We start from the raw sequence: 72,089 nt of genomic DNA, 5'->3' as shown, positions 1-72,089 counted from the left end.
TTTTATTTCACTTCTTCTATTCTTATCTTGCTTATGATTTGAGATCCTTGGATCTGTAAATTTATGGTTTTCAATAAAATGGGGAGTATTCCATCAAATATTTTTCTTCCCTATCCTTTCTTCAAATATTTTTTTGTCTGCATTTTTCCTTTTTTCCTTCTGCAGCTCTAATTACACATATAATAGACAGTTCAACTCTATTTTGCAGGTCTCTGAAGCTCCATTCACTTTTCTTCAGTCTTTCTTCTCTTTGTTCTTTAAATTGTTTTATACATACAAATGTGTGTGTGTGTATACTTATCCTTTTTTTTAAAGGTTACATCATCTCTTTTCTGCCATTCCCAATGTTTTTAATGCCATAACTTGAGTTTTTCATTTCAGTTTTTAATTATTTTCAGATGTAACATCTTCATTTTGTACATTTTTGTCAAATGCTGAGATTCTCCATTTGTTCATTCCTTATGACTCACATTGTCTTTGAGTTCTGGAATATATTTGTAACAGCTGTTTGAAAGTCCTTGTCTGATAATTATATTTAGTTCATCTAAACAGTTGGTTCTATTTTTTTCCTTTTCTCTTAAATATGAGACATGTTTTTCTGATTCTCATAAGTTTAATGATTTTTGAGTATATACTGGACTTTATAAATAATATTATACTCTGTAGGCTCTGGATTCTGTTATATTACTTGGAAGAGGTTTGTTCTAGTACAAAATCAACTTGACACAGATTCCAAACTGTATCCTCAGCTGTGGCAGCGGATGAAATCTCTACTTCATTATTTAAACTTCCAGATGCTGCTTTTCAGGCAAGCACACCAGGGTCTCTGCCAAGCGTGTGATTTAATCAAAGATTTGGAAACTTTTGTGCAGGTTTGGAGTTCATTGCCTCTACAGCTTCCTGTGTTGTACAATCCTCACCTTACATCTCTGGCTGCCCTCCAAGGGCCCAAAGCTCAACTCAAGCCATTAATAATAAAGCTTTCTTCTACACTGAACTGTATTAAAAATGTCAGGTATTCCTTAGGCAAAAGCAACAAAGTCTAACTTTTCAAGGACAGACAGTTTCTGTTTGTGATCACACTCCATGCATGGCTTGTATAACTATCTAGAAGTTTTTCTCCACTCCCACACCCCTCCAAACTAATCTGCCATTACAGGAAGTCAGAACCTGAGAAATAATATTGTTTTAAGACAAAGGAAACTGATTTCCTAATGAAAGGCTTTAAAAAATTATTTGTATATATACACAGAAATCATAACAAAGTATTCCCAGAACTATAAGCAAATGTCAGTCACACCGTTAAATATAAATGGGCATATTTCCTCTATTAAATGAGAAATACTTTAAGACAGTCTCATAAACCAAAACTTAATAAGATGGTATATTTCTGAAACATAGGAAAATAAAGATTCCAAGTAGTTAAAAAGAAAATGAGCAAAGGAAAATTTTTATTAGGCAAATACAAACAAAAGATATCAGAAATGTATGATTTTAATATTATATAAGGTAAAATTCAGAACAAAACAGCAAATGAGGTAAAGAGACCCATACTTTAGTACCAAAGAGTCAATTTACAAAGAATTTTTTTTTTTGGATACACAGAAATTTTTAATGGTTCTTAGTATCCATAAGTCATATAACATACTAGCAACCTTTATAAAAGAAATTTACAGGAGATACATGTAACTTAAATTCAGCTTTCTCAGTCCGAGAAAAATCAACTGAAGACAAAGAAATGATATAAAAGGCCCAAATACCACAAGCCAAAAAAAGAAAATCTCATTCATGTTTACTAATATCAGGACATCATATAGGGAATACAACTTCTTTCCAAATGTTCATTAAACATTCATAATATTTGATTATTTACTTGACATAGAGAAGTTCTTGATAAATCTCTAAAAGTAGAAATAGAATAAAAAATATTCTCTGGTCACAACTTAATAAGAATGGAAATTAATATTTTTAAAACTTGGAAAACAAAGACATCACTCTCCATTGTGAGTTGAAAAAGTAAATCAACTGGGTTTAAGTGGAAATAAAAACTATATTGGGCTTCCCTGGTGGTGCAGTGGTTGAGAGTCCGCCTGCCGATGCAGGGGACACAGGTTCGTGCCCCGGTCTGGGAAGATCCCACATGCCGCGGAGCGGCTGGGCCTGTGAGCCATGGCCACTGAGCCTGCGCATCCGGAGCCTGTGCTTCGCAACGGGAGAGGCCACAGCAGTGAGAGGCCTGCGTACCGCAAAACAAACAAACAAACAAAAAAACTATATTTGCAGGATTTCACAAGAACAACACTAAAAATTTTATATTTGAAAATTTGTGGAATAGAGCACAGAGTGCTCAGAAGAAAGTTTATTGCCTTAAATAATTATATGAATGGAAAACAAAATAAGTATCAGAAGGAAAGAATTAAGAAAATAACGATACAATAAATAGAAGGAAAGGAATAAAATTGAAGCCAAGCAGGACCCTGTGGGGCCTTCCCAGAGACAGACCACCCCCGACCCTGCAGAAAAACTTTATCCTTCTAGGCCTTCCCTAAGTTCCAAAGAGCAAATTTAGAGAAGTGAGAAAGTGCAGAAACAAAGGAAAACAGTCATGCAAGACAAAATAATAATAGTTTACCCATTAAACAAAGTCAAGGACATTTAGTTCCTCCTCAAGGGCTATAGATAAAATCCTGAGCCATATCCTTTTATTGTTCTGCAGATACTTAAAACCTCCACCAGGTGGAAGAAGTTAACCACATGCTGACCACAAAGCACATAGACCCCAGACAGCTTGGACCCAGGTTGATGATGCTGACTCCCAAAATACCACCTGGTTACCTCACCATCAACCAATCAGAAGACTATCCGTGAGTGGATCAGGCATCCTGCAACCCTCTCCCTTACCTTGCCTTTACAAACCCTTCCCCAAAAGCCATCGGGGAGTTCAGGTGTCTTGAGCATGAGCTGCCATTCACTTTGTTTGGCCCCACACTGAGTGCCTTGCAATTAACACTATACCTTCCTTCACCACAGCCCGGTGTCGATAGATTGGCTTTGCTGCCCACTGGGTCAGCTAACCCAAGTTTGGTTTGGTAACAAAATAATTAATATAGAAAAGCATACCTCCCTCACCCTGTATTTCCTTGTCCCCTTTTTATTTATTGGCTATGGGGAGGAGTGAGGGCATAGTCAGAAGAGACTCCTTATGTCCTGGAGCAAGGGTGTAGGGGTGTCACAGTAACCATGGTCTGTCTCTCTTCCACTGTCTGGGGTCAACTTAATAAAGAGAGAAACTTGGAGAGAAAAAGAAAGAAAAAAATCATGTATTTGTAAGAAAAACATTTAGAAATAATGAATAAATTAACAAACTGGTTCTTTAGAGGAAAAATTAAATATAAAAGACCAACTAGAAATTTTAAAAGGACAAAAACAAATACTAAAAATAATAAATGTATCAGAGAATCACAAGGAAACAGAAGATATTAATCAACTGATAAATTGTAAGCCTAGAAAGTGGAATAAAAACCACACAAAAAATAGAGTAATAACCATGGAACAAGTACAGAGGAAATTAGGCAGACTTATGAAGAAAAAAGATAAAAGACATTAACTTAAAAAATATATATTAGGAATTAAGACAGGGTATCACTATCTACCTGTAGATATCAAAAAGATAACATGGAAATATTGTAATGAAGGTGATGCCATATACTCAACAACGTCAGGACAAATTTTTTCAAAGACAAAAATCATCAAAGCTCAAGAAAGAATAAATAGAAATGGAAGCAGTTCTATATGTATTAAAGAAATTGAACACTTTCATTAAAACCTCCCACCAAAGAAAACTCCAGGAACGAATAGCTTCACTAGTGAATTTTACCACACACTGAAGGAAGAAACAATACCAATTCTACAAACTCCTTCAGAAAAGAGAAGAGGAAGGAACACTTCCCAATTAATTTTATGGGGTCGGCATGGCCCTGGGCCCCTCCTTAATCTCAGTACCTTAATTTTCTGGTGGTGAGTTGAGCTATCAACTTTGTTTTTCTTTTACTTTTTTTTTTTTAACAGTCACCCAGACAATGCTAATGAGCTGCCAGGCTGTGAACCACTGGCATGGTGACCAGGTAGGCTCATACAACCATTCTACTATTCTATAGGTAGTGATGCAACCTGATAAGACTTTCATGGCAAGAATTGTAATATGTATTAAAAGCCCTCAAACAGTTCTTGTTTTTTAAACCCAATTTTAGGAATTTAACACTAAAAATTTGGAAATAACACATTGAAATGTAAGTACAAGAGGGTTTCCTCTATTATTTTATAATCATAACAAGTGTTTTCTTCAATATGTTGTTTAAATAATGTATGGTATGTTCAAACACAAGAATTATTCTTTAAAATGATTATTTACTTTTGTATTTAGTGATAAAAAATATTTGTGATATATTTCTTAATAAAAAAAGGAGGTGGCTGACCAAAATAGTAGAGTCTTACATTTTAGAAGGTGGTAAGGGTATATTTATAATTTCATGAAAATGGGAGAAAATCTGGATGGATACATGTCAAGTATTCAGTTATATCTTGGGGTGAATCTGAGTTGATTTAAAGTTATTAAATTAACTTTTTCTTCTCTGTTTTTACTGACTTTTTCATGAAATGATAATGTATTTCTTGTGTAACTAAGCTAATTCTATAGAAACAAAGAAAGATCACCATGGCTACAGTGTTTAGAAATCAGCTATCATGAAATTTAAGTAATCCAGGTGATGGTAGCAGTGAAGTGGAGAGCAATGACAATATTCAAACGATATTACAAAGGTATAATTAATTGGATTTGACTATGCCAAAATGTAATATATTGGATCTTACTAACTCTTAGACTTTATTTATTTACTAGAAGAGGAAGTAAAAATATCTTTGTTTCATTTAATGTCAGAAATTTAGGAAGGAGACAAATAGTTATTGTTCTCAATTAAAACCTAAGAAACAAACCCTAAAAAATGTGCAAATGTGATATGCCTGAATTTTTTGTCTTAGGCCTTTTATTTTAAAAGAAATTATCTTCCTTTTCTATAATTCATTTCACTTGTTCAATCTGCCACTCAACCAGCAACTTTTTAAAGATTTCATACATCACACAACTTGAGGGAGACAAAAGAAAACAAGATGTAATCTTGATGTTAGTATCAAATTATTTTTAAAAGCAATAAATTCCTAGACTATTTTGGGTAAAGTGAAGGTTAATTTTGATACAACCATTGAGATAATTTATCAGCTCTCTGGTCTCCCTCTCCAAATTTTAAAATACCATCTTGTGGCATAAAGGAACAGTGTTGTGGGCTCTAAAATATTCATATTGGCAGCTGTATCACTATGGAAAGCAAAACATTATAGAATTAATTACTCATTTCTCTATGTCATTTTAAGTTATGTACATAGGTGGGTTCACAGAAAGCTCAGGGTTCTAGGGCCTCATTATTGTGACTTTGGCAAATGAGCCAAAAGCTCAACTGAGAGCTGTCTCTTCATCCACTGGCATCACTGTGTGTGCATACCTTTCCCCTGCTTCAGTTATTCAATCTTATCACAGCATTTCTGTCCTTCAAATCTAAACTATTCCAGCTTTCAACGTTTGAGGGAATATTATATATCTCTACTGCTTTCATCATTTTGTTTATGCCTACAATTACTTTGAAGTTCAAAGCTAGAATTTGAAAGGGCTATGATCAAAATGTAATTAATTAAAAAGAATTCAGTATATGTAGGAATATCTTGAAACATGAAGTTAGGAACTGGTTTAAGTCTCTTTTGAGCATGTGTATGTTTTAAGTCCATAAATATTGGGTTTCAAATTGCAGAGAAACTCTTTTTTTTTTTTTTTTGGCGGTACGCGGGCCTCTCACTGTTGTGGCCTCTCCCATTGCGGAGCACAGGCTCCGGACGCGCAGGCTCAGCGGCCATGGCTCAGGGGCCCAGCCGCTCCGCGGCATGTGGGATCCTCCCGGACCGGGGCACAAACCTGTGTCCCCTGCATCGGCAGGCGGACTCTCAACCACTGCGCCACCAGGGAAGCCCGAAACTCTTTTTTAAACCCAAGAAAAGAGGAGGATCGAGTCAATAAAGTTGTGGTACTCCACCTAATCATTTTGGATAACTCCAGAAAATAATTTCTAGAAGAACTTAAGTTTCTCTATTGTCATCTTAAACCTTAAATAACACATTTTATTTCCATTTCAACACTAAAAAGGTCCTTTTTCTCTTGTTTTCACTGTAATTTTTCAGATGAATTCCAATAGACAGTGATAAGCATTATTGCAAAAGAAATCAAATCTGGGAAGAAATTATTGCCATTGTTATTCATTTTCAAATATAAATATTTCAGTTGTTTCCAAAGATTTTGCTTTAAATTGTACAAAATTTGTTAGGTGAAATACTGAAAAGGAACTTACAAACATAATTCATATTTGAAAAGATATAATTGTGGTGAGTAGCTTATACATAATAAAATTAGGGGATGATAATATAGTAGCAACAGTGTAAGCAATCACACTTTTTTCATGAGTGATTCATTTTTAAATAAATGTAATAGATGGAGACATTGACAAATATGTGGATTATATTACATTATGTCACACAAATTACAAAATCTGCATCAACAAAATGAAAAGACCTACACCTACAGAATGAGAGAAAATATTTGCAAATGATGCAACCAACAAGGAGTTAATTTCCAAAATCTGCAAACAATGCATACAACTCAGTATGGCAAAAACAAACAACCCAATCAAAAAATGGGAGAAGACCTAAATTATACATTTCTCCAAAGAAGACATACAGATGGCCAAAAAGGACATGAAAAGATGCTCAACATCGCTAGTTATTAAAGGAATCCAAATCAAAACTACAATGAGGTATCACCTCACACTAGTCAGAATGGCCATCATCAAAAAGTCTACAGATAATAAATGCTGGAGAGGGTGTGGAGAAAAGGGATCCCTCCTACACTGTTGGTGGAAATGTAAGTTGGTGCAGCAAGTATGGGAAACAGTATGGAATTTCCTTAAAAAATTAAAAATAGAATTACCATATGATCCACGAATCCCACTCCTTGGTATATATCCAGAAACGATGAAAACTCTAATTCAAAAAGATACATACCAGCAAAGGAAACCATAAACAAGGTGAAAAGACAGTCCTCAAAATGGGAGAAAATATTTGCAAATGAAGCAACTAACAAAGGATTAATCTCAAAAATATACAAGCAGCTCATGCAGCTCAATATCAAAAAAACAAACAACCCAATCAAAAAATGGGCAGAAAACCTAAACAGACATTTCTCCAAAGAAGATATACATACAGGTTGCCAACAAACACATGAAAGGATGCTCAACATCACTAATCATTAGAGAAATGCAAATCAAAACTACAATGAGGTATCACCTCACACCGGTCTGTCAGAATGTTCATCATCAAAATGTCTACAAACAGTAAATGCTGGAGAGGGTGTGGAGAAAAGGGAACCCTCTTGCACTGTTGGTGGGAATGTAAATTGATACAGCCACTATGGTGAACAGTATGGAGGTTCCTTAAAAAACTAAAAATAGGGCTTCCCTGGTGGCGCTGTGGTTTAGAGTCTGCCTGCCGATGCAGGGGACACGGGTTCGTGCCCCGGTCCGGGAAGATCCCACATGCCACGCAGCAGCTGGACCCGTGAGCCATGGCCACTGGGCCTGCACGTCCAGAGCCTGTGCTCCGCAACGGGAGAGGCCACAACAGTGAGAGGCCCGCGTACTGAAAAAAAGAAAAAAGAAAAAAAAAAAAAACTAAAAATAGAACTACCATATGACCCAGCTATCCCACTACTGGGCATATACCCTGAGAAAACCATAGTTCAAAGAGACATGTACCACAATATTCATTGCAACACTATTTACAATAACCAGGACATGGAAGCAACCTAAGTGTCTATCGACAGATGAATGGATAAAGAAGATGTGGCACATATATACAATGGAATATTACTCAGCCATAAAAAGAAACGAAACTGAGTTATTTGTAGAGAGGTGGATGGACCTAGAGTCAGTCATACAGAGTGAAGTAAGTCAGAAAGAGAAAAACAGATACTATATGCTAACACATATATATGGAATCTAAAAAAAAAAGGTTCTGAAGAACCTAGGGGCAGGTCAGGAATAAAGACACAGACGTAGAGAATGGACTTGAGGACACGGGGAGGGGGAAGGGTAAGCTGGGACGAAGTGAGAGAGTAGCATGGACAGATATACACTACCAAATGTAAAACAGATAGCTAGTGGGAAGCAGCCGCATAGCACAGGGAGATCAGCTCTGTGCTTTGTGTCCACCTAAAGGGGTGGGATAGGGATGGTGGGAGGGAGACGCAAGAAAGAGGGGATATGGGGATATATGTACATATATATAGCTGATTCACTTTGTTATACAGCAGAAACTAACACACCATTGTAAAGCAATTATACTCCAATAAAGATGTTAAAAAATAAACATGCACTCCAACAATCACAGCAGTGCTATTTACAATAGTCAAGACATGTAAACAACCCAAGTGCCTTCAACATACAATTGACTTAAGGTGTGGTATATGTACATAATGAAATATTACTCAGCCATAAAAAATGAAATATTGCCGTCTACAGCAATATAGATATAGAGAATATTATACTTAATGAAGTCAGACAAAGACAAATATGATCACATACATGGAATCTAAAAACTAATACAAATGAATCTATATACAAAACAGAAAGACTCATAAACACAGAAAACAAACTTTTGGTTACCAAGGAGTAAAGAGAAAGGAGGGATAAACTAGGAGTATGGGATTAACAAATACAAACTACTATACATAAAATAGATAAGCAATAAGGATTTACTGTATAGCACAGGGAACTATTCAATATCTTGTAATAACCTATGAAAGAAAATAGTCTGAAATATATATATATATACTTCTGAATCATTTTGTTGTACACCTGCAACTAACACAGAACTGTAATTCAACTATACTTCAATAAAAAAAAAAGTGGGTCTAGGCATATGGTAAGGGGAGGGTCCAGCAGGCACTCAGTGAATAGTCTGCAAGCTCACATTGCAAGCTGCATGCGTGCCTGAGTGTCAGTGGACAAATCCTGAATGGTTTTCTTTATCCTCCCTTTGATCCAAAGTCTTTTAGTTCTGAGTGGCTATCCTAGCAATCTGAGCAGCCTAGAACATAAGGTTGGTCTCTCACTCTACGTTATCTGAACTCCCTTACTGCTACATCCCTACAAAAGCCTAGTTTCAATCAGAAAACAAAACAAAACAACAGATAGCTATTTCCTCATCTACCCTGTTCCTTCTATCCTTACAGTTTGCCATAGGTAAATTTTTTAATCTCCATCAAGCTTTTTCCAACTTAATTTCTCCCTAAAATTGATATTTTATTTTGCCTTAAATATTTCTAAGTATTATGAATTGTCTACCATTCTATCACGTATTTGCTTTTTGTTTGAAATCTTTGTTTTACAATTTCTTGAATAAAGATATTTCAACCCACCCTTATGAAGATGGTAATCTCGCTGAAGTTTAAAACTATACATTCTATGGCTTTGGGTACCTAAAAGCAACAAATCTAGGTACATGATTGTAAACAAAGTTTTATTAGAAAAAATTTTACAATACTTTCTTTTTTGTATCTTCCTAAATGATAATCCATCTCTTAAAAGTTTAAGCTTGGCACCTCAATTGGCAAAGACTAATGCTAAAAAATTCTGACCAGAAGTCAAACTTTTTTATCTATATAATTCATTAACATTTTCTTTTAAATCTCACTTAAGGAAATGTATATCAGCTCTTTGCCAATTTCTAGTCTTTGGAATTTACCTGCTGCAGTAAAAATGTTTGTTGCAGTCTTTTAATCATAAAAAGTATTCCATCTAAAAATGCATCAACATACATGTTATGGACTGCCTATAAGCCATAGAGTCACAAACACAAGATACTTCAACTTTGGTGGATATCCTCTTAAAAAGGATCCCCAGTCCCACATCCCAGACAATATCACCCTGGCTCAGGAGCTCACCACCAGAGATGACATTGCCCTCTGAAATGACTTCACCCCAGACACTAAAACCTCTGCCCCACTGACACCCAGAGGATGCCTCTCCATAAGAGGTTGACAAATCAGACATAAAACATTTATTGCTTTTCTTCCTTTGCTATTAGAGCTTCTATTATGTTCTTGGAGTTCGCTGTCCATTTAACCCATGTTCCTGGTGTACTCCTTGCTCTTGCCAGCTCATATACCCCTACTCTCCCATGCCTAAGGGAGTACACTTGACTGACCTATCAGGTCATACCCTCCAACAAACACAACTGCTGTACCTACCACCTTACCCTGAGAAGTACACCAAAATATTATTTTAAAAATATATAACTCATACTGTTATTGAACCAGCTTCATCTGTCTGACGTGCAGCAAGCCAAAACACTGAGACACAAAGGTCTGCAGCAAAGAAGGGGTTTATTCACGAGGCAACCAAGCAAGAAGATGGTAGAACCAGTCTCGGATCTGCCTTCCCTAAGGTGAGGGGCTTGAGATAGTTAGAGGATACAGAAGCAGGGAGGTCTGAGGCATGAGGAAAAGTCATTAGAGGTAGGGAAAAAGTGATGCACACTGTGTTCTGTGAAGGTGTATCTAAGTTACGTGCTCCTTCATGGACTGTATCTTCAAAAATGGTGAGGCTTAGCATGACCTGGGGGTGGAGTTTTTGGCCCTCTGACGTCAAAAGGTCATTCATTGGACACCTACGCAGGCCCTGTTTTAGCCTGCTTGAGCTTGAACTAGACACAGCTGATTCAAGCTCCTGGAAAACAACTCTGGCAAACATCAGCCTACTATTTAGGCTACGTGAAGCTTGGAGGGTATGCAATTTGCAACAAAATAATGAAGGTGAGCTTGCTCTGTGAAGGTAGGATACAAGTGGAGGGTTTTTTAACAAGCTGTAAGACAAGCTCAAGAATTTGTTAGTCACCAGTTCCTGCTAACCCTATGGGGCACAGTTTCAGCATGGGTTTTTTACCTCTATGGGGCACGGTTTCAATACTTTTAACACACATTACAATACCATGGAGGTATCATCAGACACCACAGAAATTTCAGATCTGTTTTCTTGGCTAATGCCATATAAATGAGAAACTTAGTTATGAGCCAGCCTATGAGGACCCCTTATACTTCTATTTGTTTCCCTCCTTTTTTCTCTCATAATGTTTTCTATGCTGTTTAGGGCAACTATGTCCTACTCTTTGAAGGTGTCTCCTACTATTCAGGCCACTCAAATACCCAAATAACCAAGTTCAGACTAGTGTTAAGACATCAAGGAGACTATTGTTACATAGTTTTTAAACTGGTGTCCTGAGCCAGTTTTGAGGCCCTGGCAAGAGGCTGTTCAAGCCCCCTTCTTAAGCAGCCAGTTTAGTCCATACCCACAACTACCTTTCCTATTGGGCTATTATAGCCTGGACCAATATCCACCTACCTTAACTACCCCAGGGCTAGGTACTAAGCAACCATGGACAGCCCCCATACCCCAAAGCCACTAAAATTATTCAAAATTAGACAGTTCTAAGGGTGTTTACCCTGCCTTGCCTGTTTTTTCCCTTGGAAACCACAATAAAGGCTCTTGCCAATGGTTCGCCCCTAAATTGACCACAGGTGATTCCCAGTGTAGCCCCTGGTGATGTGTGTTCTCCCTCTCCTGAATCTGAGAATATAACAAACTGTCTTTTCAATGGCAGTTGTCTTCTGATCTGTTGGCCTTACCAAACCCAAACAGTAAAAAAGACAACAACAACAACAAACACCTCTTAAAACAATATCTGGCTAAAGCATATCACTTTCTGACATTTCAATTAAAGCCTTCTATCCTGAGGGCCCCAGTTAAAAGGTTTCTAACAGCTTGATATATCAGTAATATTCTCTTTCTTCAGGGTCTGAGCAGAAGTATATGATAGTTTTTGCACAGTACAGAGCAGTTCAAGAGGAATTAGAAATTGCCGATAAGAGTGATCTTTTATTTTTCTGCAAAGTTAAAATGAGTAAGAACATAGCCATGGGCTCAAAAAGCAAAAATTACAGAATTCCAACAAGTACTAAAACAAATACATTTTTGTTTTTGACATAGAGACATATGTTTAAAAAGTCACTTTACTTTCCATTTTGAACTACGATCTAATCAAATCATATGTCCCAAGATGATCAGGGTTCATTCCAAAAAAAAAAAAAACCACCTTCACACCTGAGTAAAGAACACGCATCTCTGACATTCATAAGATGATTTATTTTGCACATTTCTTATTATATCTGTTAAGAGATTTACTTCTGCTTTGAGTTATTCCTTCCTTTTCTTTTGAAGCTATATGGTGCACAGGGTGTGTGGGAGGAGACAGAGAAGTGGGAGAGGGAGGATTATTTCTAATGGAATTACTAGACTTTGAAAATAACAGTACTTCAGAATTACAGCATAAATAGTAGATATTGATGGCAATCTTTTAATTTTAATATCCTATAGAATCTTGGAAACCCCCCCAACCCCCCCCAAAAAAAGATGAGGAACTAAATTGAACTACCATTGAATATTCTAAAAGAATCAAGAAAGCTCTAGTCGTTCTGAGATAAATCAAACAAAGCTTTGTGTGGCTCAGGAGGGATTAATATGCTTTGAATTACTTTAATCCTTTTGGCTCAAGGTAGTTGTTACACCAACTACATATGAACCTCTTGGGAATAGATTTCCCAGCTTTATACAAATTTGTATAGTGATCCACGTAGTGTTAAGAGAGCAAGGTAAAACTGAATTGAAATCACCAATACTGATTATGTTTAAAGGTCAATGCTCTCCACCCCTATCCCAATGGTTTAATTTCCTACGTGGTATGAGTTGCATTCACAACAGCCTGTTTGCCCTGGGAATTAAGAAAGGATCATTAGGTAACTGTGGAAATGGAGTTTCCCCTATTTTATATAGTTTGGGACCTACATTTACATGTGTTAATTAGTTTTAACCTACAGGGCCTTAATCCAAAATTTTAGCTCCAAAGAAAAGATTCCCACTCCTTTTATTTTCTTCTCATTGGGTCAGGTCTCTATAACCCCCCTCAGGTTGTCCTGTTTTTGTTTATGTATTTTTTCCTTCCACAGTCAGCTTCTAGTTTCCATTCCTTTGGACAGATGCTGATTGGCACACTCACTTCAATTCTCCTTGGGGAACTTTTCTTACATATGTATTGCACATCTCTGAGTTGCTGGACAGTGGAACTATATCAATAGAAAAGACACAGTCTTGACTCAGTATTTACGAAGACTGTTTCAGAATGCTTAGTTCCTGAATCTGTCACCAGCACATCCAGTCTTCCCAGGTATGGCAATCTCTTCTCCCTGTCTGCCCATTCCCCTTTGATTAGTCTTCTGTAATTCTTATTTACTGCTTAACATGAAGTTCTTTTGCAGTTTCTTCCATTGTTCTGATTCTATTGCATCCTTTTCCCTGTTATTATCATTTTCCTACCCACATTACCCACAAAACAAGTGGAACATTTCAGGCTATGGTAGAATTGGTCAAAAACACATGGTTATTTGTTTGGTATCATTAATATCAAATAAACCTATATTAGACACTGAGAACCAAGTAATGTTCAAATAATTGTACCTGTATAATATTATTATATTCATGTATATTTGAGACACAATGAAATAAGTGAGGTCACAGGACAAATCCCTGACCCTCAAATTGGAGAGACCAATAAATGAATATGGAGAATCACAACTTACCAGAACAGAAACCCATGAGCTGAAACCTTCACGGAAAGCAGCGTGGGGTAGGAAACCCTTAACTCTAATTGAAGAACTGCTGGAGACTCAGTTTGGAAATTCTGAGAAATAAAATCTTCATGGTGGCCCACTCACAGGGAGGTCCCCACATTATGTGAGTTTTACGCCTGTAGCTTGACCAGGTTCTTACAGTGAATACCAGAGAAAAAACCCCTTGTGCTTCCCATACAGGGAGGGGAAAAAAGCCATTTTGAAATACAGCAGAGCAATCTGCGATTCTTAATAAGGCTTGCTCTCAGTGGAAACTAGTTAACTACAGCCTCATCAGCTGGGGTTTTATTAGAGCTTAACTGACCTGGGGAAGGGAAATAACCAACTCCAGCTGGCTCTAGCTTTCTGCATGGAGAAAAGAAAATAACTAATACCAGCCTCCTCCAGGCTTCCATGAAGAATAAAAATACACAACTCCAGTCCACTTTTGTTATTGGTCCCATGTGAAAAGGGGGTACTGAGAGGCACTTGTGAAGTTCACAGTCCAGAGGCATAGGCTTACTAAAAGACTGACACCTAAACATGGGACTACAGAATGTCTGCCCTCCCCACACCTCACCACCACATTACTAAAGGCCTAGTTAAAGCAATTTATTTTATTCAATTCTTCATGTACAGACATCAAAAAAAAAATACAACATAGTATAAAAGGCCCCACAAATAGTTTGAAGAGGCAGAGTAAGTATCAGGAAAAGACTCATCAGGAATGCTGGAATGATCAGATCTGAAATTTAAAACAACTACAATTAAAATGCTAAGAGTTTTAATAGATAAAGAAGATAGTACGCAAGATCATATGGCCAATATAACAGAGAGAATGACATTCTGAGAGACGCCCCCCCCAAAAAAGCTAAAATTAAAACACTGCAGTAGAAATGAAGAATGATTTTGATGATTTTATTAGACATCATTGAAAACGGCTGAGGAGAGAATCTCTGAGTTAAAGAATATCTCAATAGAAACTTCCAAAAGTGAAAAACAAACAGAAAAGACTGGAAAAATATAACAGAATACCCAAGAATGGTGGAAAAACTACAAAAATTGTAACCTATGGGTAATAGGAATACCAGAAAGAGAAAGAAATGGAAAAAATATTTGAACAATAAAGACTGAGAATTTTCCCAAACTAGTGTCAGATACCAAACCACAGATCCAGGAAGCTGAGAGAATACCAAACTGGATAAACAGTAAAATACTAAACCTAGGCATATCATTTTCAAACTATAGGAAATCAAAGATACTGAACAAAGTTCTGAAAGAAACCAGAGGAAAAAACCCCTTACCTGTGGAAGGACAAATGTAAGAATTATTTTTAACTTCTCCTCAGAAACAATACCAAAAAAAAAAAAAAAGAGTGTAGTGAAATATTTAACGTTGAGAGAGAAAAAACCTAGAATTCTGTACTCTACAAAATTATCTTTCAAAAGTGAAAGGGAAAAGAAGACTTTCTTAGAAAAATAAAAATTGAGAAAATTTGTTGTCAGTAGATCTGTTTTGCAAGAAATGTTTGAAGAAGTTTTTTAGAGAGAAGGAAAATAATACAGATCAGAAATTTGGATCTACATGAAGTAAGGAAGAGCACTGAAGAAGAAATAAGTGGAGATAAGATAAAAACTTTTATTTTTCTTATTCTAATTGATCTAACAGAGAACACTTTGTTTCTAATAAAAAGAGCAACAGTGTATTCAAATATACATATACACATATACATGTTTACAGATAAGTGAAATGAATGACAGCAACAATAAAAAGCATTAGAGGGAGGAACTAGAATTATTTTGTTATAATAAAGTACTTGTACTATCCATGAAGTGATATAATGCTATTTGAAAGTATACTGGTAATAGTTGTAAATGTATATTGCAAACTCTTAGGGCAGTCATAAAATCAAATTTTAAATGAAGTATAACTGATATGGTAAGAAAAACAAGAGAATGGAATCATATAAAATGCTCAATTAAAACCATAAAAGGCAGAAAAATAGTGGAATACAAACATAGGAACAAAGAACAAGGGAAACATATAGAAAACAGTAAGAAATATAGTAGATATTAATACAACTATATCCATAATTACCTTAAATGTCAATGGTCTAAACTAACTAAAAGACAGAGATTGTCAGAATAGATTAAAAGAAAACCAACTTTAAATATAAAGACAATATAGATTAAAAGCAAATAGATTGAGAAAGACATGCCATATAACACTAATAAAAAAAGTGGGAGTAGCTATATTAATTTTAAACAGAGTCAACTTTACAGCAAGGAATGTTATCAGGGATAATGAAGGATATTACATAATAATAGGAGAGTCAATCCTCCTAGAAGACATAACAATTCTCAATGTGTTGTGTGCCCAACAGAGAACAAAACTATGTGAGGCAATAAATGAAAAAAAACTGAAAAAAGAAATAAATGAATCCACTATTGTAGTAGTTGGAGACTTCAACACTCCTCTACCAGAACCTGAGAGATCCAGCTGGCAGAAAAGCAGTAAGGATATAGCTGACTCAATAATACCATCAATAAACTGGATATAATAGACATCTACAGACTACTTCATCCAACAACAGCAGAATATAGATTATCTGTCAAGATGGACCACATTCTGCACCATCAAACAAACTAACAAATTTAAAAGAATAGAATTCATATGACATCTGCTCTCATTCAACAATGGAATTAAACTAGAAATCAATAACAGAAAGATAGCTGAAAAAGTCCAAAATACTTGGAGATCATAACACATTCTAAATAATACTTGGATCAAAGAAGAAATCTTAAGAGAAGTTAAAATATATTTTGAACTCAATGAAAATGAAAGCACAACTTAAAATTTGTGGGATGCAGAAAAAGTAGCACTTAGAGGAGAATTTATAGCATTGAATATATATATTAGAAAGGAAAACAGACTTCAAATCAATCATCTAAGTGTCCACCTTAGGAAAATAGGAAAAGAAGAACAAATTAAATTCAAGGTAAGCAAAAGAAAAGAAATAATAAGAATTAGAGCAGAAATCAATAGAGGAAATCAATGAAGCCAAAAGCTGGTTCTTTGAAAAGATTAGCAACACTGATAAGCCTCTAACCAAGCTAACTAAGAAAAAAAGAGAGAGGGCATAAACTACTAAGAACAGAAATAAAACAGGGTTATCACTGCAGATCCCTTGAACATTAAAATTATATTAAAGAAATATGATGAATAACCCTATTCCCATGAATTTGATAATCTATATGAAAAAGATCAATTCCCTGAAAGACACAATCTGCCCGAATTCACACAAAATGAAATAGAGAATCTGAATTGGCCTATATCTATGAAAGAAATTGAACCAATGATTAATAAAACAGAAAACACCAGGAGAGATGTGTTCATTTGTGAATTCTACTGAATATTTAAGGAAGAAATTATATGAATTCTTTACAGTCTCTTTTGGAAGACAGAAGCAGAAGGAATACTTCCTATCCGATTCTATGAGCCCAGCATTAGCCTAAAACCAAAGCACACAAAGACATTACAAGAAAACTACAGACCACTATCTTTCATGAACTTAGATGCAAAAATCCTCAACAAAATGTTAGCAAATCAAATCTGACAATGTAAAAAACAACTATACACCATGGCCAAAAAGAGATTTATTGAAGGTATAAAAGGCCGGTTCGATATTTGAAAATCAATAAATGTAATTCATCACATCAACAAGCCAAAGAAGAAAAATCACATCATTATAATAATAAGGGCAAAAAACCCATTTGATAAAATCCAGTACCCTTTCATCATAAAGACTCTCAGTAAACTAGGAATAGAGGGGAATTTCCTCAACTTAATAAAGAATATCTACAAAAAACCCTATAGCTAACATCATATTTAATGATGAGAAACTCAAAGATTTCCTGCTAACATCAGGAAAAAGGCAAGGACATCCCCTTTCAACAATGTTTGTAAACTTGTACTGGAAGTTCTAGCTAATGGAATAGGACAAGAAAAGTAAATGAAAGGTATACAAACTAAGAAGCAAGAAATAAAACTCTTTTTGTTCACAGGTGACATGATCACCTATGTTTAAAATCAGAAAATAATTGACAAAATAAAAATCCTGGAACTAATAAGTGATTATAGCAAGGTTGCAAGATACAAAGTTAATATACAAAAGTCAATTGCTTTTATATACATAAGCAATAGCAAGTGGAATTCAAAATTAAAAACACAATGTCAATTACATTCTATTCAACAAAATGAAATACTTAGGTATAAATTTTTTAAAAATATGTACATAATCTATAAGAAGAAAACTACAAAACTCTGATGAAAGAAATAAAAAAGAAACAAAATAAATGTAGAGATATTTCACGTCAATGTATAGGAAGACTCAGTATTGCCAAAATGTTAGTTTTTTTCAACTTGTTCTACATATTCCCTGCAATCTCAATCAAAATCCTAGCAAGTTATTTCACAGATATAGACAAACTGATTCCAAAGTTCCTATGGAGAGGCAAAAGACCCAGAATAGTCAACACAATACTGAAGAACAAAGCTGGAGGATTAACACTACCCAATTTTAAAACTTACTGTAAGGCTACAGTAATCAAGATATTGTGGTGTTGAAGAAAGAATAGATAAATAGATTAATGGAACAGAATAAAGAGTCCAGAAATAGACCCACATAAATATAGTCAACTGATCTTCAATAAAGGAGAAAAGGCAATACAGTGGAGCAAAGATAGTCTTTTTAACCAATGATGCTGGGACAACTGGATATTCACATGCAAAAAAAAGTGAATCCGGATACAGACCCTACACCTTTCACAAAAATTAACTTAAACTGAATCACAGACCTAAATATAAAATTCAAAAGTGTAAAACTCCTAAAAGATAACATAGGAGAAATTTTAGATGACCTTGGGTACGGTAATGACTTTCTAGATACAACACCAATGGCACAATCCATGAAAGAAAGAATTGATAAGCTGGACTTCATTAAAATTAAATCTGCTCTGGGAAGGATACAGTCAAGGGGATGAAAAGACAAGCCAGAAGCTGGAAGAAAATGCTTACAGAAGAGTCATTTGATAAAGGATTGTTATCCAAAATATACAATGAACAATACAATGAACAATACAATATACAATGAAAAGTCAATAATAAGTAAACAAATAACCCAGTTAAAACATGGGCCAAAGACTCTAAGAGATACCTCATGAAAGAAGATATACAAATGTCAAATAGCATATGCAAAGATGCTCCACATCATATATCATCAGGGAAATGCAAATTATAACAACAATGAGATACTACTACCTGCCTATTAGAATATTCAAAATCCAGAACAATGACAACACCAAATGTTAGCAAGGATGTGAAGTAACAGGAACTCTTATTCATTGCTGGTGGGAATGCAAAATAGTATAGCCACTTTGGAAGACAGTTTGGCTCTTGCTTACAAAACTAATCACACTCAGATCATATGACCTAGAAATTTGTTCCTTGGTATTTACCCATGAGTTGAAAACTCATATCCACACAAAAATTTGAACACACATGGATTTTTACATCAGCTTTATTCATAATTGCCAAAACTTGGAAGCAACCAAGATGCCCTTCAATAGGTGAATGGATAAACAAACTGTGATACATCCGGCCAATTAAATATTACTTACTGCTAAAAAGAATTGTGCTATTAAGCCATAGAAAGATATGGAGGCATCTTCAATGCATATTACTACATGAAAGACACCAATCTTAAAAGGCTGCATACTGTATGATTCCAACTATATGACATTCTGAAAAAATAAAAACTATGAAGACAGTAAAAAGTTTGGTTGTTGCCCCGGGTTAGGGGAGTGGAGGATCAACAGGTGGATCACAGAGGATATTTTAGGGCAGTGAAACTATTCTGCATATTACCATAATGGCAAATACAAGTCTATAAATTTGTACAAATCCATAGAATATACTACACCAAGAGTGTAAATCCAAAGCTATGGGCTTTGGGTGATAAAAATGTGTCAAAGTAGACTCATCAATCATAACAAATGTATCACTCTGGTGGGGGATGTTGATTATGGGGGAGACTATGATGTGTGGGTCTGGGAATATATGGGATATCTATGAACCTTCAGGTCAGTTTTGCTGTGAACCTAAAACTATTTATCTTCATTTCTTCCTTTAATTAAAAAGTACTTTCATAAATTTATCAGTGTTTTATATTGTGGATACAAGCAAATTAAAAGAAAAAAAAAAAAAAGCTTCTCAGAGCTTGAGGTACCAGAATAACTGAGTTGAAAATAATGTAGCTGTGTTTCTTGAAAGCAAATTTTTGAGGCTAACAGAATTCGATGTGCCATAAAATTTTAGTAGGTTGTTGATGAGAAAGACAATTTAAAAAACATGGCAATAATCCTTCAATGTGTCTTTCATTTAGTGACATGATTTATGACAGCTTCTATACAATACTTTTGCATTTGCACCTACCTAAAAACTACATCTTTATAAACAAGGTAGGAAATGAGCCAATACATAGTAAAGAAGTAAAATTAATTCTGAGCCCCACTCAAAAATAGATGTAACCATTTGCATTAAGATGTATTTGTAAATTAGTCTTTATTTTTTTTTTTTTTGCGGTACGCGGGCCTCTCACTTTTGTGGCCTCTTCCGTTGCGGAGCACAGGCTCCGGACGCGCAGGCTCAGCGGCTATGGCTCACAGGCCCAGCCGCTCCGAGGCATGCGGGATCTTCCCAGACCGGGGCACGAACTCGTGTCCCCTGCATTGGCAGGCGGACTCTCAACCACTGCGCCACCAGGGAAGCCCTAAATGTGTCTTTTGATGAAATGGAAGTTTTCTAAGGTGATTACGTTGGAAAGATTTCCTGCATAAACAAAGGCTTACCAGTTTAACTTACTCCTTAGTTTTTAGATGCCATTCCTACTCAATTTAAATTGTAAAAGATGTCAGCACTATTTTAGACTATTGACCTTTGGTCTGAGAGCACTGTCAGGAAATTTTTACTTAAATTTGAAGCTTTCCTTCTGTGTACCATTAAATAAAAACACCTTACAAGACCATTTGTCTTTCAGGAACAGAAATATTTCACTCATTCATAGAACTCTCTTGGGCTATATAGAAAATGAACCACTCCTTAACGGCAGGGAAGTGGAGAGATTTTGTGGAACAGAGTTCCTACATTTTTCCCCATCAAGTAATTCAAACATTCAAGAGTTTACTCTTTAATTCTCCTATTGGTTCATTCATTTAGAATTGTATTGATTATCTACCCTGTGATAGGCACTATTCTTAATATTCCCATTACAGAAAAGAAAGTAACATTTCTGCAAGGCACAACCTAAAAATATCTCAGTTGCTTGATTTTTGTATAGTATAAATAATCATAATACTTACACCATTTAACCCACAGGAGTATTATGAGACAAAAATTGAGATAATGCAGGGCAACGCCATTTGAAAAAAATTAATGCACTAAAAAGGAAAGGAATTGCCATTACTAGAAGTTAAATGGCCTAGATCCCTTTGACTACAAGTTCATGCTCTTATGTAACCTCTTTTCACTTTAACAAGACCATAAAATTGTATACTGTATGGAAACTACAGAGTGTACTGACTGGCCAAAACAACATCTAAACAAGAATCACTTCTGGGAGTTGCTTAATTTAATTTTCAAATATTATTTATTATTCAAATAGAATTTTTAGTGACCCAGAAAGATTTACTTTTAATTTCTCCTGTGTTTAAATAAGTTTAGTTAAAAATCTTGCTTGTTATATAAAGGCTTCCTTAAATTTGTTTCTTACAGGTAAATAATCTTTTATTCCTTTGAAATCCATGTTATTTTATCAATGTATATTTTTATTCCTTAGTGTCATACATTGCTTATTCCTCTGAGACATAATATAATTTGCTTGTTTTAATGCTCCTGTCATGTTTTTAACCACACTTTAAAAAAATTAGTTTATTACAATTTTTAAAAAAATGTTTTCATACAATTTGAAAGGTTGCTTTCCATTTACAGTTATTAGAAAATATTGGCTAGATTCCCCCTGTTGTACAATACATCCTTGAGCCTATCTTACACCCAATAGTATAGCCCTCCCACTCCCCTACCCCTATATTGTACACCCCCCACCAGTAACCACTAGTTTGTTCTCTGTATCTGTGAGTCTGCTTCTTTTTGGTTATATGCACGAGTTGTTGTATTTTTTAGATTCCACATGTATGTGATATCATACAGTATTTGTCTTTTTCTGTCTGACTCATTTCACTTAGCATAATACCCTCCAAGTCCATACATGTTGCTGCAAATGGCAAAATTTTGTTCTTTTTAATGGCTGGGTAATATTCCATTGTGTTTATATGTACCACATCTTCTTTTTCCATTCATTTGTTGATGGACGCTTAGGTTGCTTCCACATTTGGCAATTGGAAATAATGCTACTATGAACACTGGGGTACATGTATCTCTTCTAATTAGTATTTTTGGTTTTTTTCAGATATATACCCAGGAGTGGAATTGCTGGATCATATGGTAGTTCTATTTTTAGCTTCTCAAGAAACCTCCATACTGTTTTCCACAGTGGCTACAGCAATATACACTACCACCAACAGTATACAAGAGTTGACTATACTTTGAATGCTGGAATCTGATTCATTTCTTTAGTTTTCATAATGCTTAGTAAAGGATCTCATAATGAATAAAGATTGAAATGAAAAAGACAGCACCATCTTTAAGCTGCAATTGCTTTTTCACAAAATTATACATTTCCCCCAACTTTTTATTATAAAATATTACAAACAGAAAAATCAAAAGTGTAATACAGTGAAGAAATATTCAAACATTTGTATCAATTGCTAAGATATATTGAAATATGCTTTTTATCTTCTTTCTATATACATACACACATAAATAAAAATAGTATTTAATAAATTATTAACATAAGTTACAGACATGATATGTTACTCCTAAATCCTTTAGAGCACAGATCTTTAGAATAACAACATTTACATATATAGCAATAAAAACACTCACTTCTAATACAATTGACAATTTCTTTTTTTTTTAACATCTTTATTGGAATATAATTGCTTTACAATGGTGTGTTAGTTTCTGCTTTATAACAAAGTGAATCAGTTATACATATACATATGTTCCCAAATCTCTTACCTCTTGTGTCTCCCTCCCTCTCACCCTCCATATCCCACCCCTCTATGTGGCCACAAACCACCGAGCTGATCTCCCTGTGCTATGTGGCTGCCTCCCACTAGCTATCTGTTTTACGTTTGGTAGTGTATATATGTCCACGTCACTCTCTTACTTTGTCACAGCTTACCCTTTCACCTCCCCATATCCTCAGGTCCATTCTCTAATAGGTCTGTGTCTTTATTCCCATTTTACCCCTAGGTTCTTCATGACATTTTTTTTCTTAGATTCCAAATATATGTATTAGCATACGGTATTTGTTTTTCTCTTTCTGACTTACTTCACTCTGTATGACAAATACTAGTTCCATCCACCTAACTACAAATAACTAAATTTCGCTTCTCTTTATGGCTGAGTAATATTCCATTGTATATATGTGCCACATCTTCTTTATCCATTCATCTCTCGATGGACACTTAGGTTGCTTCCATGTCCTGGCTATTGTAAATAGAGCTGCAATGAACATTTTGGTACATGACACTTTTTGAATTATGGTTTTCTCAGGGTATATGCCCAGTAGTGGGATTGCTGGGTCATATGGTAGTTCTATTTGTAGTTTATTTAGGAACCTCCATACTGTTCTCCATAGTGGCTGTATCCATTTACATTCACACCAACAGTGCAAGAGGGTTCCCTTTTCTCCACACCCTCTCGAGCATTTATTGTTTGTAGATTGTTTGATGATGCCCATTCTGACTGGTGTGAGATGATATCTCATTGTAGTTTTGATTTGCATTTCTCTAATGATTAATGATGTTGAGCATTCTTTCATGTGTTTGTTGGCAATCTGTATATTTTCTTTGGAGAAATGTCTATTTAGGTCTTCTGCCCATTTTTGGATTGGGTTGTTTGTTTTTTTGTTATTGAGCTGCATAAGCTGCTTGTAGATTTTTGAGATTAATCCTTTGCCACTTGTTTCCTTTGCAAATATTTTCTCCCATTCTGAGGGCTGTCTTTTGGTCTTGTTTATGGTTTCCTTTACTGTGCAAAAGCTTTTAAGTTTCATTAGGTCCCATTTGTTTATTTTTGGTTTTATTTCCATTTCTCTAGGAGGTGGGTCAAAAAGGATCTTGCTGTGATTTATGTCATAGAGTGTTTGCCTATGTTTTCCTCTAAGAGTTTGATAGTATCTGGCCTTACAGTTAGGTCTTAAATCCATTTTGAGTCTATTTTTGTGTATGGTGTTAGGGAGTGTTCTAATTTCATACTTTTACATGTACCTGTCCAGTTTTCCCAGCACCACTTATTGAAGAGGCTGTCATTTCTCCACTGTATATTCTTGCCTCCTTTATCAAAGATAAGGTGACCATATGTGCGTGGGTTTATCTCAGGGCTTTCTATCCTGTTCCATTGATCTATATTTCTGTTTTTGTGCCAGTAACATACTGTCTTGATTACTGTAGCTTTGTAGTATAGTCTAAAGTCAGGGAGCCTGATTCCTCTAGCTTCGTTTTTCTTTCTCAAGATTGCTTTGGCTATACGGGGTCTTTTGTGTTTCCATACAAATTGTGAAATGTTTTGTTCTAGTTCTGTGAAAAATGCCAGTGGTAGTTTGATAGGGATTGCATTGAATCTATAGATTGCTTTGGGTAGTAGAGTCATTTTCACAATGTTAATTCTTCCAATCCAAGAACATGGTATATCTCTCCATCTATTTGTACCATCTTTAATTTCTTTCATCACTGTCTTATAATTTTCTGCATACAGGTCTTTTGTCTCCTTAGGTAGGTTTATTCCTAGATATTTTAATCTTTTGGTTGCAATGGTAAATGGGAGTGTTTCCTTAATTTCACTTTCAGATTTTTCACCATTAGTGTATAGGAATGCCAGAGATTTCTGTGCATTAATTTTGTATCCTGCCACTTTACCAAATTCATTGATTAGCTCTAGTAGTTTTCTGGTAGCATCTTTAGGATTCTCTATGTATAGTATCATGTCATCTGCAAACAGTGACAGCTTTACTCCTTCTCTTCTGATTTGTATTCCTTTTATTTCTTTTTCTTCTCTGATTTCTGTGGCTAAAACTTGCAAAACTATGTTGAAGAAGAGTGGTGAGAGTGGGCAACCTTGTCTTGTTCCTGATCTTAGTGGGAATGGTTTCAGTTTTTCACCACTGAGGACGATGTTGGCTGTGGGTTTGTCATATATGGCCTTTATTATCTTTAGGAAAGTTCCCTCTATGCCTAGTTACTGCAGGGTTTTTATCATAAATGGGTGTTGAATTTTGTCGAAAGCTTTCTCTGCATCTGTTGAGATGATCATATGGTTTTTCTCCTTCAATTTATTAATATGGTATATCACCTTGATTGTGTATATTGAAGAATCCTTGCATTCCTGGAAAAACTCCCACTTGATCATGGTGTATGATCCTTTTAATGTGCTGTTGGATTCTGTTGGCTAGTATTTTGTTGAGGATTTTTGCATCTATGTTCGTCAGTGATATTGGCCTGTAGTCTTCTTTCTTTGTGACATCTTTGTCTGGTTTTGGTATTGACGGTGGCCTCGTATAATGATTTTGGAATGTTCCTCCCTCTGCTATATTTTGGAAGAGTTTGAGAAGGATGGGTGTTAGCTCTTCTCTAAATGTTTGATAGAATTCTCCTGTGAAGCCATCTGGTCCTGGGCTTTTGTTTGCTGGAAGATTTTTAATCACAGTTTCAATTTCAGTGCTTGTGATTGGTCTGTTCATATTTTCTATTTCTTCCTGATTCAGTCTTGGCAGGCTGTGCATTTCTAAGAATTTGTCCATTTCTTCCAGGTTGTCGATTTTATTGGCATACAGTTGCTTGTAGTAATCTCTCATGATCCTTTGTATTTCTGCAGTGTCAGTTGATACTTCTCCTTTTTCATTTCTCATTCTACTGATTTGAGTCTTCTCCCTTTTTTCCTTGATGTGTCTTGCTAATGGTTTATCAATTTTATTTATCTTCTCACAGAACCAACTTTTAGTTTTATTGATCTTTGCTATCTATTCCTTCATTTATTTCTGACCTGATCTTTATGATTTCTTTCCTTCTGCTAACTTTGGAGTTTTTTTGTTCTTCTTTCTATAGTTGCTTTAGGTGCAAGGTTAGGTTGTTTATTTGAGATGTTTCCTGTTTCTTAAGGTAGGATTGCATTGCTATAAACTTCCCGCTTAGAACTGCTTTTGCTGCATCCCATAGATTTTGGGTCGTCATGTATCCATTGTCATTTGTTTCTACGTATTCTTTGATTTCCCCTTTGATTTCTTCAGTGATCACTTCGTTATTAAGTAGTGTATTGTTTGTCTTCCATGTGTTTGTATTTTTTACAGATTTTTTCCTGTAACTGATATCTAGTTTCATAGCGTTGTGGTCAGAAAAGATACTTGATATGATTTCAATTTTCTTAAATTTATGAAGCTTGATTTGTGACCCAAGATATGATCTATCCTGGAGAATGTTCCATGAGCACTTGAGAAAAATGTGTATTCTGTTGTTTTTGGATAGAATGTCCTAAAAATATCAAGTAGGTCCATCTTGTTTAATGTATCATTTAAAGCTTGTGTTTCCTTATTTATTTTCATTTTGGATGACCTGTCCATTGGTGAAAGTGGGGTGTTAAAGTCCCCTACTATGAATGTGTTACTGTCGATTTCCCCTTTTATGGCTGTTAGTATTTGCCTTATGCATTGAGGTGCTCCTATGTTGGGCGCGTAAATATTTACAATTGTTATATCTTCTTCTTGGATCGATCTCTTGATCATTATGTAGTGTCCTACTTTGCCTCTTGTAATAGTCTTTATTTTAAAGTCTATTTTGTCTGATATGAGAATTGCTACTCCAGCTTTCTTCTGATTTCCATTGCATGGAATATCTTTTTCCATCCCCTCACTTTCAGTCTCTATGTGTCCCTAGGTCTGAAGTGGGTTTCTTCTAGACAGCATATATACGGGTCTTGTTTTTGTATCCATTCAGCCGGTCTGTGTCTTTTGGTGGGAATATTTAATCCATTTACATTTAAGGTAATTATCAATATGTATGTTCCTATTCCCATTTTCTTATTTGTTTTGGTTTGTTATTATAGGTCTTTTCCTTCTGTTGTGTTTCTTGCCTAGAGAAGTTCCTTTAGCATTTGTTGTAAAGCTGGTTTGGTGGTGCTGAACTCTCTCAGCTTTTGCTTGTCTGTAAAGGTTTTAATTTCTCCATCACATCTGAATGAGATCCTTGCTGGGTAGAGTAATCTTGTTGTAGGTATTTCCCTTTCATCACTTTAAATATGTCCTGCCACTCCCTTCTGGCTTGCAGAGTTTCTGCTCAAAGATCAGCTGTTAACCTTATGGGGATTCCCCTGTGTGTTATTTGTTGTTTTTCCCTTGCTGCTTTTAATATGTTTTCTTTGTATTTAATTTTTGATAGTTTGATTAATATGTGTCTTGGTGTGTTTCTCCTTGGATTTATCCTGTATGGGAATCTCTGTGCTTCCTGGACTTGATTAACTATTTCCTTTCCCATATTAGGGAAGTTTTCAACTATCATCTCTTCAAATATTTTCTCAGTCCCTTTCTTTTTCTCTTCTTCTTCTGGGACCCCTATAATTCGAATGTTGATGCATTTAATCTTGTCCCAGAGGTCTCTGAGACTGTCCTCAATTCTTTTCATTCTTTTTCCTTCATTCTGCTCTGCAGTAGTTATTTCACTATTTTATCTTCCAGGTCACTTATCCGTTCTTCTGCGTCAGTTATTCTGCTATTGATCCTATCTAGAGTATTTTTAATTTCATTTATTGTGTTGTTCATCATTGCTTGTTTCCTCTTTAGTTCTTCTAGGTCCTTTTTAAGTGTTTCTTGCATTTTGTCTATTCTATTTCCAAGATTTTGGATCATCTTTACTGTCATTATTCTGAATTCTTTTTCAGGTGGACTGCCTATTTCCTCTTCATTTTTTAGGTCTGGTGGGTTTTTATCTTGCTCCTTCATCTGCTGTGTGTCTTTCTGTCTTTTCATTTTGCTTATCTTACTGTGTTTGGGGTCTCCTTTTTGCAGGCTGCAGGTTCGTAGTTCCCGTTGTTTTTGGTGTCTGTCCCTAGTGGCTAAGGTTGTTTCAGTGGGTTGTGTAGGCTTCCTGGTGGAGGGGATTGGTGCCTGTGTTTTGGTGGATGAGGCTGGATCTTGTCTTTCTGGTGGGCAGGTCCACGTCTGGTGGTGTGTTTTGGGGTGTCTGTGGCCTTATTATGATTTTAGGCAGCCTCTCTTCTAATGGATGGGGCTGTGTTCCTGTCTTGCTAGTTGTTTGGCATAGGGTGTCCAGCAGTGTAGCTTGCTGGTCGTTGAGTGAAGCTGGGTGCTGGTGTTGAGATGGAGATCTCTGGGAGATTTTTACCGTTTGATATTATGTGGAGCTGGGAGGTCTCTTGTAGACCAGTGTCCTGAAGTTGGCTCTCCCACCTCAGAGGCACAGCACTGACTCCTGGCTGGAGCACCAAGAGCCTTTCATCCACACGGCTCAGAATAAAAGGAAGAAAAAATAGAAAGAAAGAGAGAGGATAAAATAAAATAAAGTAAGATAAAATAAAAAATAAAAAGATCAAATACAACCAGAAATATTTCTTTGCATGTGTAAATAGTAGGCAACCAAAGTAATACCATAGTACATTCTAGGTATATATTAATGTACATAAAATAAAACTTCTGACTCAAGAAGAATATATCATTTTTTCTCACAATTTTGGAGTATGTTTAGAACTTTTGTTTGTAAGGAATTAACTCACGAATATGAACAAATCGGATCTCGTAAAAGACAATGGTGTCAAATAAGGAATACATCCAGACAATACCTTATTTAAAAAATAGTAAAAAAAGACACCAATTTTTTTTTACTTATGTTTAATTTTTTTTAATTGAAGTATTGTTGATTTACAACATCTTGTTAGTTTCCGGTGTACAGCAAAGTGATTCAGTTATATATACATATACATATATATATATATATATTTATTCTTTTTCATATTCTTTTCCATTATGGTTTATAACAGGATATTGAGTATAGTTCCCTGTGCTATACAGTAGGACCTTGTTGTTTGTCCATTCTGTATATAGTAGTTTGTATCTGTAATCCCCAAATCCTAATTTATTAAGCATTTTAAGCAGAAAATGGAGTTGCGCTTAATTTTAAATGAATAATTACTTATGGAATCAAGCTTAATGTGTGCCTCCCTTGTGTGTGTCACTGTTCTAGGATTTATAGGGGATAAAAAGATATAATCTTTTTCCTCATGAATATTACAACCATTTGAGAAATAAGCGACATACTCCTGCAACAGTTATATGTAAAACAAAGACGAGTATATAGCATTGTGTTCCACATGTAACTTACTCAAGGGTTAAATATGTTACAGATTAAAAAAAGGATAATTGAAAGTCAGGAATATTAAAGTGCAAAAGCAATTAGGAATAACAAGACAGTCAAAGGAGCAAAATATTGGGAGATTATGATTTACAGCAATTAAGTAGCTGACCTTGGTGTTAATCTAGGGCAGGTTTTAGCTTGCCTGGTTCATGAGATGATGAATCAAGTGATGATCTAGTGGGAAAAATTGAAGGCTTATTAGGGTGAGCTGCCTGAGTGGATAAAGTTGGTAAAATGAGAGTTTCTTTAATAAACAGGGGCTTTTTGCTAGGATTTATTGAGATATTTTGACACTACCTTTTTAAAATTTTCCTCCTTTACCTTAACTGCCAACCATCTCAGAGTTACCTTCTTCTAAGGTGATGTAAGGGATGACAAGTAAGAGAACTGTGATTGACAAGAGCAAGAGCTTCTTTTCAAGACACTTCCAACAGAGTAGTTTCTAGTGAAGACTAAGATAGAACCATACTGCTGTGTGGTGGATACACAATAGCAACAAATGGAACATAAAATTCTAATATTACCACTCTAAAAGACAGTGAGAAGAGAGAAATAAATAGGATAGAAAGAATAATATGGGTCAAGTACCAAAGTATAAAGGTAGTGAAGGATGAGAGGATTTCTACACAGTTGTAATAGATGATGTCTGATATAAATTAACACTGAGTGTTTACTACTGCCTTAAATGAGCACAAAAAAATCCCTGAGGCAAAATTAGCTACACAGAGATTTAAAAAAAATTTTTTTAATAATTTACCCAAGGTTACAAAGCCAAGAAGGAGAAAAACTAGGATCTGAGCCCAGACCATGTATTCCAGCAGTTGATTTTCTAATCTTAAACCCCGTATCCTATTTTGTGTGAGAACTGATTAGCAGAAACAACCAGAGGTCTCCAGGTGATTTTTATCCCAAGCTATAGAGGTCAGTTCTTGGAGAATCCCCACATGCAGATAATTATTAATATGTGGCATATGTCGTACCTATTTTTAGCTTAGCAAGCAGCAGAACTTGTTTGGAAATAGTCTGGAAAGAACTATTTAGTGGCATTTCTGAACAGTTTCTACTGTGGTTAGTTGCTGCAGCTGCAGCTTTCTTATTTGTATTCTTTCCTGTTTCAGGAATTGTTTTTCCTCTCTTTACCTGTGATAAAGCACATTCTCTCTGAAGAAATCAAACCAAAGATTTTTAGAAACTGTAATTTAATAATTAGGGTTAATCCTCAAAATACCCACAAAATGGCTTAAAATCTTGGCATTTATACTTTCTATGGTGCTATGATATCACATTGAGAAAACAGGAACATATTGAGATCTGTCTCTTAAGAGAAATATTACAATAGAATAAATAATGTCTCTATGCATAAGCCACACAAGAAGAAATTTATTTCTATAGCAGATAACAAAATTTTAAACCCATTTACTGTTGTTTTCTATCACACAAAGAATAGATACTAAATAATTTAAGGAACATACTTGTCAAAATAACAAATAGAACCTGGATAGATTGTAAAGAACTTATGACTTGTTTATCAGTTTTCAAGTTATTCTCACTAGGCAACTTTGTAGCAGACTGTTACAGAAAAACGTTAGTGAAATGTAAGCCTGTCCTCAATGACCAAAAAAAATCACATGGAGACCTTACTAAAAAAAATCAGTGTGTACCCACCCTACATTTCCTCCCCTCCCATTATGATTTAATTGGTATGGGCATCATTTTACTTTTATTGTACCTACAGGTGGTTCTGCTGAGCAGCTAATGTTGAGAACCACTGTATTAGATTTCTAAGGCTTCTGTAACAAAGTACCACAGACTAGGTGTCTTAAAGATGTTTGTTCTCAAAGTACTTACTGTTAGAAGTCTGAGATCAAGGTGACAGCAGGTTGGTTTCTTCTGAAGCTTCTCTCCTTGGCTGGTAGGTTATCATCTTCTCCCTTTGCCTTCACCTGGTCTTCCCTCTGTGGGTCTGTGTCCTTATCTATACTTATAAGGAGACCAGTCATGCTGGATAGGGGCCCACCCTAATGACCTCCCTTTACCTTTTTAAAGCATCTACCTCGAAATACAGTTACATTCTGAGGTACTGGGGGCTAGGACACTAACATATGACTTTGGCAAGGACACAATCCAGACCATAACAACACTAATCTAGAAAGTGATTAGTTAAGAATGGATAACATACAACCAAAACTTTTAAAACTATGCATTCTTTCTATTATTTAATTTTGAATATAAAGCTGTTATTTAGGGGCTTCCCTGGTAGCACAGGGGTTAAGAATCTGCCTGCCAATGCAGGGGACACGGGTTCAAGCCCTGGTCCGGGAAGATCCCACATGCTGCGGAGCAACTAAGCCCGTGAGCCACAGCTACTGAGCCTGCGCTCTAGAGCCTGCAAACCACAACTACTGAGCCCACGTGACACAACTACTGAAGCCCGCACACCTAGAGCCTGTGCGCCACAGCAAGAGAAGCCACCGCAATGAGAAGCCCACGCACTGCAACGAAGAGTAGCCCCCGCTCGCCACAACTAGAGAAAGCCCGCACTCAGCAACAAAGACCCAACGCAGCCAAAAATAAACAAAATATATTTTTTAAAAGCTGTTATTTAAATTTCGAAAAATTACTATGGAATGCCTGTGCCATGATATTTCTAAATCCTTTATGATAAGCTGAACCAGAGGAGTTTATACTGAACAAGAATGTAGTTTAGAAATTCACTGTACTGGAATACATTTTTAACATTTTACTGATGATGTTTTATCTCTAAAGCAACCATTTCCACAACTCTACAACTTCAAAGTAGAAGCTTCAGAAAAAGTATTGTAAAGGCGATAATTTGAATAGCAAAAAACATATCAAGGTGCCTTTCATCCACAGAAACCAACCGATTCATAGGTGAAGACTAGAGTCAACCAGAGTCCTGAAACCCTGAGCTCCTAACTTAGTACAGGTTATCAGTCATATGGCAACCCCGGAAAGTGCCCCAGGGCATTTATGGACATTGGCTTCACATGTGAATCAACTGGGACTATTTTTAAAATTCCATTTCCTGGACAATTAAAAAGAAATAGGTATGAGATTCAGGTGTAAGTATTTTTGAGGTGATTGCATGTGTAGCCAAGTTTGAGAATACTAACTTAGAGTCCTAACAGAGAGCACCTGAATATAGACCTAATTAAGTTTTGTATCTTTTCAACGCTGTTAATTGCCTTGTTGATCAGAAAGTTGCTCTGAGATACTCTACCACAACCACATCTCCTAAAATTAACAAATTATAGCCAAGGGAGTGGAAATTCAAAAATAAGAAGCCACACCTAAATTTATCATTTCAAATATAAATTTATAGTCAAAATATTGCATAAAAATAACAAACACTGTGCACTGTTAACAAATTCTAAGTGAAAAGCAGCCCCTTCTTATCAATAATCCAAATCCCCAGAGCAAACAGTGTGTTTTTTACAATTTTACCTGAGTTTATTTCCAACCTAATTTCCAATTTTCTAGCTTATTTTCATAACACCCAACAACATTCTCAGTGACAGCTTTGAGACAATGTCAGAAATCCTGAGTATGGCCATTAAAAAATAATGACCATATAGCTAGAGGTTTTATCATGCTGTTTAGAAAACGAACAATAAAACATTAAGAATTAAAACAAAATAAGCAACCACTATTGTTTCTATATGTATTCTTTCCATCTTAAGTATTTTTAACTTTTTTTTTTACTAACCATACATTTTTAAAAATCAAACTTCCAAAATAAAAGTTCCCATTTTTAAGTGTAGCATTCAATAAGTTTTGACAAATATGAGCACCACCGCGATCAAGGTACAGTTTCATCACCACAAAAAGCTCCCTTGGTGCCCTTTCCCAGTCAATCCATCAATCTCTGTCCTCCCAAACACTGATGAGATTTCTGACTATATAAATTAGTTTTGCATTTCCTAGAATTTCATTTAAATTGAATCATTATAGTAGGATGTATTTTTTATTCCTGACTTCTTTCATCCAGCAGTTTTTTTTAATGTATTCATTCATTTGGTGTCTATCAGTAGTTTGTTCTTTTAACTACTGCATAATATTTCATTATATAAACAAAGTACAATTTATTTTATTTACCTATTAATCTGATGATGAACATTTAAGTTGTTTCTGGTTTGGGGCAATTAAAAATAAACCTGTGGTGAACATCCCTGTGTAATTCTTTGTTGGACATATACTTCCGTTTCTCTTGGGTAAATACCTAAGAGTGGAATGGATGGGTAGTTTATTATTGTGCTAGGGCTGCTATTATAAAGTACCACAAACTGGGTGGCTTAAACAACAAAATGTATTGTCTCACAGTTCTAGAAGTTAGAGATCAATGATGTGTCAACAGGATTGGTTCCTTCTGAGAGTTATGAGTGAGAATCAGTTCCATGCTTCTGTCCTAGCTTCTGGTGGGTTGCTGGCAATCTTTGGCTTGTAGAGGCATCACCCTGATAACTGCCTTCATCTTCACACGGCCTTCTCCCTATGTGTGTTTCTGTGTCCAAAATCCCCCTTCTTATAAGGACACCCGTCATATTGGATTAGTGCCCACCCTACTCCAGTATGATCTCATTCTCACTTAACAAAATGACTTTGAGGCTACTTGCTGAAAGGCAAAGAGCTCAGGCTAGAAATCAAAAAGCAGTCATTCACAGTGCTTCTGCCAAAAATACATAACCTGAGTATAATCATGTGGAGACATCAGACAAAACCCAACTTGAGAGACATTTTATGAAATCAATGCTCTGTACTTTTCAAATATCAATGTCACAAAAGACAAAGAAGGACTGAGGAATTGCTCCATATTAAAGGAAACTCAAAAGACTTGACAAGTGAATGTGATATGTGACCCTGTTGTGATAAAGGACACTTGTGGGACATTTGATGACATTTTAATGAAGTTATTACATTAAATAATGGTATTATATCAATTATAATTTTGATAATTATATTATGGTTATATAAGAGAATATCCTTGATTTTAGGAAATGCACACTGAAGTATTTTGGGAAAGTGGGAAATAACATGTGTGACTTACTGTAAAATAGTACAAAAAATTAATTATACACCTTCCCCCCAATATACACACAGAGGAAATAATAAAGCAAATATGGTAAAATGTATATTTGGATTTGATCACCAAGAGAATGAATGTAAATAGCAGAGACAATAATGCCAAGGACAAACCCTTCAGTACTCCGAAGTTTAGAGATCAGGGAAAATGGGGAAAAATGGAAAAAAAAAAACACAGCAACTCGGAGTAGCTTGAGAGGTAAGATCAAAACTGGGTGGATGACTTTGGATTCTTAGCAGCTTATTAGAGTTTCTAGACACAGAACCAATAGGAAATAGCTATATCTATTTCTATATCCATATCTATTTCTATATCCATATTTATATCCATATCTATATCTATATCCATGAACTTGCTCCCGCAATTGTGGAGGGTGGGAAATCCAAAATCTGCAGGGTAGTACAGCAGGCTGGAGACCCAGGGAATAGCCACTTGAGTCCAAAGGCAGTCTAGAGGCAGAATTCCCTCTTCTTAGGGGAACTTTAGTCTCTTTTTCTCTAAGGCCTTTATTTGGATGAGGCCCACTCACATTATGGAGGGTAATCTGTTTTACTCCAAGTCTATTGGTTTAAATGTTAATCTCATCTAAAATTATATCTTTACACCGACATCCAAACTGGTGTTTGACCAAATACCTAGGGACCATAGCCTAGCCAAATTGACACATAAAACTAACCATCACAGAAGCTAACTAAAAAGAGGGTACCAAAAATGAGAGAATGTTGCAATGGATAAAATAAATGAGAATTTGACTACAAACTGACCACTGGAATTAGCAAAACAATGCCACTAATGATCACAGGTGGTTTGGATGGCGGTACCTGATTGGAGTGAATTCAAGTGGGAATGTGAGGAGAGATACTGGATGCAGTAAGAATAAACAATTCTTTGAGGAATTTTTTATTTTAAAGATGGGGAGATGTATAGCATGGTAGCTTGATTGTGTGATGGAGTCAAGAGAAAATTTTAATATGGGATAGATAACAATATGTTTGCTGATGAGAATGATCCAGCAGAGAGATGAACAAGAGAAAAAGGAGAAATGCAACATTTTGAATAGTTGGAATGTAAGAGATCCAGCATAGACGTGGAGGGGTTGAATTCAAACAGGAGTGTGGACGGTTCACCAAACAGGTGGGAAGCTGAGGGTATGGGTTGAGAGGTAAGTTGGGGTGAGAGTGTAGTAGCAGGAGATGATGAAAGTTCTCTTCTGATTATTTCTATTTCTCATGAAACAGGACAGGTCCAGGCTCATGGGTATGCAACCCACACGACGGCATAGGACCCGATGCACAGAAGGGTCCCACAAATTTTAAATCTCTGTTGTTGATGTTATAAAATTCTTAAAAGATTTATCTTTGAACTTTCGTAAAGTCCAATGAGACAAAGGAACATGAGGGTGAGCAGAGGAGATACACACAATATGTGCATCTTCTCTTTCTTGCTAGCCCCTTCACATATAGTATTCATGATGCCCTGTGAACACAGAACTCCAGTGGATTCACTATGCGTGGGAATTCAGCAAGACTCAAAGCAAGTACAAGGTAGGCCAGCCTACAACTGGGAAAGCCTGGGACACTGACAGCCCAAGAAGCCACACTTTCAGTTTGTACAAGAACTTGCTGCCAACTCAGAAAAAAGGCAATAGTGATCCAAGAAACACAAAAAATTAAGGAACCTGTTAAATCTTTTCTTATTCAAGTTACTTCGCTGTAGTAGCTGACTACTTACACTGAAAATGATGACATGAAAGGGAAACACAGGGCAACCCATACTTCTTTTTCTTTCAGTTTTTCCTCACTCGGCAGTAAGCTGAGGTAGAGACTTTAGACAGAATGTGCACGAATAAAGAAGGGAAAAGAAAATATTTGGTTAGTTTTGTGCAACATTTCCTCTATTCTGATAAAAATAAAATACATATGCATATATAAACCACAAAATGTAAATTTTGTAATTTTGATGATTCTTCATACAAGTTAAATAATCTTATTTTTGCACTTAAAACTGGCATTGCAAAATATAAAGATGAATGGTAAAATTCATGATAATAAATTAAACTTTAAAAATTTTTCTTTACTTGGGACAAGATTAACTACAAAGTAAAAATGCCACGACATTGTGAGAGACCATGAAAGGAAAAGTTTTTATATTTTAGTACTTTTAATGTCACTTTTTTTCCTGCTTTTTAAATAAGAGGCGCTGCACTTTTATTTTGTATTTCATCTTGCAAATTATGTGGCTGACTCTGAAATAGCAGGCACATGATCAGCTGAGAATGATGATGAGAGAGGAGATTTTGGAAGTTTGAGAAAAGAAAAGCTATGAAACAGTGCCATTGTAGAGTGGAATTGTGAATAGTAATAGCAAAATGAAGTATGCTTACTGGGCAGCATTAAGAAACCACTTGAGGTTAATGATCATAATTATAAAGAGTGTCCAGTCAGCATGATGGTATTTTTTTCTCCAGACATATTCCTCTGCATGGAGGGCAAGGAGGTTGAGTGTATATGAAAGGAAGCAGAACCACTGTAATAACTGACTAGGAAATTTAATCTAAATAAGGAGGGAAGTGAGAATTTAAGGAGCTAACAGACACTGAGAAGTCATAAAATCAGATATTTTCTTATTTTTGGAGGATTTTTAGAGTTGGAGCACTAGAGGGAATGAGCCAGAAAGAGAGGAAGTGGGAGGTGTGATGTTGAGATTTTGGACGGGAGGTAGTCATTGGTCATGAGCACCAGGATATAATGAGAATGTGTGGTATGGTAGAGTGGAATAGATCAATTTACTGAGAGATCTGAATGTTGGAAGGATCTTCATGGATAGCGAAATCTCAAAGAGTTCTGATAGCAGTGTTGGAGAGAACTACAGTGAACCCAGCCCTGACATCAAAGAAGGAGGACTAGTGACCCTAGGGAATGATAGTTGAATCAATAGAGAGACGTGGTGATAGATTAATGACAAAAGACTCTAAATGTAAATCTCCCTCCAGCAGGGGAGGAGTGGGAGTTGAGGTCAGAGAAGATAATTTTCAGAATGTAAAAATTCAAATTTCCAAGGGATGAGCATTAATGTAGGAGACTAGGGTTTCTATAGTAATGACATGAAAAGGGATAAAGAGCACAATGTAATCATTCCTGATGGTCTCAAGAAGGAATGCTGGTGACAAAGTTGTGAGTGTTGGGGGTTGCAGAGTTCTGGCGTGCCCCTTGAACCTTGCTCACGGAGAATTCAAGTCCCCCAGAGATGTCTAATTATTAGTGACTGGACACTCCTGACCTCTCTAATGACAATCAATGGAGCATGTATGAATTTATGAAGATCTGCTCATTGAGGGAAATGACAAGTAGTTTTGAAAACAAGCATAAGTTAAGTGTGTGGGAGTAAAAGAAGGTGAAATTTTAAAGGTGGACCATTTCAAAGGAATTAGAGTTTCAGCCTACATATAAAGAGGAGTCTTTGATGGATCTAGCCTGGGGTAGTAGAAAGAGGTTGTATTAAGAAAGGATTGATATTCAGTTCTGCAATTAACTGGCTTTGGCAAGACAGTTGTATATTTTCTACAACTTCAAAAAGGAAAAGTAATGCACATAAATAATATTTATTTTACATTAATTTAGCTTGGAAGAGACATTATCAGATCTATTCTATAATAGTAACTCTTGAAGAAGGTGACTACTGTAGATCAGGCCAGAAGGGAAGAGAGCCTGGTCTCAGAGCAAAAGGAAAAAGGCCGATGAGGCAAAAGATGTATAAGTGGTAAAGTCCCATTAAATTAACCTAATTGTGGCCAACTGGATCTGTAGTTTAGAAAACAGTAGGAGACAAAGGTAAATTCAAAGACTCCTGGGGCTACGGTTTAATAGAATCAAAGAGGAGATAGATGCAAAGATAAAGATTATGGTGTATATTTTGGACATTTTAGATTGGAAGAACTATATATCCAGGTAATGGGATCCACTGGGGAAATAAATATATTCAAAAGGGCACTGGTTCCCATTGAAGACAGAAATTTGAAAGTCATAGAATTTCAGGCGCTTGGAGAGATGAAAATGTTCAGAGTGTAATAAGAAGGTGGTTTTACATTAAGTGAAATTAATGTAAAAGTTCTGTAGAAGTGAATGCTGATGAGCAAGGAGGCTAAGGTGTTAGACCAATCAACAGCCTTAGGCAGGGAGGGTAAGGGTGGCTGGGAGGAAACCTGGCAATCAGCTGCAAAGCCAAAAAGGATTAGGTTACAGAGGCCAAATTTTTGCTTGTTATTGTCTTCATCACTTCTTATACATGGGCCTTATGCCACAAGAGAGAGGGGAGGGGGGGAGGGAGAGGGAGAGAGAGAGAGAGAGAGCGCCCCTAAGAATGTTTATAGAACTCATTAATTTTCAGACATTTCAGAAAGAGACTGAGCTGTCAGGTCTAAGATATGTTCAAGATCTTAGCCCAATGCCGTCCTATCTCTCCAACAAATGCTTGAATATTTTTTAGCATGTGCTGCTCTGCCTTTCATGAGACAGTTATCACTTTGTAAGCTCAAAGGGAAGTCTTTCTCCACACCTGTAGCAGCCCAAATGACTTCAAAGTCTTGTTGCAAAGGGGAGAAAGAGACTGATGACCCAAAAAACTGCAAAAAGAGAAGAGCCTTGGATTTCTTGAGCAGATTGCCTGTACCTCCACCTGTCAGTCCCATTTGTACATTTGTTTCTCCAGCTGCACAGAAGGCATTTCAGCCACCACGGAGTTGTGGCACCAAATATGAAACACCTATGAAGAAAAAAGAATTGAATTCTCCTCAGATGACTCCACTTAAAAACTTTAATGACATCTCTCTTTTGGAAGGTGATTCAATAGCTGATGAAGAACTTGCCCTGATAAATACCCAAGCCCTTTTGTCTGGTTCAGCAGGAGAAAACCAACTTACATCCATCAATGAGTCCACTAGGACTGCTCCCACTGATCCAAAAGATCATCTCGGACTGAAAAGGCCTTACACTGCATCTGTGATCAAAGAATGAGGGAATTCCCCAGCCAGGACTGAAGAACAGAAGACTAATATGCAGGACACAAGTACAATAAAAAATATATCCAAGAGACTGCAAAGGCGACAAAAGCCAAAATGATGATAAATTAGGTATTGACTCAACCTTTCCAGTTTGTAAAACATATACGATTTCAAATGCTACATCAGAATTTGCATAATGAGAAAAGAAAGGAAAACATTCAAAATGTATCTACGTGCTTGTATATCACAGCAATGCTCTTTGCCTGCTTCTATATTGGTATACTCTTATTTCAATTATATATCTTAAAACTGTGACTGTATATTTATTAACTAATCAAGAAAAAAATCTCCTTTAAATCTTTATGACTAGATTTGGTCACTATAAGTATGATTTTACAAACGAAGTAAACATACCTGTTTCTTTTAGATTGTGTCCTTATAACCAAAAGAAACTAGGTTTCTAAGTGCAGTTATTTTGACTCATATAATTCCTCTTAGTTTAGTTCCTATTTTAGGTTTGTTTTTAAGAGGTAACCCACTATGAACCAGTTTTCCTTAATGCACATGTTGGTTCTAATACAGTTTTATCCTGATCAAAAAAGTCAGGATGAGTAAGATATTACAGTGGTGTTTTCTTTTGACCAATTCCTCATCCTTAAGTCAGCGTGACTACAAGAAAAATAGAACCCTCAATGTACTTCCCTTTTATGATTCCAATGTGATCTGTAAAATTAAATTATTTACTAAAAGTTCAAATATTTTAAATCAGAAGCAGATTTTAAATCAGAAGATTTCATAGTGTTAATTTGTTTTTGTTTTTTAACAAAATGATCGTCTGGACTGCAGATGATGTAGAGAAAAGATCTCAGTTTTTGATATTGGAATTAAATCCTGGCTCTGCTATGCAACCTTGCATAAGGTTTGTTATTCCATTTATAAGATGAGATAAATAGTTTATAGGTTTGCTAGGATGCTGTGTCATGATATATGTAAAAGAGCTACACAGCTGTGTGGATGCACCCACCCACAAACACATATATATTTATGACCCACCCCCAAACTACACATGCTATCATACATACAGACAAACTTGAGAACGTTCTTACACTAAATAGTACTTGTCAAGCTACTGGTCTTAATTTTACCCCTTGGAGGGATCAGGACAAATCTTGTCCTTCTTGTCTAAGTGGGAGGAAGATAAAGAAAACTGCAGGCAGAAGGAACCAAAGACGGTCTTGATATCAAAGGTGTTGACACAAGGAGGATTTGGGGCATTTAATATGCGTGAAAGTATGGTAACTGGATCTTAGATTAAGTCAAGTGCATTTGAAAGCTCTCCCAACTGTGAAAGTTTCTCTAAGTAGTTCTCTCAATAGGTTCGCCTCAGAAAATTAACGCACCCCAGGACCAATTGAAGTTCCCATCAATTAAGCTAATTGACACAGCAGGCTTAACCTATTTTCCAATGGTGAATATAAAGTTATTTGTTCAACAAACAAAGGCCTCTCAAATCTTTTGAAAGCCTACCCTAGTCAACTGGTTGAAGGCTCAAAATTAAAATATATATATAGGGATAAGCTTTAATAACACCAAACTTACCCTCCAATTAGGCAGGCATTGTGATGAGGTGGAGGGACTTATTATATTCAACTAAACTTATGATTTTATGTTTAAAATTTTTAAACATCAAGATTTCCATACCTTCTTTAATGAAATCAATGTTTTATTGAAGTTCTTTACAGTCTTTTAAAAATGTGCTTTAATATTTTTATTACAACCAAAAAGTAATATGAAATAATCATTTTATTTTAAGCTTTATGTTCAATTTGGAAAGTAATTATTAAGTTTTCAAATGGTATTCTCTTAATTCCATTACATGTTTTTTTTTCTCCTAAACCTAAGGTTCTGCTGACATTGAATTTAAAAATAAATAAATAAATAAAATAAAATAGGACAGAGAATATGAAAGTTCTTTGTAAAATTTAAATTATTTTTGAGGTAGATATTATTACTATAATCTTAGAAACCAACGTGATGACCTTTCCTTTCATCTCCTGTTGAAGTTTATGTACTCATTTAACTTACAATACAGACATTTTCTCATTTCCTCATTTTGCTAGTATATTGTCTGCTTGACCTTGGAAAACTCATTTAACCTCTGTGTCTCAGTTTTCTTATTAGTAAAATGGGCCAATTTGAGAGGGTCATTGTGAGAATTAAAAATGAGAATATGCAGTAAAAGTTTTAGTGTGTTTGCTAGTATAAATGAGCCCTCAATAAGTATGAGCTATTGTAAGCAGAAAAATGGAAAAGGAAAAGGAAAGGAGAGGCATTCTAGGTGGAAGGGATGTTATACGTCAAAGACACAGAAGCAGAGCTTAGCTGTGCCTGGTGAGTGGCAGCAATGGGTCAGGCTAGAATCCTGTTGTTGCAGGGAATGATGACAGGTGATGGTTCATGGGGATTTTATAAAGCCAAACTGAAAGTCTGGGTTTTAAGTTTTGTTTAGTGCATAGTAGAGAGATTTTGTTTGTTTTTCTTGTTTTGATTTTAATAACAGTAAATGAAATGATCAAGCAAATCTTTCAGGAAGATTAACTGGAGCAATGAATAGATATCATCAAAAACAAGAGAACAGACCCAAAATGGAGTCACTGATGCTAAGCCCCATGTCATCAAACCAAGACCTAACTTAATTACAATTTCAGCTCTCCCAGAAAAGGAATCTTAAGCCAGTCAATCAGGAATTGCCTTATCAGCACTAGTTAGGTCATCTACCTGATAAACCTCTACCATCCTCTAAAGGAAGTAATCTTGCAATAATCAATTCACTTTTGCCTGGCATAACGTTTTTATTCCTGCTCCATTCTGCCTTTCAGTCTTTCATTTTGTTCAGCGCCTAGGAGCTCCTTTCTATATGTTAGATGGGTGCTGCCCAATTTATGAATTGTTGAATAAGGCCAATAAGATCTTTAAAATTTACTCAGCTGAATTTTGTTTTTTAACAATGTGAAATTTGAAGAGTAGAGGTCAGTCCGGAAATTACTGTAAGAGTCTGAAAATAGATTAATAGTATTTACTGGGTCACAAGGCAATACAAGAAGACTTAGAGATAAGTTAGTATATTCTTTCTCCATCTCTGAATTTAATGCACTAAGAAATCAAAGTATAAGATCAACAAATGATTTACTTAGGTCACACAGCTAATTCTTTAGATCTAGGCCTAGAACACAATTTTCATGTTCCCAGGTCCATGCTGTTTCTATAACACCAAGCCATCTCAATTCAGCAGGCACATATTGCAGATATACTATGTGCAAGGCATTCAAATGGGTGCCTCAAGTAATCAGAAGGGAAGACCTGAGTTGTAAAAGATATGATGGCTTATACCATTATGCTTTTAATTTTCGAGTATTTGAAGGTGTCACAAGAAATTATTTCACAAATTTGGAAAGACTTAAATACTGCTAGTGACTCCATTTCTAGCAACTTAAAAATGTCCAGTTGGATTACATGTCAACCAAAAAATTTTTCAATAAAGTATACTCGATTCTGAATTACATAGGATTATTAGCTAGTGCAAAGGGCCTCTTACTGGCTTGTAGGGGGAAAAAAATGAGGGCTCTCCACCTGGCCTTCTCTGACACCACACAGGCAGGGTGATAGCGGGGCAAGCGGTATCTTACACTCTGGTGAGAATGGACAGGAAGGTTCCAGACTCAGTCTTTTCAGTAAGGATAGGAGTGGCGCCACGGTTACTTCTCTGGTGTTTTGCTGGGCTAGAGCAGTTATTGGCTAAAATTTATCTGTCTTGCTAGGCTTCCCTTTTCCTGGACCTTTGGCTAGAAAGAATGAGCTTTTCTTGGGGCTATTTTTGTCTGTGTGTTGGTGTTTCGGGATTGCTGGTTCCCCAGAACCAAATCTGGCATATATCAAGCAGAGAAAATCCAGAGAACTCATCACTATGTCATTACTCAATTACAATATCCCTAGACTGTCTGCTGTCTTCTCTCCGTCTTTTCTAGAGTCTGCCTAAATTTGCATTATATATTATGTCAAAGGATTTTAACTGTACTTAGTGGGAGGAATGGGGAAGAATATAACTATTCTAAGTTTCCAAAAGTGGAAATCTCTTTATAAGCTTTCTAAACTGACTTTTATATTGTGACGTAGGATAATTTCCCCTCAAACTATTTTTTACTTGTCTTATTTTTATTGCAAAAGATCTGATTTTATAGTTGCTCTCATAAAAGTACCACATTTTACTGTATATTTCAACTATATCATTTCAGATGCTAGAAAACCATTATTAGGTGATTAGAATATTTTATAATCTATGTCTATTACACAGTCCAATTGAGATTAATTAAATGGTAAATTCAGATTTTTTCTGATTCCAGGACTGCCTTATTATAAAAGATAATAAATTTATCTTCAGAAGACATCAAATTGACAGTTTTAAGGAGAATATAAACTAAAAGCTGTAAATAATGGAACTAGAAAGTTTGTTTTGTCTTTATTTTCAACTGTTTAAAAAAAAGAACAGTCATTTGGGTTATTGAGGAGTAGATTATATTCAAGGACCTACTAAAAATATGTTTGTATTGTATATATAGCAATTTAACCTGGCTAATTTTTCATGAATCCCCCCTGATAATTGGTTTTATGCCATCTTGCTGGAGGTATACTATTTTTCTCAGCACTCCTGGGAATATCTGGAATATGCTTCAAGCACTCATGATAATACAACATTAAGAAATTTATCAACATACAGATTACATATTCTTATTAAAAATTAAATGTGTAGAGTACATATAAGCATTGAGGATTCCTGGGTAACATTAGTCTGCAAAGTCAGCTCACATCACCTTCAATCACTGACATTTATTCCTTTAGGAAAAGGAGAGACTTGGTGGGCACTTGATTTTTGTCAACTCTCAGCTCTACCCAAAGTATATATGTGTGCAGAGTCTCAGAGACAGTTGGCAAACCATCTTAGCTCTACCTCTGGTGCAACAATGGTTTCCCCTCTTTGATAGATCTTATCCTAATTTTCATTACTTGAGCTGTGATTGAAATAGCCCACTGCAACCTTCACCTTTCTAGAAGCTGGCGGTCACTCTCCAGTGGAGTCACACATACATGCTGCCAAACTTCTCCAGGCCCTTGGCAGGGAAGGACATGTATTTAACCTTATTGGATACTGCCATTGCCTTTCTTCTGGAATGACCAAAAAAACTACTTCTTATCCCATTATATCTTTCCCAAATTGTTAGTTCTTCAAAGACCTCTTTCTCCACTCTGTGCACAATATTTTTGCACCCATTTTTATCATTGTATTCAATGGTCAAAATAACAATAATATTTTGTATTATGTATTTTATACATGAATGAACAAAAAACCTATAAAACATGTAATGGTTGGCAGATAAAAAAGTGCTTAGTAAAGTTTAGATATAATTATAATTGTTCTAACTAATATTTTATGATAATAGTAGAGTTGTTTTATATTAATTAAAGAAATAACTATAGCTTATTAACTATAAAGTAAAAGCATCATAATAAAATAGAGACTAAATAAAGTGGAAAGAAAAATGCATTTAAACACCAAGACTACATATTAAATTACATTTACAGACAACAAGATTTTAAGTGGAATGTTTCTTATTTCTAAAATCTTTTTTATAATTATCTTCTTGCTCTCATTAATAAATATTTATGCATAATTATCAAACTATGTAAGTACAAGTACTAGATCGGTTGGACTTTTATACGTCTTATTGCTCTCCATCTCCTCCACTGCTTATTGAAAGATCAAACCGTGGTTCCTTGAGCTCTCCGGGGCTGTGAAGATGTACAGACTTCACCTAACACAAATGGACTTTTCCCCAAAACCAGTGACCCACTAGCATGGAAGCTGAACTGTGTGTGTTCTTTTTGCCTAAGAAGATGTGGAAATAGTGTGACACCAGCCCTCTGCTGAGGGATAAGAAGCCACCAAAAGTGAGTTAAAGAATCTTAATAAAGTATTATAAGATTATAATAAAGATTATAAGATTATAAATCTTAAGTAACAGGCTTACCTGGAACAAAACTGAAGTTTTGGGCTCCAGATATACTATAAAAACACCATTTTTCTTCTTTGTGATTAATGAAAGAAAGATGATACCAAAATAGAAGAACTTCACACAGTAAGAAGTATCATTCATAAACACTCTAAGTCACAGTCACCTGCAAAAGAACACTGAATTGTTAAACACTGTAACACACTCTAATTACCAGGAAGTACTTTGCCCTGTGAGAACATGTAATATAATAGACAAGATGCCATAAACTTTGCCTTAAACAACGATGGACTTCTATATTTGTCTTGCCTGTGGTCAAGACATTGAAAATGCACTTGTTTACCTTTTTTATTCAGCATGTTCATAAACATTCTGTGTCCAGTCATTGCTTGAAGTTTTAATTGAAACAAAACTATGACATAACAGTGTCTAAAGAACAACCCCAAACTAGGTTGAAAGTGTGAAAAAAGAGTGTTATAATGTTAGAATTATTCTAAGTCTATAATTATACTAAGTTTTTCATTGAATTCATTTCTTCTATCATCTCTTCCTTTGTCTGCCTTCCTCTCACAAGATTTCACACATAGCTTCATAGTTTTGAGAGACACAACACAATCGAATCTGATTTCTTCTTTAGTTAACCAATAAGAAAGTGAACTGTGTCCTGTACTATGTTAAATATTGAAGGTACAACTTATAAAAGAAGTTAAGGTGCTAGAATCCTGTGAATCTGTTTCTGTTCTGTAAATAAGTTCATTTGTATCATTTTTTAGATTCCACATATAAGTGATATCGTATGATATTTGTCTTTCTCTGTCTGACTTACTTCACTTAGTATGATAATCTCTAGGTCTATCCGTGTTGCTGTAAATGGCATTATTTCATTCTTTTTTATGGCTGAGTAATAAAACAAACTTATGGTTACCAAAGGGGAAAGGTGGGCAGGGAGGGATAAATTCGGTATTTGGGATTAACATATACACACTACTATATATAAAACAGATAATCAACAAGGACTTACTGTATAGCACAGGAAAGTCTACTCAGTATTCTGTAATAACCTATATGGGAAAAGAATCTGAAAAAGAATAGATATATGTATTCATATAACTGAATCACTTTTCTGTACACCCGAGACTAACACAACATTGTAAATTAACTATGCTCCAATATAAAATAAAAGAAAAAGAAAACAGCCTTACAACAATAAATAAATAAAAATAATGGCTCTATCCTAAAAATAAAAAAAAAAAGATGCTACAATCCTGATTTCTAGTAGCTTCCAAACTTACTAGGGTAAGCAAAACATACAGAAGTGTAAACACATACTAGACTTTGGGGTGCCCCGTGAATCGTGTGTTTAATTGGAGTAAATCTTTGAGTGATGTATAAACCTATGGCACAGCTCCTGGGATGCTCCTTTGTGGTGCTACACACTTGGCATCTTCATAATCCCCAAATTCACTCCATCTGTTTTCCAGGTTTGTCATCTGTGCTATCTCCCCTACCCCAGGCCCCCATCACCTTCTGCTGAAGACTAAGAAGCACAAGGAAGAACAGCAGGTGATCCTCAAGGTCAGGACATTTGTTTGGAGAGTGGCCTATTGAAAACATGTCCTGCACCCATAGTGTGCCAGGCACTGTGTTAAGCCTGTTACTTACATATCTCATTTAACCCCTACCACCATCATATGAGATAGGGTGCTATTATTCCCTTTAATAGATGAGGGAACTGTCACTGAGAAAATTTTCATAATTTGCTTCAGGTCATACGGCGTATATCTGAGATGGTCTGATAACAAGTCCATGTTTAGTGGCTTCACAGAGAGAACCCTTCTCAGAAAGTGGGGAGAAAATGGAAAGTAAGGGGCTGATAGAATATACTAGTATACTAAAGGAGTGGGTGTTAAGAAGATAAAGACAAATGTCTAGGGGTCTGCTTTGCAAATGTCTCAATACGCAAAAACCAGGGGGGTTTTAGGTTCCAATCTCTGATAGAAGTCATTTTATAAATAGAGGTTGTTTCCTCCAGGAAGTGGTAAGCATATCATCATAAGTGATTGAAATTTAAGTTTACAGATTGTGGGTTGCTGACCACTGGTATCTATTAATACAAACCAGAAAACACAACCAAGAAACCTATCTTTCTTCTCGATAATTTTGTTTGCCTTTCCTTTTTACTTCCTTTTACCCAAAATGCTAGTTCTTTGCTATGGATTGTGCCTAGCAAATCAATATAGATCTAATCTTAGGGTTCTGGGAACATTACTTCTAATTGAAAAATAATATTGCAGACTGAAATTGGTGCCTTGAGTTTAAACTGCTATAATGGCTTGGCAATGCTTGTGATTTCTAAATCGCACTGATGTAGTATTGGTATTTGGATATTTTAGTGGCTTTATTGACCATATGGATCTTTGCAAATGCTGGCTGCATAAACAATCTGGAGGTGGAGCACAGCTTTGGAAGTGCAGAAGGAGCTACACCTGTTTCAGTAACAGATGATCCAAGCTGCTGCTGCAGATAAAACCCATCTGGCTGGTACAAGATAGAATAAAAAAATCAGGGAGGAAGGGCACTTTCCTGAGTTCAAATTTTCTGAGGGAAACATTAAGGGATAAGTTTCAAATTGAGGACTTTAACTTTTCTGTGGGAACAGGAAACTATCTGCAGTAGGTTGTCTATTGTCACCTGTTGGAGAGCATTAGCACACTGCTGCTATATTTGGCATGATGGCATTTTCAAGTTATGATGTTACCTGAAACATACTGGAAAATCTTGTTTTGCAGCCTAATTGAATAACAGAAAATTTCAAAGTGAAATTCAGAAGGCTTTTTTGTGTTATGCTTAAGATGAACTTCAAATAAACAGTGCACTTTCCTGAACTATTTAAAACAGAAACTACTAGAGGCAAAATAAAAGGGTATAAAGTTCCCAATTCATTGACCTAAGAAAGAGTTACAGTGGCAAGGATTGGAGAAGTTGTGGACAGGGCTTCTGTGATAATCTGTGATCACCTCCCCCAAAGGGGATTCTCACACTCTTGGCTGACTATGGGATTTTCTCTTAATTCTCTGGGGTTAATAAAAGGTACATGAAAAAATCAGGGATATGGTGGTATTTAGGGGAAGTTCAAGGTTCTCATCTGCTCCCTGCTTTTACCATGCAGCCCCAACTTCATCCTTTGGGAGGAGAGTTTTAAATCTAAGCTTTTCAGGTTTAAGATACTATAATGGGCTACAGTTCAAAGGGAAGATATTTCAAAAGCACTGTAGGTCAGAGTGGTGTTTTTCTTTATTATTTTTTAACTGAGGTATAATTCACATATAACATTATATTAGTTTTAGGTGTATAGCATAATAATTTGTTAGTTGTATATACTGCAAAATGATCACCACAATAACTCTAGTTAATATTCATCACCATACATACTTACAGAACTTTTTTTCTTGTGTTAAGAACTTTTAAGATTTACTGTCTTAGGGACTTTCAAATATGCAACACAGTATTGTTAACTATAGTTGCCATGCTTTACATTATATTCCCATGACTTATTTATTTTATAACTGGAAGTTGGTACTTTTTGAACCCTATCACCCATTGTGCCTACCCCTGACAACCACCAATCTGTTCTCTGTATCTGTGAGCTTGGTTTTCTGTTTATGTCTTTCTTCAAATGCTCTCTTCTCCCACATAGTTAAGGGAGACCTTTCAGAAGATACTTGAAAAAGGTCTAAGGCAGGGTACCATCTTCATTAGAGCAAACATTTTTTCTTCATGCTCTTTATCTGGGCACATATGAGTTGGCCTTATTTAGAACTGGAGTTTGAAATTGGGTTTGGGATTTGGGGAGGGTGTAAATGGAACAGATCTTTTAGCCTGTTTTGTTTTTGTCCCAACTGGACTTGCCTAGTTTAGGAATCATCTTCATTGTCTCAGTCTAGCCAATTAGAACGTTACAGAGAATTCAAGGTAAAAGTCCATCCACTGTAAAATGGTAATTTTTCTTTTTCTGGGCATACTTTTCTTTCAGGAACCATACAGAGAGGAATAGCAAATCCTGAGTTATTTTTAGGTCTTCATTCTAATGTCATTTTAAACCCACTTTAATATACTCTACCCGGATGTCCCTGGACTGAATTGCTGGCAATTGCTACCTCTTTATAAGTTACACGGCTGAAATATTGGGTTTGTCTACCCTATCTGGTCTTATCCTATTTATCTCTAATTCAGTCCAAGTCCCAGTTTGTTATAATTAATCTGACAAAATAAAATAGGGCAGATTCTCAGGGTTTTCACTTCTAGGAATCTGTAATTTTTAAATAGTCCTGATTTAAGACTTGATTTGAGGACTTTTAAGCCAAGTGGTTATTTGATGGTGTAAAGGAGACATGCTGTGTTAAACTACCCACATGACTCCAATTGATCTTACGAAAATATAATTGCTGCAGTATATATGCATGTCAAATATCCATTACCTCTGACCCTTTCAACATGGTTTGAAACTAGGGCCCCATGAAGAACCAGACTTCATTTACCTTTAGTCTCTAAATTGGATTTGGATTCTGTAGCAGGTCTGGATTTTCTCCTCTCTGCCTATAGTAGAGTCTTTACCTCCACACATATCTACAATTACCAGGAGAGCACTCTTTTGTCCAAGGGGCAATGACAATGTAAAACTCTTTCAAGATGACTTAACGTAGCCCATAAAGGTTTTGTTATCCAACCAATATTTACAATTGCGGAAACCAATTGCTTGCTTTATGGAGAGAACATTTCATGTATACATCATATTTTTTTCAGTGATTGCCAAAAAGATCAATTTGAGTTTTTGGTTGAATTAAAAATATATATTTTATAATGTCTAAAATAAATAATTACTCTATTATTCCTGAAGAAATTTTAGTATTTACAGAGGGGAAAAAATATGATGTTTTTATTTCCCCTAACAGTCTATATCAGTATGCTTTAAAAGTGTGCTATTTTTTTTTCAGAACCATATGTACTTTTAATGAATAAAAGTGTTAACTTCTAAAAGGTAAAAATATTTTTTATGATTACTAAGGTCAGTATGATAGAATCAAAATAAATTGGATTTTAGAGTTGAAACTCAGCTCTACCACTCCCTAACTATGGGAAATTTGGCAAATCACTTTACCTCTCTGAATTTTATTTCCCTCACCTGTAAAAAAGGATTAATGCTATAAATCTTAACTTATAGAGATGCTGGAACAATTACATTGGAACACCTACTGAAATAATAATAATAAACAGTAGTTTATTCCTTTTTTTTTTTTTTTTTTTTTTTGCGGTACGCAGGCCTCTCACTGTTGTGGCCTCTCCTGCTGTGGAGCACAGGCTCCGGACGCACAGGCTCAGTGGCCATGGCTCACGGGCCCAGCCGCTCTGCGGCCTGTGGGATCTTCCCGGACTGGGGCACGAACCCGTGTCCCCTGCATCAGCAGGCGGACTCTCAACCACTGCGCCACCAGGGAAGCCCCTATTCCTTATTTTTTATACAGTTCTATGTAATTTTATTTTATGTTTAATATTTAATAATGTGAACACTTAATCACATCATTATGTTTAGGACCAACGAAAATCTTAAGCTGTTGGTATCAAAGATGTTATTATTTTCTTTGTGTAATTTATAAATAAGAAAACTAAGGCAGTATGTGTAATTGTTAAGAACACTGACCCTGACGCTAGATTCCCTGACTTGGATTTCAGTCACCCCTCTGCTCCAACCCCACACACAGACAAGTTATATGACTTTGGACAAGTTACTTAACTTCTACATGCTTTGGTTCCCTTTTCTATAAAATTGGGATGATGAAAGTACCTATTTCATAAAAATTTTGTATATAAAACTTTATATAGTTAGTGATATAAAGTAAGACCAGTATAAATTATAATGACTAATCTTAGAAGATTGTCTATAACCATACAGCTAATAAGTAGGGATTTTTGCCCAGGATTTCTGATTTTGAGTTATTTTTTCCCCCTGACTCCACACTGCCCTTGGAATTTCATGTAAATGTAAGTGTAGTAAGAATTTCATAGTACTGGTACATAATTACATAGAACATGCAGTAGTTCTATTTTCCTTTCCAAAGCGCGTCGATGAGAAGCAAAACAGTGCAGAGTCCAAACCAAAGGCCCCAGTCTGAGTTAAGATCATCGATTCTCATAAATTTATTGCCTCCAAAGTCACTGACATTGACTGAATGTTCAGGGCCTCTGTCTGAGTTATTTGTTAGACTGTTGCTGTGGACCCCAGATCACTGACTCCATAAATCTCCAGCTGGAATCCACTCTGTCGGCATTCTAGGTCCCCAGGTGGCCCTTACCAAGTGTGAAAGCAAATGCAGTCAATAGTGAAATAAATACATTATTAATAGTGCATCTAGGGGCTTCCCTGGTGGCACATTGGTTGAGAATCTGCCTGCTAATGCAGGGGACATGGGTTCGAGCCCTGTTCTGGGAGGATTCCACGTGCCGCGGAGCAACTAGGCCCGTGAGCCACAACTACTGAGCCTGCGCGTCTGGAGCCTGTGCTCCTCAACAAGAGAGGCCACGACAGTGAGAGGCCCGCGCACCGCGATGAAGAGTGGCCCCCGCTTGCCACAACTAGAGAAAGCCCTCGCACAGAAATGAAGACCCAACACAGCAAAAATAAATAAATAAATTACTAAACTCCTACCCCCAACATCTAAAAAAAAAAAAAAAAATAGTGCATCTATTTGGCTGGGAATGAAGTCAAGAAAGACTGTCACAAGTGATACATATAAAGTGTTCACTTTTTGAAGTTGCATTTCTAGTTTTATTATTTCACCAGTTTTGCCAAAAAGCCCACAGAACGAAGAGCGAGATATGAAATTTCTAAACAAAGGCAATGAAATAATTTAAAATTTGATTAAAGTGTCAGACTTGTTTTCATTTGGAAAATACAGCCTCTGTTTATGAGGTAAAAGGAAAGCGATTTTCCCACTTTTTGAAAATACTTTTAGCCATTCATTGTTCACTTAAAATCACATTTTCCAAGGACACCAGAGAAAATCTCTTCTTTAAAAGTTTTTAGAACATTGCTGATTCTTGCTGGATGTTTTTCAAACTCAGTCAAGGAATTACAAAGGAAAACCCTCCAATGTCAAATTCTTTGAATAATGGCAGGAAATAACTTGCCAGATCAAAAAAACTTTTATCTATCACCTCACCCAGGGAAAGCAGAAAGCTATGTCCCTGAAAACTACATTGAAACAGTCTAGAAAAAGAAAAAGGTCACTCTCTTCCAGAGACCAGTTAGCACGTGAGGCCAAACCAGACTGTGTTCCATGAGCTTCACGAGATTCATAAGTGACCTAGATAGATGTGTGTGAGAGTGAATGCACACCCATGTCCGAATTTTGCTGTAAGAGATGCATATATCGTCAAAGAAAGTGTGCTTTAAGAATGGAAGTGTCTCATGACGGGGAAAAAATTATTACTGAGGAGAATTTAGGATTGTTTAGGAATCCCTGCAAAAATAAGCCAGCCAACATGCATCTTAAAATTTCACTGAGGAAGGTTTTTTTTTTTTCTAATTATTTCCCAAATATGTTTTTCATCAAAATGGAGGCGTTACAGAATGTATAGTTTTCTAGGGTGTGAGATTCATAGATTTGAAATAGACATTAGCAGTTTTTTCATCCCACCTTCTATAGCGTCTCTGCAAGGTAGTGATTCAGCTTCTTCTTGAAACTACAAAAATAAGAGCTACCGTTTCTAAGTGTTCATTGTGTGGACATTGTGCTAAGTACTTCACAATTATCTCACTTAATCTTCATAATAACCCTATGAAGAAGACATTATCATCATTTTTTTAGACAACTGAGGTTTAGAACACTTACTAATTCGTTCAAGGTCAAAGAACTAATATGAACTCAGTTCCTTTTGCTTTCAAAGAATGTGCTCTTAATACCCATGATTGAGTTTTACAGATGAACAGCTTTAGTTCTTAGAAAAGTTTTCCTTATACTGAGCAGAAATATGCATTCCTATAAATTTCAGAGTAAATTTAGTACTTCTTAACTGCCCTTCAAATAAGGTTATACAGCAATCAAATTTCTTTTTACTCTTTGTTTAAAGGTAAACATTCCAGAAACAATTCTAAACTCTGCTTTGAAGGAAAACAAAAAAAGATCAGAGTCATGAGGAGATAGAGCAAACTTAATGGAATCTCTCTTTCTATCTCATCAATCTACCATGTTATCTAGATTTTTCCAACACATGGGGTTAAGAGATCTTCTCCAGAAGACTGCTGTGAAATCAGAAGCTACTTAGGGTCAGTAAAATAACTGTACATCATCATGGACTGGTTTATCCATTAATTGTTTCCCTATCGAGAAGAGAACAAGGAAGGGTGATATAGTATAGGTATGTTCTGATGTATCTACACAGAAATAGGTACTGGAAACAGGATACCCTCAGGTGTACATTAAGTATAGAGTATACAATTGCTCAATGGCACCCTCAAGCAACCTCTCATCAAAATATACTTTCCTTCTAGGAGCCATAATAACATAAATTCTCCTATTAGTACTTTATTTCTGTGGGTTGAACACTCTCTCACCAGGATTTTCTACTGAAATACAAATATCCTTAAAACTCAATGTGGATTAATTTGACAGGTTCCATTTTTTCCTAACAGTAGGCACTGAAATGGAAAGAAAGGAACTGACTAGATCAGTGGTTCTTCAACTTTAGCATGTATCAAAATCATCTGGAGGGTGTGCCACAGTCCCAGAGTTCCAGGCTCAGAAGGACTTGAGTGGGGTCTAAAAACACGCATTTCTAATAAGTTCCCAGGTGATACTGATGGTGCTGTTCTCAGGTTACACACTGAGAACCACTGGATTAGGGAGTGGTGTAGAAAGGGAAATGGGGGGGGTGGGCTAAAGGAGAGTGTTCCACAGCCTAACTTAGCATATAGATCATTAGTGTTAGAAAATTCACAGTGCTCGTTTATAAGCCTATCTCCAATAAAAAAAATGAGGCATACCAACTCAAAGCAATGTACACCATTGCTGAATATTGGTGAGATAGGATTTGAGTCTTTGGACTTTCAGCTTTGCATTTTAGTCATGAACAGAACCTTTCAAAGTTGAGGCTCATTAAAAAAACCTCTGAGGAGGTTGTGAAAAGTACAGATTCCTAGACCCCATTCTGGAATCAGGGCCCAGAGAGTCTGCATTTGAACAAATTCTTGTGGTCACTCAGATTCAGGAGGTCTGAAGACAACATTCTAAGAAGCAAAGCAAACACATCAGGTTCTAAGGACAGCTCACAGGGGAGGAGTGGAGACCTATGTGAGCATGAGAGCAAGCTGTGATGCCCGAGGGGACCTGAGGTAGGCTGGGGAACAATAGGATGCACATTTGCTACCCAACAATTTGGTGCAAAATAGATGCTCATTGTGGAAACAAGACACCAACTCACTATACTTGTCAAAACACTACACCCCCTCCCCTTGTATAAAAGAATCCTAACTCTACAGAGAATGTGAACACAGAGCAGCCATGTCTAATCCTCACCTGGCAGAAACCAACTCTATTATGATAAAGTTTCCCTCTAATGACTCACCATGAAAAATAATTTCCAAGGTACATAAGCATTTTGAGTGTCATCCCATAGGGGCTTATAACCTTTGCCCCTATAGGCAAATGAGGAATCCAACAGGAGAGGAAAGAGACAAAATTAAGCCTGCTTAGCTTTAACTTTTTACTTTCCCCAAATATGCAATTGTATTCTTATTCCTAATTAAGAAAAAATACCCTGCTAATTTGTCATCTTTCTTTACTCTGTTTAGCTGATCTTATGTATGGAAACTTAATAATGAAAACAATTGTCACCATCAAAGTAGCACATCATGAAACTCTCTTGCTTATTCCATTATTTTTCTAAAAATGTCATTAAAATAAAATCACTTTTAAAGAAAATAAGGAAATAATGAAAATTCCATCAAAATTGTTTGCTGAGTACCTTTGGACTTTTAAGGGCGTGAAAATGAAAAACATATTTTTTTTAGCACTGAAAGTAGACTTTGAAACCCTATCATAAGTCATCTTACTACGTACAGCACACATTAGATTAGAGTAGAGGTCAAATCAATTCCTATATGAATACATATTCCACTCTAACTCCAGGAAAAATGATGTATCTGCATATCATTTTCTGTGAGCTTTCTATTATAAGAAAATAAGTCCTGAAGTATAAGAATTATTTCGCCAAACTCCCTGTAGGCCCTTTCAATGAATAAAGCCAAAAGCTCTTTCATAGCTTTTAAGGCATCCCATGATTACCCTCATTTTTCCCCATTTCAATTTTATCTTACATAACGCCCCCTCTCCCCACCCCTCCTGCCTTTGCCCCCTGCTCTTCTACACATATAGCCTTACGATTCCTAACCACACTTAGATTTACCTTGAGACTAATGAACTTGATGTGCCAGGGCCCCTTACATGCACAAGCCTCTTGAATGCCAGAAGTTGCTGGGAGTTGTAGAGAGTTCAAGAGAGGACCTGGAAGTCAGGTTGCACTCAGGAGGCATTTTTTTTGCAAGCATTTCTGATAAATCACCTAAAAGGAAAAAGTCATGAATCTATAAGCTTCCAGTAATTTGGTGGGATTTTACATTTTATTTTTAATAAATATTCATTTTTGCATCTAATTTTTATTCTCAAATGTGTATTCTTTTTCTTAAAGATGGCCATAAATTCTGTAAGTTTCATGCCCACAATACCTGGATCTGCCCTATTCCCAATACATACTGCCTTTATTTACATTCATTTCTTTGAAAAAGCTGTTTCTAGAATACCCTTCCATTCTCCCCATATATACCCCATTTCCCATATGTCTGTATATTAAAATAATATCCATCCTTTAATTTTTAGTTCAAATGCTACAGCCTCATGACCTATTAAATCTCCAGTCAGTATAAATCTCATCTGTACACTTATATTTCATCTCTCTTTTATCATAAATACAACTGTCTTAAATCAAATGCCATCAGTTATACATCTTTAATAAAACAAAACCATATCTTTATTGCTTTTTTTTTTATTGTCTTTTGCTTCCTTGATACCTATGCAACAACCAATGGGAGATGGAAAGTCAGGGTTGGGTGTGGCAAATTTACAATTAGAATAGCAGTCATCATATGTATAGTATTTACTAAGCATGGATACTGTGTTGGTAACTGGATACATAGTATGTAATTTAATGATCAGAATAGCTCTACAAAGCAATAGCTCTACAGCAGGAAAAAGAGGCTCACAGGTAGATTATTTGCCTAGGGTCATTGCTATGAACTGGACTGTGTCACCTCCAAACTCATATGTTGACTGTATTTGGAGATAGGGCTTTAAAGGAGACAATGAACATTTAATGAGGTCACAGGGTAGGGGTCTAATCTAATAGGACCAGTGTCCTTATGAGAAGACGACACCAGAGATATGCATCTGTGTAAAATGCCATGTGAAGACAGCAAGTCAAGAAGAAAGGCCTCAGGAGAAACCAACCCTGCTCAGAACTTTGATCTTGCTCTTCCAGCCTCTAGAACTGTGAGAAATAAATTTCTGTAGTTTAAGCCACCAAGTTTATGCTATTTTGTTATGGCAACACTAGTAGACTAACACAGTCACACAGCTAACTAACATTGGAAACACTGGAGTTGAACTGAACTGAGGTCCATTTGATCTTCCTGCTCCAAGGTCATGCTGAAGAAATGGCTCCACTCTCTGCATAGTGATAACCCATGCTCAGTTTATAAAATATTCAAAATGTCTGTCATTCAAAAAGACAAGAGTTTCCTTTCTTGCTACTCTAAAGATAGCAATAGAGTAAAAAATCTAAATAATTTTATATTAACAAGAAGTCTTTGAAATAGGGTTTTATATTTATGTCTAATGCCTGAGTCTTAGATTTACTTCTTTAATAATTAAAATGGCAACGCAGGGGAACACAATTAAGAATGGCTGAATAGATACAGAATCGAGAAGAGAATATACGGTGGGTTTGATTTTCATTTCCTTTGCTATGTAAAAAAAATTCAATATACCATACACACTAGAATAATGAACATATTTTGTAAGTAACTGAATTACTTTGAGTTCCATTTATTAGAAGAATTTTTCTTAGAAATGAATTTTTGCCATTATGGTACATTATAAATTTTCTGAAAGCTCTATCAGGGTCAGGTTTCTACTTACAAAGCATATTGTAGACACAGAGGATAGAAAGCAAACTGTGGTCAAATATATTCTGAAACTGGGAATTAGAAAAAAAAGATTACTGAAAAAATAAGATCCACAAATTTTTTTCCAGACAGAATAATATATCAGTGCAAGTTTTTGTTTGTATGATCCAACTAAATTATTAAATTTATGGAAATTTGGGGACAAATAATTATTAGATGTTATTTAATTTATTAAAACTGAAAAGAAAAAGCAGTTCACCCATTTCTCCCACCCCCCAACCCCACCACTTCTGGGGCAACTGCTAATCTCTCCTCTGTATCTATGACTTTTTTTTTCCCTTCAGATTCCACATATAAGAGAAATAATACAGCATTTCTCTTTCTCTGTCTGATTCATTTCACTTAGCAAAATTGCCCTTGAAGTCCATTCATGTTGTCTCAAGTGGCGAGATTTTATTCTTTTTATGGATGAATAATATTCCATTCTACATATATACCACAATTTATCTATTCATCCATTGTTTCCATATCTTGGATATTGTAAATAATGCTGTAATGATTATGAGGGTCCATATATATTTTCATGTTAGTGTTTTCATTTTCTTCAAGTAAATACCCAAAAGTGGAATTGCTGGATCATATGTTAGTTCTATTTTTAATTTTTTGCAGAACCTCCATACCGTTTTCCATAGTGGCTGCACCAATTTATATTTACAATGTTCCTACCAACAGTGCACAATGGTTCCCTTTTCACCACATCTTCGTCAGCACTTGTTATTTCTTGTGTTGTTGATAATAGTCTTCCTGACAAATGTGAGGTGATATTGTATTGTAGTTTTGATTTGCATTTCCCTGATGATTAATGATGTTGAGCATCTTTTCATGTACCTGTTGGCCATCTGTAATTCTTCCTTGGAAAAATATCCCTTCAGATCTTCTGACCACTTTTAATCAGTTTTTTTGTTTTTTGTTTGCTTTTGAGTTATATGAGTTCCTTATATATTTTGGATATTAACCCATGATTTGCAAGTATTTCCTCCCATTCAGTAGGCTGCCGTTTCATTTTGTTGATGGCTTCCTTTTCTGTGCAGAAACCTTTTAGTTTGATGCAATCCTATTTGTTTATTTTTGCCTTTGGTGTCAGACCCAAAAAATCATCACCAAGACCTATGTCAAGGATAAATAAATTTGTAAATTAATTAAATTCCTTGAGTGTAAATTTTCCTTTTTTTAGGCTATAATTAGACTAAAAGTGTAGTTACCTTGTTTTTCTGATTTCCAGGACTTAATAAAACAACCAGATGAGACTGACTTAAAGCCTTTGATACAAGAAATATTTGTAAAATTCATTGGAAAGCCATGTCACTGGTTAACTCATGCTAAGCTAGGACAGCTGGATTCAGCTTCTACTCAGTCACCATCTTGTTCTGTGCCTTTAGGTGACTCATCTCTCCTCTTTATGCTCATTTTACTCACCTGTAAAATATAAATAAGAGGATTGGACTTGATTATATGTCCCCCTCCAGTTTTATAATTTTATGGTTATAAAGAAAATATTTAATATTTGGTTTTCTAATTCCACACTCTCTTCCTTGCTGAGGTGTCCCTGAAAATCATGTTTGAAATGTATGAATCACAGGACTGGAGTAGCCTAGATCTCTCTGTAGTCTGATAGAGAAATAAAGTTTTACTGTGCTAGTTCACTGAGGTTTCAGGACATATTTGTTAACACAGCAGTGCTGAGACTATTCTGACTAATAAAAATGTACTCCCCGGTATGGCCTAAATTGTGCCCCTCCCCCCCCCCAAAATTTATACGTTGAAGTCCCAACCCCCAATGTAACTGTATTTGGAGACAGAGCTTTTAGGACCTAATAAAGGTTAAATGAGGTCATAGCAATAAGGTCCTAATTCATTAGAACTGATGGCTTTTTAAGAAGAGGAAGAGATTTCTCTCTCTCTCTCTCTCTCTCTCTCTCTCTCAAACACACACACACACACACACACACACACACACACAGCAGGTTCCAAAGAAAGGCCACGTGAGATACAGCGTGAAAGCAGCCATCTACAAGCCAGTAGGAGAGCTCTCACCAGAATCCAGCCACCTTAGGGGAGCAGTTCAGTACACTCTAAAAATGGGCTTAGAGGATTCAAGCTTAATTCTGGTTCAGTCACATGGATTCTCTATTTAGATTGACATGGTCCTTAACCATAAGGATAATAACCACTTGTCCAAGTATACTTCTTGTTGAGTCTCCCCTACAGTGGTTCATGCAGGCTGAAGTAAGAAAATAATGGTTTCTGTAAGCGTTAGAAAAGTGTCTTTATCCCTCTTGCACCTGATCCTCCCAGTCAATAGATGCACGTAGGGAATGCTTACAAGAAAGGGGAAGTTATGTCCACTAGAGTGGGACATGGGACACACTTATTTTGTGGTAGTGGAGGGGCAAAAATGACCCTGGCACCTGTGAAGGGAGGAAAGAACGGTAATAACTTTTCATCTTTCAGAATTGCTTTCTGGAGCTATTCACACAAACGAATGCCTGGCATGGTTCTTTCAAACTACTGCAAACACCTTAAATTAAACTGACTACTGGGTCTGCCAATCCCTGCCACATAGCTCTGACCAAAATTTGATTGCCACAACTCTTAGACTTTCTGAGAAATGTATCACAAAGAGCAGAGGATAGCCTTAGTACTGCAACTCCCATGCAAAACACGTGAATATTTTCTCCAGCCCACATTTCTATAACTGTTGCTCAGTCATTCCATGGCACAGCCCAACATAAGCTGGCTGGTGACATGGACATCCTCAAGTGGTTCCTTCAACAGCAAAGCCTAGACATAACTATTTGAACTGAATTGGGAACCCTAAGGCTTACCAGCCAGCCAAGAAATCACACTGGGGGCATTGTCACACTGCACCCCTTGACTGATGTAGGTCCCACTTGTGACAAACCCTAAATGACAAATTGAACAAACTTGGTCCCACTTCATCAGTCAGAATAATTAGAGTGGCTGACAATGCAGTGTACTCATGGGAAATTTCACAAGTCAAGAGACATAGAAACAAAGTGTGGATAGTTACTGGGATCATTTCATAGTTTGTTTTGTAGCTATAGCTACTTTCTTGTTTCATTGAAGAGAAAGTTTGTCTCCTTTTTCTAGGCAGTAGGCTTCATGGAAACAGAAGACTAAAACTGTTCTTATGTAATCATGTTTAATCAGAAGTTGCCTGAGAGTTTTAGAAGAAAACTTTCATTACTTTTGGGAGGTTGAAAAACTGAATAATTTTTGAAGTCATATAGACAGTCAGAGCTAAAAATCAGTATCTTTAGAAAGGCTCTTAAAATAATATCATTATCCACTAGAAAAAAATGACTACTCTGCCAGTTTTTTTAAGGGTTGGGAGGAGATGATTTCAATTACTGTGTTGTCCTGCCCTTGTCAAAGTTTTCTAGAATGGTAGAGCCAAGAAATAACCTTAAAGTAAGAGAAGATGTAGTAGAAATTCTCTGTGCTAAGAGTCTCTACCAATAAAAATATGTGAAAATTTTTTCTACTATTGGTTTCATCTGGTTTGTCACTACATAATTTATACTCTAGACCTAACTGTTTTCTTCTCTCAAAGAGTAATGTCCAATGAGTCTTAAAGGATAATTTGGACAATATTCTGTAAGTGCTGGAGGTTCACTGATATCATCTATTCCTGACTTAAGTACTTCTCATGTGTATTGTGCTCATTAGGTATAGAATTCTGTGATCAAAATATAAAAATGTACTAATAGTTATTTTCATGGTGTGGACACAGGGGAGAGATAATAGTGCCCTGATACATCCTTGCTATATTAAGCAGTGTTTCACACAAGCAGTTGTTATAGATTTCATTCATTTTTGTAATTAAAAGGAAAGAAAGCCAAGGTGGAAAAACTTGGAGATAAACAAAAAACAATTACATAGTTTCATATGATCAACTGTATTAGCAATAAAAACAACTATTAATTTTCTGCTGACACACCAAGCTTCTGTCAGTGTGCATTGTCTGTTTACACCTTGGCAGATGTTTACACCTCAGGCAGTAAACACGGAGAAAACATATTTATTTATTTATTTTTGCAGTACGCAGGCCTCTCACTGTTGTGGCCTCGCCCATTGCAGAGCACAGGCTCCAGACGCGCAGGCTCAGTGGCCATGGCTCACAGGCCCAGCCACTCTGCAGCATGTGGGATCTTCCCGGACCGGGGCACGAACCCGTGTCCCCTGCATCGGCAGGCAGACTCTCAACCACTGCGCCACCAGGGAAGCCCAGAAAACATATTTATAAAGGAGTTTGCAAAACAAAACAAAGCAAAACAAAAATATATCAAGAAATTTATGCTTTTTTGCAATGGAGTTATGGCTCTTGGCAATAAATATCAAGGGAAGTTCTGGTTAGAATCAGAACTTGAAATTAAATGAGCATTGAAAGTCCAATCTATGATTAAACAATTAACCCATATAAATAAAAGTCATCTCTGTAGGCTTCTGATTGATATTTCACCTCTTAGACTAAGGCATAAATTCCTATCCCCTACAGTAACCTTTAATTTTAAAAAATCAAGAGTGTTAATAAAACATAAGCTTAATCCTGCCATTTCATCCCACAAGCAGTGGGACCTGACATGAGCCAGTGTAACTCTGAGTGAGGAGAAAATATTCTGAGTATAGAGAATGGGGCAAAATGTCTTTACTGTGGCCCACAGGTCACTTTTCAAGCACTCCTGAGTTTGCCTTGGATGGGCATCCAGAACTTTCCTCCTCCCTTGGTTTCCCTTCCTTCCTTTCTCCTCTTTCATTTCTGTATCCTGCTTCTATGTGGCCTCTCTCTTTTATCCATGGTCAAAAGTCCTCTTTTGCCAGATCTTCACATTCTTCAGAATGGAGCACTCACAAGAGAAGTCTCTCTTACCTGTGGGGAGTCTCCTTCTTAGCATTATTTTAAAGGGCCCCTTCCCCTAGGATGTGGGGTGTGGGCTGAAAGGGACTTGGGGAATGAAGGGATTCAAGAAGAGGTAGAGTTCCATGGTGGGGATGGAGTTTGACGGACACCGCCAACCTGCCCCATAAGCATTGAGTTGCCATTCCCTTGAACTTTTCTCTATGGTATCCCTCAGTGAAATTAAAGTTTAGAAAGTAGGAGCTACATAGATATAGAGAATTAACTAGAATCAATAGTTACTAGTGGGGAAAGGGAAGGGGGAGGGGATTAAAGGGGGAGGGGATTAAGAGGTACAAAAGATTAGGTTTAAAATAAGCTACAAGGGTTAGGGTTAGGGTTTGGGATTGACATGTGCACACTGCTATGTTTAAAATGGATAACCAACAGGGACCTACTATATCTCACAGGGAACACTTCTCAATATTCTGTAACAACCTAATTGGGAAAAGAATTTTTAAAAGAATAGATAAATGTATATGTATCATTGAATCACTTTGTTGTACATAAGAAACTGGCACAACATTGTTAATCAACTATATTCCAATATAAAATAAAAAACTAAAAATAAATAAAAAAATAAAACAAGATACAAGGATATATTGTACAAAACAGGGAATGTAGCCAATATTTTATAAGAACTATATATGGAACATAACCTTTAAAAAGTGTGAATCACTATGTTGTGCACCTAAAACATATAATATTGTACATCAACTATACCTCAATGAAAAAAAAAGAAAAGAAAAGCTAAAAGTCAGAGGAACTGAAAGAGCCAAGATCCCAGGTTTTTGAGATCCTCTACAGTGATTCAGAACAGATTTTGATTTTATGGGAAGCTGAAAAATTCCATAGCCAAAACATGATTTAAAAAAAAAAAAACTTCTTGGGACTTCCCTGGTGGTGCAGTGGTTAAGAATCCACCTGCCAATGCAGGGGACACGGGTTCAAGCCCTGGTCCGGGAAGATCCCACATGCTGTGGAGCAACTAAGCCCATGCACCACAACCACTGAGCCTGTGATCTAGAGCCCATGAGCCATAACTACTGAGCCCGGGCGCCACAACTACTGAAGCTCACGCACCACAACTACTGAAGCCCGCATGCCTAGAGCCCGTGCTCCACAACAAGAGAAGCCACTGCAATGAGAAGCCCGCACTCTGCAATGAAGAGTAGCACTCGCTCTCAGCAACTAGAGAAACCCACGCACAGCAGTGAAGACCCAATGCAGCCAAAAATAAATAAATAAATTTATAAAAAAATAATAATGACTTCTTTAAATAGAGAACTCATTCACAGGGTTCAAGATTCAAAAGGTAAGAAACAATATGAAATGCACATTCTTTCTCTCACTGAGTTCCCCTCTTTGGAGGAAATCAGTATTATCAGTTTCCAAACAGGTTTTTTAAAGGCAGAAGTAAAGGCATGATTTTTGAAGGTTCATGTGGGTTCACAATAGTAACTGTGTATTGACTTCATAATAAATACAGACTTTTATCACTTTATTAGGGAACTGCTGACCAAAACCACCTGTCTTGGTCAGGCAGGACGATAACCACTTGCATGAGTTGTCTCACAACAGAAGGTCCCAGATAAAGAACACAGTGCTGCCGCTGAAAACTAACGGGGAGAATTCGGGAGGGACTGAAAGGAGGAAGGAGATGCTAGTTCATAGGAAGTCTTGTAAAACTACCTGGAAGAATTTGGGAGGGGCCAAAAGGAAGAGGGAGGAGATGATAAGTCTCCCAACTTCCCAGAAACCCTCAGGCTACAATCCTTCTTGGCTGAGAGATGACCATGCCACCAGGAAGGACCCTGAGTCACCAAATATGGGCCAAGCAAGATGATTGGCCAGAGACAACCTGGAAACTAACCCCGTTACCATGAAACCTGAGACTGTGAGCCATGTGGCAGAGCAGTTCTCCTGGGTTCGCTTACCCTACTGCTCTCTGCCCAGGTGCCCTTTCCAAATAAAGTCTTTTGCTTTGTCAGCACGTGTGTTTCCTCAGACAATTCATCTCCTACTGTTAGACAAGAGACCACTCACGGGCCCTGGAAGGGACCCCCCTTCCTGCAACAACTTCGGACCAGGAGTATTCCAAATCAGGAGGGATTTCTACAGCAGCATTCCAAGAGGCCTATCAGAATATCATCCAATCTATCATGTAGCATCCACTCTCCTGGCCCTGCTTTCCTCCCACTCCTATCCCCGTTTACTTACTCTCCTATGGAGGAGTTGCTTAATAGAAGGAAGAGTATGAGATTCAGAACAAGGCTCAATCCTAGACTGTCACTCTGATGACAGGTAAGTCATTTTATCATTTTGTCTCCATTTCTCCATTCGTGACATGGAAAAATATATATAGCTGTAATTACTTTACAGGCAACACCAGAGGTGAGGGACAGGAACATTTTTTGTGTTACTTAGAAGAAAGAGGTTACATGAACACACCTAGCACTGTATAATCACATTTATAATCAGAACAGAAGTCAGGACAGAAATCTTGGCTCAGTCCCATAGATCATAGCTCTTATATTTTAGAGGAATAAAACTCGTCTCTAAAAGGTGATTAAGGACTGTGCAACTGACATCAGGTATCTATCCTCAGAGTCAGAAACTTCTGAGGAATGCAAAATTTCTTAGAGCTCATTTTTGCCCAGCATCTCATTTAGTTTCTGTTACAACCTCGAGAAAAATCCTGTGTTATGGAAAAGTACATAATATAAATATATATAGAAACCATAATAGTAATTATGATGTAGGTAGATGAGAAAACAACACATAGGGATCAAATTAATAATGTTTAGCACCATTTCTGATATCTCAAAGTCAGGTCTAGGTATCATTTCACCAACAGTGCAGAGAGGATAAAAAGTAACTTAACAGGCATCAACTCTTAGAAAAACTAAAGTAATGAACCAGTTCACCCAATAAACTAAAAAAGTTTAATAGTTTAGTTATTCCAATATTTCTACAAGTGCTCCTTGTAACATCAGCACACCTGTGATAATATTTGCCAACCTAGAAATCACATTTTTGAAACAGTCAACACAACAAAAAAAACACCATTGTATCAGTCATCACCATAGGGAAAAATTATCCCTTCTAACCAAAGACAAGTGACATTATAGTGGTGACAGGGAATTCAGAATCCCCTCTCATCAACTGTATGAAAATAATTAATGCCAAAAGCCCCAGCACAATTTAAATATATAATTATCTTATTGCACCATGTATTCTCTGTAGTATTCTGAAGGGAGTACATATGTGTATGTACGCATGTGAGTGCATGCATGCATGTGTATGTGTGTATCACTTCTAAACAATTATTAACACTAAGACATATAAAAAATTATTTCTATACTAAGCACTCCACTTATTATAAAAAGAAATTGGCCTTAGCTACATCAGTGTTGCCCAAGTGTTGCCCAAGCTCAGTGGGAAGTATGCCAGACTTTTCATTTGCCTCTCCAGAGTACTTCAGCGAATGTGGATAACAAGTGAGGCAGTTAGGATGACTAATGAATATGGAACGGATCAGCCATCCCCTGAAACACCTGTGCAGGACTGCTTCAAATCATGCCAGCAAACAGACTAATGCAAGTGGAGACACCTGCTCTTCCCAGCAGCATTACTTCAGATGCAGGGGTGCCCCTTAGCTGCCAAATACGTTCATATCGATGGTAATTTTAAATAAGTTCGATAAAATACCCATGAAAAGAAGTCCAGCAAGGCTACCATCCAGAGGACCACATTTTGTTACCTGCTCCCTGAGTATTCTTTGACTGTGGTCCTGTCAAAACCTTCACTGGCTTCCCAGAGGAAGAAAACACAATAAAGACTTGGCTGTCTCAACTCTGAAAGCAATCAAGTGCTCTGAGGAAAGACGATGGGGCTCACATTCTTGGCGCAGGTCTGTTCTCTCCTCCTCCCAGCTCCCTTGTTGCCATGGTCACCTCTCCGCAAGGCAAAGCGCCCTCTAGCACCACTTTGCTACTGCATTCCTCCTTCCTGTCCATTGCCTGGTCTAGTCTAGGTGTGTCTCCCACTTTCCTTGGCCAGCACCACTTCTTTGCATTTTTGATACAGGCTGCAAAAAGAAAGACATTGAAGATGCCAATGAGTTGTTTTAAAACTGCAGATCAGAAACAAAGAGTGCTAAGTCTTCACAGACATATCGGTTTTGTGTTGTACAGCAGCAATGGGAAAGCAAGGTTCTATCTAGTGTCGATGCTGTGTGAGTCATTATAGAGACTGGGCCCTACCCATTATTTTTTTTTAAGTGGATCTATTAGTCTGAATTATAAAAAGAAATTCAATCTGGTGGTAGTGTGTGAATAGGGATGTTATGCTGGTTTATACAAGCAGTTGTTCCTGAATATATCCTGCAAAAAAAAAGAGAAGAAATGATGCCTAAGGATAAGCCAGGGTTCCAAATATACATAGTGCCTGATGTCTTCAGATTTATACATTGTTTCAGGCACAGACAGACATATGTGAATTTCTTAGGGGATTCAGAACACTTGAAATTAAATGTTGTGGAAGGAGTTTATTTCGGGTGGCCACAGAGTCAGAGATAACTCTCAGGAGAAAGTATTAAAGAAATACGTAGATATGTTCTTAAAATAATTCCATTCCTTCATGTTCAGATGTCACACGATCTTTTAAAGTGCTGTTTGTCCAAGTAATCGAATTTTGTTATTGCTATTTTAACAGTCTCTCATCCTGGGCTGGGAAGGTTATAATTATTATTTTATGCTATATTATTTGGTTTGTTAGGGTTTGATTTTTTCTGCTGGTCCTTCTTTTAAATAAACTATTTTGAACTACTGCTAGTTGATTGTACTTGTGCTTGGAGGGTATTTTTACAAAGAGCATAGAGAACTGAAAAATAAATGAGATTTGCATATTTGTAGGATCTTTGAGGTGAGAAATTATAAAGATTATAGACATTATCTTTCTACATTTATAAGAGAGTGAACAAGTAAGAAGCATTTTCCCCAATCACCAGAAATAAAAACTTTATAAAAACCAAGGTTGTAAATAGCTGGTCTTTATGTTTAGGGCAAAAGCAAGGATGCAGCTTATTTTAAAAGGTAGTCAGATTTATCTGTTCATATTTAATAATGCATAAGATTTTTAACTCAAAATACCAAGAGGGGAAGGGATTTCCACATATTTGATTTGGCATATTTATATTCAGTAAATAATAATTTTAAAAAAGAACTTCACACAAATCAAATTACTTTTTCCCAAAGGAGACTACAAAAGTTCCTAAGACCTTTTGGACATGTAGTAAATTGAGAAAAATCAGTATTTTATGAACTTCAGAAAAACACCATTTATAGTTGTTGAAAATCAATTTTATCTTTTATGTCTTTGGTGAAGAAATATTCCTCGTGCTAGAGAACAGGGCATTCCAATTCTATTTTCTCCTTCAACTTGTCATTTTTATTAATGCCAAGACAAGACACCCACATACTCTTATAGATGCGAAATAGATGTGGTAAAAGAATTAATATCTTCAAAAGCTTTCTGCTTTCTTCAGTAGTGTAGTCGAGACACTGAAAGTATCACAGACTCACAGAACAATAACCTACCTTTGTTTACCCCTTGTAATCCAGTCTGAGAATATTTCTTCTAATTTTCAATGACAAAATATATATGCATTTGGGTATCTAACTTAAATGGCACTCATTTGCATTCAACTGTTAATACAGTTAATAGTCTTCCTTCCCGTGTTGTAGAAAGTACTGGAAATATTAATGCTGACCAAATGCTCTTAGGGATATCTCTTTCGTGCAGTGATTCTCAACTGAGGTAATTCTCCCCCTTCAGGGGACACTTGGCAATGTCTCTAGGCAAATGTCCCCTAGGAGCAAAACCATTTCCATTGAGAAACACTGCTTTAGAGGACAGATTAAATTGTCACACAACCTTGACTACTTGGATAAACTAATAGTAAAAACAAAATTCTGGTATGTGAGAGGGACCTTCAAGATGGAGGAGTAAGATGTGGAGATCACCTTCCTTTCCACGAATACATCAAAAATACATCTACATGTGGAGTACTCCTACAGAACACCTACTGAACACTGGCAGAAGATCTGAGACTTCCCAAAAGCTTTGCTTTTACCATTTGTCCTACAGTTCTGTCTGTCCGTTTTTGTTTTTGTCTTTTTTTTGTATAGTTTTTAGTGCTTGTTATCACTGGTGGACTTGTTTTTTGGTTTGGTTGCTCTCTTCTTTCTTTTTTTTAATTACATTTTAATTTTATTTTTAATAACCTTTTTTATTTTAATAACTATATTTTATATTATTTTATTTCCTTCTTTCTTCCTTCCTTCCTTCCTTCCTTCCTTCCTTTCTTTCTTTCTTCCTTTCTTCCTTTCTTCCTTTCTTTCTTTCTTTTTCTCCATTTTCTTCTGAGCCAAATGGCTGACAGGATCTTGGTGCTGTGGCCAGGTGTCAGGCCTGAGCCTCAGAGGTGGGAGAGCCAAGTTCAGGACATTAGTCCACCACAGACCTCTCAGTCCCATGTAATATCAAATGGCTAAAGTTCTCGCAGAGATCTCCATCTCACCACTAAGACCCAGCTCCACTCAACAACAAGCAAGCTACAGTGTCGGACACCGTATGCCAAAAAACTACCAAGAAAGGAGGAAAACCCCACCCATTAGCAGAGAGGCTGCCTAAAATCATAATAAGTTCACAGACAATGCAAAACACACCACCAGAGGTAGTCCTGCTCCCCAGAAAGACAAGATCCAGTCTCATCCACCAGAATACAGGCACCAGTCCCCTCCACGAGAAAGCCTACACAACCCGCTGAACCAACCTTACCCACTGGGGGCAGACACGAAAAAAAGGGAACTACGAACCTGAAGCCTGGAAAAAGGAGACCCCAAACACAGTATTTTAAGCAAAATGAGAAGACAGAGAAATACACAGCAGATGAAGAAGCAAGGTAAAAACCCACCAGACCAAACAAATGAAGAGGACCTAGACAACATACCTGAAAAAGAATTCAGGGTAATGATAGTAAAGATGATCCAAAATCTTGGAAATAGAATGGAGAAAATACAAGAAACGTTTAACAAGGATCTAAAAGAACTAAAGGGCAAACAAACAATGATGAACAAAAAAATAAATGAAATTAAAAATTCTCTACAAGGAATCAATAGCATAATAACTGAGGCAGAAGAACGGATAAGTGACCTGGAAGAGAAAATAGTGGACATAACTACCACAGAGCGAAATAAAGAAAAAAGAATGAAAAGAATTGAGGACAGTCTCAGAGACCTCTGGAACAACATTAAAACCACCAACATTCGAATTATAGGGGTCTGAGAAGAAGAGGAAAAAAAAGGGACTGAGAAAATATTTGAAGAGATTATAGTTGAAAACTTCCCTAATTTGGTAAAGGAAATAGTCAATCAAGTCCAGGAAGTGCAGAGTCCCATACAGGATAAATCCAAGGAAAAACACGCTAAGACACATATTATTCAAACAATCAAAAATTAAATACAAAGAAAAAATACTAAAAGCAGCAAGGGAAAAACAACAAATAACATACAAGGGAATCCCCATAAGGTTAACAGCTGATCTTTCAGCAGAAACTCTGCAAGCCAGAAGGGAGTGGCAGGACATATTTAAAGTGATGAAAGGGAAATACCTACAACCAAGATTACTCTACCCAGCAAGGATCTCATTCAGATGTGATGGAGAAATTAAAACCTTTACAGACAAGCAAAAGCTAAGAGAATTCAGCACCACCAAAGCAGCTCTACAACAAATGCTAAAGGAACTTCTCTAGGCAGAAAGCACAGGAGAAGCAAAAGACCTACAATAACAAACCCAAAACAATTAAGAAAATGGTAATAGGAACATACATATCAGTAACTACCTTAAATGTAAATGGATTAAATGCTCCAACCAAAAGACATAGACTGGCTGAATGGATACAAAAACAAGACCCATATATATGCTGTCTACAAAAGACTCATTTCAGACCTAGGGACACATACAGACTGAAACTGAGGGGATGGAAAAAGATATTCCATGCAAATGGAAATCAAAAGAAAGCTGGAGTAGCAATTCTCATATCAGACAAAATAGACTTTAAAATAAAGACTATTACAAGAGACAAGGAAGGACACTACATAATATTCAAGGGACCAATCCAAGAAGAAGATATAATAATTGTAAATATTTACGCACCCAGCGTAGGAGCACCTCAATACATAAGGCAAATGCTAACAGCCATAAAAGGGGAAATCGACAGTAACACATTCATAGTAGGGGACTTTAACACCCCACTTTCACCAAAGGACAGATCATCCAAAATGAAAAAAAAAGGAAACACAAGCTTTAAATAATACATTAAACAAGACGGACTTAATTGATACTTAATGGACATATCATCCAAAAACAACAGAATACACTTTCTTCTTAAGTGCTCATAAAACATTCTCCAGGATAGATCATATCTTGGGTCACAAATCAAGCCTAGGTAAATTTAAGAAAACTGAAATCGTACCAAGTACGTTTTCCGACCACAACGCTATGACACTAGATATCAGTTACATGAAAAAACCTGTAAAAAATACAAACATGGAGGCTAAACAATACACTACTAAATAACCAAGAGATCACTGAAGAAATCAAAGAGGAAATCAAAAAAATACCTAGAAACAAATGACAATGAAAACAGGACGACCCAAAATCTATGGGATGCAGCAAAAGCAGTTCAAGGAGGTAAGTTTATAGCAATACAATCTTACCTCAAGAAACAAGAAACATCTCAAATAAAAAACCTAACCTTTCACCTGAAGCAATTAGAGAAAGAAGAATTAAAAAAAACCCAAAGTTAGCAGAAGGAAAGAAATCATAAAGATCAGATCAGAAATAAATGAAAAGGAAATGAAGGAAATGATACCAAAGAGCAGTAAGACTAAAATCTGGTTCTTTGAGAAGATAAACACAATTGATAAACCATTAGCCAGACTCCTCAAGGAAAAAAAAGGGAGAAGACTCAAGTCAATAGAATTAGAAATGAAAAAGGGGAAGTAACAACAGACACCACAGAAATACAAAGGATCATGAGAGATTACTACAAGCAACTCTATGCCAATAAAATGGACAAACTGGAAGAAATGGACAAATTCTTAGAAATGCACAACTTTCCAAGACTGAACCAGGAAGAAATAGAAAATATGAACAGACCAATCACAAGCACT

General features: G+C 36.3%; 1 pseudogene; it reads left to right on the top strand.

The window, feature by feature from the left end:
• The first annotated feature begins 39,078 nt into the window (after positions 1-39,078).
• Positions 39,079-39,690, top strand: LOC137204892 (breast cancer type 2 susceptibility protein-like; annotated as a pseudogene).
• The last annotated feature ends 32,399 nt before the right edge of the window (positions 39,691-72,089 follow it).

Source organism: Pseudorca crassidens, chromosome 13 (genome assembly GCF_039906515.1).
Source record: "Pseudorca crassidens isolate mPseCra1 chromosome 13, mPseCra1.hap1, whole genome shotgun sequence".
Lineage (NCBI taxonomy): Eukaryota > Metazoa > Chordata > Mammalia > Artiodactyla > Delphinidae > Pseudorca > Pseudorca crassidens.
This window is presented reverse-complemented; position numbering and strand designations above follow the sequence as displayed.